Below are 72,089 nucleotides of genomic sequence, written 5' to 3'. Positions count from 1 at the left end.
TTCATAACTGCTTTGGATACAGCACTTGGAGAGAAATTAGTAGAAAGTGTGACACATTACGTAGATGACATTCTGGTCGCCACAAAGACTTGGAAAGAACATCTCAAAATACTTGAAAACATTCTCTAGACATTCTTTAGACAGGTTGGGGTAACAGCAAACCTTAAGAAACCTTAATGTGCATAAGGTGGGATAAGGTGTCTAGGGTACATAATAAGTATTAAACAGTAAACACCTTGTAGTTTACTGAAGAAAGATCATGAATGGATCTGGACAGAGCAGTGCTAGAAAGATTTTCATAACATAAAACATGCATTAGTAAATTCAAACACTCTAAGCCATTCAGCTATGGGTTTAGATTTTCTTAAGACATATGACGCGTCATGCTGCGGCTTAGGATCCTGCCTATTTCACGTGGTTACGGACGGAGAGCAGGAAAGGTAACGATAGTTGAATTTGATAGCTGAACCTACAGCGAATGTGGACGAACATATTCCACAACTGAATTGGAAACTATTTCAATCGTTTGGGCTTTCAGAAAATTTAAGTATTGTGAATACGGTAAACACACGAAAATCTATACTGATCACCAAGCCCTGACATTATTATTAACCTGTAAGTTAGTTCATCCAAGATTATCACGCTGGACTTTGTCAATGCAGGATTCCTCATTCGAAATTGTTTCGTCTCGTCTTCCACAAGATTTGAATGACAATAGCATTGATCTACAAAATAAGAAGGACTGTAGGAAGCTTTTAATGTAGGATAAACAATTTTGTCAATAATGCATGACAAATTTACAAAAGCCAGGTCTACACTGGAACAAGGTAAGAACCTTGTGACAAATCATCCTAATCATACACTGTCTAGCTGTTATGGAACATGTCAAGGTGTGTTATCCTCTCGTCGACATCCGCATGGTTCTAATTGGTGCGTACGTATACCCAAAGAATCAGGACACAACTTAATTAGACACCTATGCTTAGTTTGGGAACATTATAGGACGAAGACGTGTCTAGCAAATGAGCAGAAGGGTTTACAATATACTCAAAACTTGTATATTTTGGCAGAAAACTAATCCGAAGAATTTATCGTCAAATACAGATTTACAATCCATACCACCCAGTAAACCTACGGAAATCCTTAGTACAGATATTAGTGGACCCCATCCGACAAGTAGCGGTAGTGTAATATATGAATTAGCTTTTTATGAAATATTTTCTAAGCATTTTAAGCTTCACGCCATACAATCTAGACTGAAAACACTACCATAAGACTACGTTCACGTGACTGTATTTTTCACGTGGGAAAGCCAATTTTATCTGACAACGCCACGTATACGCCACGTACAACACAGGGTATAAATGGCGGAATTTCTTAAAAGATAAGAGCATTTTTAAAACGAAAAATAGCCCGCAATCAAATCCCACAAACGGCCTTTCAGGGAACGGAACAGGTTTATGAGGACATACTGCATGTACCTACACAACATTCTAATTGGGTAAGCTATTTAACTCTTTTTGAAGATGGGCACAATAATTTCAACATATACGATACTAAGTACATTCCTAACGAACTAATTTATGACCGCAAGGAATCTAATGGATGGTGCAATCAATTGTCGAAATTTCCAAATGAACCCGTGTTCGTGCAATAAAAAGATTACGGAAGTTCTTATGATGCTGACACAGAATGCTAATGATAGAAACCTGTTTTACGCTAATTCAGTAAAGGAAATGCAAGTTGCTATGCAGGTGTTAGTGCGTACTCATCACAAATCTTCCGCACTGAAGCGGCGCAATGTGAAGTGGCGTCTTCTATACGAAGGCACTTAGGTAATCTTTAATATACCACATTCTGGTGCATAACTATTAGAAAACCAGAAAGCAAACAAAATCATTGGACTTTACGCTCCCACAGATTTGAGAGTATTTCATTCTAATCAATAAGCATACGTTTATCTGTAACTGCTAACTAACCAGAATATCAGCGAGTTATATGTTACATGAGTCAGCAATATCGATCAATACACTCTCTAATAACGTGTGGGAAAAATGAACAACGTCTAATTTAAACGCCCGAAACTCTCTGTACCCTTGAAGTAGAACTCCATTATGGGATCATCTCACAGGAAGAACTTGTGGTCCAGCACCTGAGAGATAAACTGAAAGCTGAACTCCTCCCGCACAGGCCATGAAGGCCCAACGGTACCGACCGGCCGCCGTGTCATCCTCAGCCCACAGGCGTCACTGGATGCGGATATGGAGGGGCATGTGGTCAGCACATCGCTCTCCCAATCGTATGTCAGTTTTCGAGACCGAAGCTGCTACTTCTCAATCAAGTAGCTCCTCAGTTTCCCTCACAAGGGCTGAGTGCACCCCGCTTGCTAGCCCAGCCCAACGGCGTTTAACTAGGGTGATCTGACGTGAACCGGTGTTACCACTGCGGCAAGGCCGTTGGCACCTGAGGGATGATGTAGGTAAAAATTATACTCCTGGTGCAGGGGTGTAGTGCTGGAGAGGGGTATCGGCCTGCCATAGTGGTGGGTCCGACATGGTCTGGATTCCCTGCCCACACTACAGAGGTGTGGCAACCAGAGTATGGAGGCGAACGAGGGCGGCATTTGCGCTCGATGATCGCTAGTGGCAGGCATGACACTGTGAAGTTACATAATAATTTATATAATAAAAATACCATAACTGTTCCCCTCCTTTATAACGCGCTAGAAAGTATACTGCGTCAGCGTAAAGAAATGAATGGAGTAATTTTTAAACGTGGATAAGCGGATATTAGGGTATTTTCTTTCAAAAGCGGAATCCCAATACCTCCGTAGTGTAATACTTACACAGTAAGAGTACAGCTTGTTGAAAAAGTGAATCCCAATATCTCCACATAATACGTATCATATGGTAATCAGAGTGTACTTAGTTTTTAAAAATAATAAACGACACCTCCATAGTGTAACTGTTTCATAGCGCCGGCCAAGAGTAGCCGAACGGTTCTAGGCGCTACAGTCTGGAACCACGCGACCGCTACAGTCGCAGGTTCGAATCCTGCCTCGGGCATGGATGTGTGTGATATCCTTAGGGTATTCAGGCTTAAATAGTTCTAAGTTCTAGGGGACTGATGACCTCAGATCCATTTGAACCATTTTTTTGTTTCATAGAACGTGTGTACTTTATTTAAACATGTGGCTACACACATACTCTTAAAAGTTTCCATCTGCTACACTATACTAAAATGTTTAATTAAATACGTTAAACAATGTATACCTTTCATCGATCTCCCTTGGATTTCTTTTTCAAACTTTACACTGAACTCTGCATGAATGATGTCTTGTGTGACCTGCAGCATGTCTGGCATGCGTGTTTTCTTTTCTATAAACCTTACAAAACTGAGCAATTTTTATAGCTTAGCCTTTTTGGATAGAATAGTAATGGCACTACTTTAGTGCTATTTATAGAATCTCACGTGTGTGAATGTATGAAGTTACGCCATTATAATGGAATACAGGAAGTCATTAGATATTCCATACATCCATTTGGGTCATGACATGCTGACAATCGTGTTTGTGTGGTTTTCTGCATAAAGTGTAAGTCGCGAAGTTACCTTATCGCAAATAAAGTAAAGTGTTTGCTTGAAATAAATAAAAAGGAAACACGTTTTGATGGAATCAAATATGTAATGTGGCAACAGAAACAAACACTCAAAAAGATTATTTATAGTGAAAAACGTGAGATTTTTGGTTTCGTAACTCATAAAAACTATGTTATCAACATACATATACGGTACTAGTGCTTGGCTTGGAATTTTCTAAGCAAATGGCAATAATTAATACTAAAGAGTTAATTTTTAGTATTTATTCGGCACCAATAAGTGAATGTGAGATACGTCTTGTGATATTCACATGTCTGATATTCAGATATTCGATAATGACAATGGATAAGTGTAATTCAACAGTTTCTTTGTATCTTGTCTCTAAAACAAAAAAAAAATATTAAAAGCCGAATATTGCAATTTGATGACCATATTCTTTATAGAGAATTTTCAAGATTTTTCATTCTTGTTGGTTGTATTGCTAACCTGAGTGATGCATATTCTGAAGAAGTACCTAGTCGGTACTTACGAGAATCAATGATGAAAAAAAAGTGTAAGTAGAACCACACGAAGTATGTAGACACCAATGGCTTTGTACGACGGCAGAGAAACATGATGACTGTCCAGAAATAGCTAGTGCCAGTCACGTTCTTTTAGCATTTCCATTGTATATACACTACGACGCCGTCTATACTTCCTTCACTGCAGTCCACATATTTGGCGATATAAAGTTGAAGGATGACTACTGTAGGTATAAATTTAAAAAAGAAACTTAATAGCAGCGTCTTGAAAGCGGAATAAACGAATTGACAGTTTCATTGTTGAAATTTATGACTGAAGCAAGTGGTCTACCACTAATCCTCAGGACATAAACATGTGAGTGTCTAATCTTATTGCTTATGTTCCGATTACATAATACGAGTAAAGACATCTATAATTATATAGATGGAAAGTCCTAAATTCGAAGCGTCGAACGGTTGGGATGTAATTGCATGACTTCCCATCTTTCATTCAGTTTGTAAATAGAATTTTGTACATGGAATAGAAAGATAGGATAAATGAGTTTTAGATTGGAAAGAAAGTTGTTCTGCTACCCACCAGACTTTTATATTATTGGGAAAATGATCAAAAATATTTGTTGCTGCTTACTGAACTTCTTTGTGAACTACTGACAGCTTCAATAATAATTAATGAAGTCATTTTTCCTCTAGCGTTGTAAGTATGGACGTTACTGTTCTTGTGAAATCGCGATGAGAACCACATAATATTTTCTTCAAAAATATCATTAACAATATCTTCTGTGGTTTTCTCTCTAATGGGATTTATTATATCACTAGCATCATCTGCAGATATACCAGCTCTGCTTGTTTAATGTTAACCGGAAGGTGTGAGGCTATTTATAACTGCATTAAATTTTCGAATAGATTTAAAAATGAAAAATGTGTCGCTTAGGAATTTGGACTATAACTGTTCCAATATTCCTTGTCGCCTTTCTTATGAAGAGATTTAACAATTAATCTGTCTATAAAAATACCTTGTGCCACTAATGCATTACATTTTTCACTTAGGACATTATTTATTAAGTTAAAAATACTTTTCAGAATTCTGTTAAAAGTTATGTCAACACCATATTAACTATTCGTTTTTTAGAATTTTATAATTCCATTGATTTCACTGAAGGATATTGGTTTTAATCCAAATTTCTTAAAGTTGTGTGGAATGACATTTTGATATTTTTTTCGCTTCTTCAGCTCAACCACTTAATCCTATTTTTCCTGCCACATTTAGAAAATGCACACTGAGTAGCTACTTGTCTCCCGTGTGACAATATCCCATACTATATGAATTGTTAACTGCTCTCTGGACATTCCTACTTTACATTTTAATGACATTCCTTAAAATATCACAGTATTTTTACTGGTATGCATATGATATATTTTGATCTCTTCTGCCTTTGATATAAATGTCACTCTTCCTCTTTCATGAGATTTTAATTTCCTTGGTTATCAATGTCTCACTTGTTGCATTAATAAGTTTTCTGTATAGCTTTTAGAAAAACAACTTTTAAATACTGCTGTAAATTTGGCACGCGAGGAATTGAGTTTGACGTTTCCTGCTCTTTCTGTATATACCTCATTCCGTAGCTGATCGTTTAACTTAGTTCTCAGGGAACCTACCTTAGGGCTGAAAGGTGCTACGTTGTTTATTTTCAGAAACTGTGCATAGCGATCAGATAAACTTTAACAATTGAGTACATATTAATTGTTTCAACCTGAGCAATGTATGTAAAAATGTTGTGAATTAGTGTTTTACTATCTTGCAGAACGCGATTGGGAAATTGACTACTGAAATTTGATTGAAACACTAAAATCACTTTTCCAGTCCATTTTCCTTGCCTGTGTCTGTTAAGCAGTGTACATTAAAACCACCACAAACGGATAAATGTTTCTTTTTGTCTGACAGGTGTGTGATTTATGCCTCTAGGCATGCCATAAATAGCCGGAAGTTTCCTGGGTAGAATATAGACTGTTACAGATACCAGAGAGGTATTTTGCAGTAACAACTCAAACTCGACTTTATTTTCAGCTTTTACATATGCTGCAACTCCTCTTCTTTCCTTGTTAACAGTATACAAAAATGCTGCCAGTCTATGATTCCTGATACTTAATTTTTTCATCTCCTTATATGGTGTTGAAGGAGGCGCAGAACATCTGTCACTTCCTAATTATCCACACCTTCTAGAAATATAAGAAGCTCGTCTATCTTGTGCTTGAACTCCCTAATGTCCTCATGAAACAAATTAATTTAATATTTCTGGAAACTCTTAGCGTGCTATGGTCTTGTTCTGCTTTTAATTTTTTTCAAATTGTGTATCTGTAACCTGACTCTAGTTTAAAAACTATGCCTCACTGATCCTAGTAATCACAGAGATTTTGTCTGTGGCCCCGTACACTTTCTACACGATTCTCTCTCCTATTCACGTGCAGACCATGATTTATGAATCCCCATCTCCCCATTGCAGCCAGAGGCACAGAATGGTTGTGAGACTATTTTCCAGTCAAATGCAATCAACTCAACTAAGCTCTTTGTTTAATGGGAAATAACCGTTTTATTCTAGAACTTGTCATGGCATTCTAAAACCTCCACAAACCCCACAGGAGTTGTACTGTTATTGCTTCTATTTCCTCCAGGTCACATTCACTACTATAGCCTAAGCTGCTAGCCACGCTGTTCCCCGCTCCACCTACTATAAAAGCCTGCTACTCTCCACCAAAAATTCTGGCCAATGCCCCAATGTTCTGCCACCTAACTGAGCTTGACCCTAGGTGTCATGATGCTTGTGGGATGGCATTCTACACATAACTTTTCCAGTAGCATTTGGCCCATACCCCTCTCGTGCTTTTCTCCTAATTCAGCTAACAAGTCCAACTGATTGCTAACCTGCATCTGAAGAGTGACTTCTGCAGTTTTCTCCTTTGGCCTATTACTTGTCACCTATTACCGTACCCTTCATGTACCACGATTTCCTTGTCTCTACTACAAGATCTACAAGTCCATGAGAGAGCCTCGTTTGACACGTTAATGACTTCCCCGCTACAATCATCACAGTGAAACATCAGCCCATATCCTGACATGTTTCCCATGTTAAATAATTTACGACCACATGCACCTTCGTCACGTATGACGCTTCTTCTACAGTAAGCTAAAAAGCACTAGCACACACTTAAAGCACAAGTATTAACGTAATAATTGGTAAAAACTTATCTTTCGGTTAGTTGTGCAGCTAACTTATAGGTGGTAGGTGAACGTAAAGAAACGAGAATGTAAACAAAACACAGATATTCGCCGAACTTAAGCTTCAAATCACAGAAGACAAGGAACGAATGGAAACTAGTACAGCACTATATTTTTAACTGCATTATCGAGCAGACATTATACGTAAATTATTAAAAGCACTGCAATGTATCAGAAATAACGCATAGCGTTTCGCGACAGCTAATGTTTATGCCAGAGCACTTGGCGACTTCGAAAGTCTGCTACGACTGCCAACTGCCAAACTGCCAGCAGTATCAGATACGATAAATCTAAGATTGTTCACAGAGTTATTTTTCAGTGCATAATGTATTATTGTGTTTAGTGGTCTTAAATTTTGTGGTCACGTTTTGTAGGTACATTACTTGAATTCCCTTATACGAAATTATTCAAATGATACAATAATGGCCATGATTTGGTAGTTGGTGGACTCTGTTTTATGGCCTATGGGGCATAGTCGACAGCATACTTCTGCGCCTAACGTTTCGTCTCCTAATGGTGGAGACATCATCAGAAGCTGCCGAGCCGATATACATACCATCCCAGTGAGGGGTCTTGATTTCATCAGACCGCTTTCCAAGATCTCGGTGTAACACCAACTTACTTCATGAGAAATTTGGAGAATTTCCAGTAGCAGATCGTGCACTGGCAGCAGGGAACCGAACAAAGTCGTTCCTTCGATGCTATGTCTATGTTAAGATGCAGTTATTACTACGACAGTGCGGGAAAAGAAGTAGAAATTGAAGAAAAAAAAAGACTGAACAGAAAGAACAAGGACTGAGATTAAATAAATTAAGCACCTTGACGCTGAACAAAACAAACTCTTCACTACTTCAAGCTCCAGAACGCACGTCTGAATGACTCTGTTGTTTGATATATGTACAGGTGAAATTTCACCGTACAGTATTTTAATATTTTCTCTACCGTTGGAGGATGTTGTTATTCCGCAGCCGTATATTCCACTTGGAATTAAATAAAGTACATATCAACAACTGAGGCGGCCGTTCATTAAATGATTATTTTTGTATTTAGAAGACTACGCATTACATTTTTTAATCACCGAAGTTCGATTAAAGGCCTCCGTTGGAATGACATGAATATCGTTTATATTATAAGGGAGTATTCGTTCGCCCTTCTGCCATTGTGGGCTTATATTCTTCTAAAACCATATTTGTTTATGTACGACGACTTGTATTTTATATATTTCTATCATTCCCCTACTGACAGCAGTTCGTGCCTATAGATCGCATGGTCCTGGGTTAGATTCCTGGCACGGGCGGAGATTTTCTTCTTTCAGGAGACTGAGTGTGTTATCCGAATTATTTTGAGGTATTTGCCTAGAGAGTTGGACGGACATTTATGTTACAGTCTCACGGTTACTGAACGAACCTGTGGAGGAATGAGTTTATTTCCTTTGGGTCACCCCTACATTCACAATCAATCGCTTCCGACGAGCAGTGCTAGCCATCTGATGCCATAATAGTACGAGAGCCCACAAACAAAATCTGTAACTTATAGTAATACAGCCGAAACTATACAAAATCAATAGAACCGATTACCCTAAATCAAAAACTACCAATTTCAGAAATATTTCTTCCCTCACGTCTAATCTAAGAACATTTTCAAAAACGTCAACAAATTTTAGTGAACAGTATCATAGCAGTACGACTGACTATTTGGATGAAGTTGAATGACAGCTGTAAGACACCGAAAACACGTTTTTCAGACGCCTGTAGCGTAGCGCAAACCTGGGGAACCAATGGAAAATACAAAACATACTAGAAATCGAAATCATAGCCAACCATCTGAAAATTCGTTTTAATAGTAGATTTGCGTTAGTAAAGGTGCATAAGAAGCTTTTCAGAAAAAATATGAACAATTTTCTTTTTGAGACCGTTATGACGACGTTCAAAAATTTTATCTATCGGTAACAAAGCACTACGTCAGAAAACTGTTGGTTATGACAAAATAAGCAGGTCAGAAGCAGGCCAGGTGGAGACGAAATTCATATCAGACAATTTTAGAGCAACGCCTTACTGATCAGACAACTTTTCGTTGCTCAAAAATCATTACAAGATCGTACTGCGACGCATGAAAGCCAATGAATAAGCTGCCACACTAAAGTTCTGATATGATTAACAAAGACCTTACTGGAAACTATTGCACTGAAGAATTTTTTAAAATAAACTGCACAAAAAAGTGATATAACGCTTGAAAAATACAGTCTATTTAAAGTGAGAAGCATGAACGTTTTTAATCACTGTCGGACTCAATAACATTATCGTCATCATCAAAATCACCAATTTCGCCAATGTGTTCTTTTGGAAAGGAAATATGATTAGTCAGAATCACTCATTTATTTATACAGATCTTACAGTGGAATTCATGTCAACTATACCTTACGTCATTGTTGGTTGTTCGTTTAAAGTAGCGTCGCTCATTTCTGATAATTGCACATTGCAGAGTCACGGAAAATCGTAAAGTCCCTCATTGTCATATCATCAGAGGTCTGTGGGGCTTACATGTGTGAGATTTTTCGTGTGAGCGTTACTCTATGTTTCCGAAATATATTTTGATGCTTTTTCAATTCTGTTTTATACAGCGATAGATTGCAGGCGTCAAAATTAGATAAACCCAGATTTACAGCTGTAAAACAATGTTCTCTTTTCAGTTTATGTGTTTGTATAAAAATAGTTAATCTAACAAAATTGATAGCACTGACTTTTTTAGTTGTATAATCTGCAAGTGAATTCCTTTAAGACGTTCAATATAATCTAAGTGTCAGAAGTACATGTTCATAAATCTGCGAAAGCCTTGTGGTAGCGTGTAGGATTATTCAGCTTTCTCAGTGGCCGTACTTTTCCATTAGGTAAGAATGCGCGATTGCAATCGCAGCTGATCATATCATAAAAAGCAGGAAAAGAGTTTGCTAGTGGTCATCTCATTGTTCGAGTCAACGGGCTTGCGAAATTGTAACACCGCTTCCCGTACGATCACCAAAGGTAAGCGCTGTCGGGCTCGGCTGGCACATGGATGGGTCATCGTACGCGTCTGCCGAGTGCTGTTGGCACTCAGCAGGGTGCACTCAGCTTCTGTGATGCAAACTCGAGTGAGAAGTAGCGACACCGGTCACGAAAATTGACGAAGGCCGGGAGAGCGGTGCGCTGACCGCGTGCCCCTCAACATCCGCATCCTGTGATGCCTGATGTCTCAGGATGACACGGCGGCCAGTCGGTACTGTTTGGCCTTCAAGACCTATTCCGATGGTGTTTTTTTATGTCATTGTTTCATACAGACAAACTGAAACATAAGCGTAGTGACGGGAATTAACAACGCCAACACCTATCCAAATCTTCAAGAATCTTTTACAAATTCCATGTTCTCAATCGTTATAATTAAAATGTCAGTGTTGAATACTGAACAGGGACTCGACCTCGTTAAGGAATTTGACAAACATGATAAACACTCTTCGTATCTGCCTCCTCGTATTCTTGACAAGTTAGATCTTCATTAACTGTTTGAATACAGGACAATGTTCAATTCCAATATTCATAGTGTGGTGTCGCCGCCAGACACCACACTTGCTAAGTGGTAGCCTTTAAATCGGCCGCGGTCCGTTAGTATACGTCGGACCCGCGTGTCGCCACTATCAGTGATTGCAGACCGAGAGCCGCCACACGGCAGGTCTAGAGAGACTTCCTAGCACTCGCCCCAGTTGTACAGCCGACATTGCTAGCGATGGTTCACTGACTACTTAAACTCTCATTTGCAGAGACGACAGTTTAGAATAGCTTTCAGCTAAGACCTAGCAAGGCGCCATATTCAGTTACTATTGATATTGATATTGTGAATAATGTACCATCAAGAGCGACGTTCATCATTAATGAATTAAAGTTAAATCACCCCATAACCCACAAAGAAGCCAGCTTCAGATATTTACTTCACAGGCTGAACAAAATACCCATGAATAAGCAGGACTACACACAAGAACTGAACACAATAAAACAAATTGCACAGGAGAATGGCTATGACGCAATGAGAGTAGACAAAATAAACCACAAAATACGAAAACAAACAGCACATAACCATGAAACACACACACATACAAACACAACTCATCACACAACAAATCAGCAGACAGTAAGCAACAATTGGCACATAATGACTTACAACAACAAAGTCACTCACAGAGTGGGTAATATACTAAAGAAACAAGGACTCAACATAGCATAACAGCACCAACAACACAATACAGAGCAGACTCGGAAGAATTACCACCAACACTGACAAATACAGCCAGTCTGGCATCTACCAACTTACTTGCAACTGCTGTCAATCTGTATATGTGGGCCAAACATGCAGGACCTTCAGAACCAGATATAACGAACACCTCAGAGCACTGAAAAGCAATAGCACACACTCAACATTTGCAAACCACCTGGTAGCACACAACCACCACCCAACAAACATTGAAACTGACCATCAAATCCGAAAAACTAGCAGCAGCCTATACCAAAAATTAGCTATAGAAGAAAACTACCACATCCAAAAATCAATAGCCCAAGGAAAGAAAGCACTCAATGAATACACATCACTGTGCAACAAAACTCTCTTCGCCACAATAGAAGAACTATACAAGTAACACACACACACACACACACACACACACACACACATCCTCTCTCTCTCTCTCTCTCTTGTCTTTCTTTCTTTCTTTCAGTCTCTCTCTCTCTCTCTCTCTCTTTCTCTCTCTCTCTCTCTCTCTCTCTCTCCCCCACACACTCACTCTCTCTCTCTGCCCCAGTACTCATCACACACACACAAACCCACATAAACCACACACCACTAACACCAAATACAATTCAAACTCGCGCGCCTCACCCAGCAGAACACGCTACGAAACAAATGAACGCCACACAGCCATAACAACACGTAATGGCAGCGAAAACTCCGCCTATGTTTTGAGTAATCGAAAAACTGCATTGCCACGCGAACACAGGCAAAGAAGTAAGCCTATTTACTTCGCCAACAACACAGGAAAACGTACCACAACTTCAAAACTGTAAGTTACAGAAAGAAAACGTGATAAAGTCTTATTTCCGTTCGTAAATGCATAACAAACAAAAAATAAATTACGTTTTGCTGTTTGCAGATGACAAGTTGTATATTGTGTAGTATAACAGCTACCAAAACAAGAGGACAATAACATAATGTAAGGTATGTTACTTTTCGCCAATTAAGTTATAAATGCAACTTTTACATAATGTTGTTAACGACCCAAATGTTAATATGTTAACAACAAATTTACAGTTAAAAATAAAAATAGAACCCACTGACGATAGCACAAAAGTGCTGAAACATGTATGGGTGAAACAAAAGGAAAAAGGTGTCTTGCACAAGGCGGAACTTCTCATCCCATTTTCTTAGCAAGCACGGAGACAACAAGAAGAACTGCACCACAAGATGATTATTAAATAACAAACCAGCTACGTCCGCTTTCTGAATTCTAATTTCCTTGTCATGTTCCAGACCTCACGTCAGTATTGTTCTTCCCTCCTCACGCCAGCCTGCGTGAGCTAAAACGCGGGCATTTCGGTCTCCTCTAGTAACAGGGTGTTGGCTCTTCTGCCAACACTACACATAGCACATGTCAAGATTAATATGGATTTTTTTTCCGATGATCTACGCCATGGCCTATTATGACCAAGTATTAATTAAATTTTATGTCTTTCAATTCTTTAGCAAAATCCGAAGGTCTAACTTGTTGAGTTCGTGACATGTGAGTGGAAGGACAAGAGCGTAAGAAATCATAGCAGTTCTCAACATAGGACGGTACCATATGCTGGAACGTTCTTTTCATTTTTAGAATTATAGGTGACATCGAAAATGTCTGAAAACAAACATTTTCGTAATATAATGAGAGAATTTATGTGCATTTATAACATCGCACGCATTTGATAAGACAATTCGCCGTTTCTTTCGCACAGCACAAATGAACCGTCATGGAACTGTAACATTTTTGATCGTTACTGTCCATCTAGTCGACTTCGTGATCATCTGCTTTAACAATTTTGTACGCTTTTGGCTCTGAAAGGAGAAGACATGGTTTAAGTCCTGGGTTGTCGTACTATACAGGGTTACAGCTGGATATATTTCGCAAACCACATCAAATACTGACGAACCGATTCCACAGACCGAACGTGAGGAGAGGGGCTAGTGAAATTGTTTAATACAAACCATAAAAAATGCAAGGAAGTATTTTTTTAACACAAACTTGCGTTTTTTTAAGTGGAACCCCGTTAGTTTTGTTAGCACATCTGAACATATAAACAAATACGTAATCAGTGCCCTTTGTTGCACTGCAAAATGTTAATTACATCGGAGATATTGTAACCTAAAGTTGACGCTTGAGTACCACTCCTCCGCTGTTCGATCATGTGTATCGGAGAGCACCGAATTACGTAGGGATCCAAAGGGAACGGTGATGGACCTTATGTACAGAGGAGACTGGAAATTCACATTACGTCCACATGCTAACACCTTTTTATTGGTCTTTTTCACTGACGCACATGTACATTACCATGAGGGGTGAGGTACACGTACACACGTGGTGTGCGTCAGTGAAAAAGACCAATAAAAGGTGTTAGCATGTGGACGTAATGTGCTGTTCCAGTCTCTTCTGTACCTAAGGTCCATCACCGTTCCCTTTGGATCCCTACGTAATTCAGTGTTCTCCGATACACACGATCGAACAGCGGAGGAGTGGTACTCAAGCGTCAACTTTAGGTTACAATATCTCCGGATGTAATTAACATTTTACAATGCAACAAACGGCACTGATTACGTATTTGTTTATATGTTCAGATGTGCTAACAATACTAACGGGGTTCCATTTAAAAAAATGTATGTTTGTGTTAAAAAACATACTTCCGTGCATTTTTTTTATGGTTTGTATTAAGAAAATTACACTAGCCCCTCTCCTCACGTTCGGTCTGTGGAATCGATTCGTCAGTATTTGATGTGGTTTACGAAATATATCCAGCGGTAATGTTAGGTGATTCACCCTGTATATCTCGACCTATAGAAGACCGTCCGGCGGACTCAGACGATAAGCTCTTCAAGTACTTCGCTGCTTCTATACGAGAGTAGATCAGAAAAGGAGTGAGAGCATTTCTAGAGCTCGGGTTGCATACCTCACAAATCAAGACGTCGCTGTTACGCCATTGCTAATGGGTTTGCTTCGTTTCTGCTGGAGTTCCGCGTTGAGTATACAATCTTGCAGACGTAAAGTAACACTGACAAGCAAAATGGCCGATTTTTGGGATCAGATGGCCTTTAATAAAGCTATGTTTTATCAGAGTGTGGAGGTTGTAAGACGAAAATTAACTCATACTGTGTACACAACTGCAAATGTGTTCCATTACAGGGGGAAAGATATATGGAATGTGTTCCGCGCTATAGTCCACACTTCCGGCGGAAAACATACACATTTCGTAAAATGTAAACGAAATGGTTGTCTTCTTCTTCTTGCGTTACGGCCTCTGTAGGACCACGGGTAGCCCCCTCGTGAACTGCATTTTCCTCTTCTTCTCCCAGAACCTCTTCGTTCTTTTTCTTCTCTCCCGCTATTCTTCCGAGATCTTCAGTGTCCTTTCGTCCTGTCGGCTTCACTGGTGACACTCTAATCTTTTCCTGTATTCTTCTCTGTCGTTGATCTCCGGCATATTGGTCAGTGTATATTTGTTCCTCCAATTTTCCTTTCCTTCGACCTTGATCCCCAATTCCAACCAGTCCTTCCGAAGTTCAACAACCAACTTGGTTCCTGTCTTTCCCCTTGTCCTCCCTGTTGTTTCTCACTCTCTCTTCGCTATTCTGTCCATACTCATCTTAACTACATGTCCAGAGAACTTTGCCCTTTTGAGTTTGATTTTCCCGGATATTGTTCTCATGTTCCGGTACAGTTCTTTCTTAGGTCATCGTATCCACCTCTCTCCACCTCTTTTGGGACCTAGTATTTTTCTCAGTATTTTTCTCTCTTCTTTCTCTAGTTGTTCTGCCCCATTTCTTCCTAGTGTCATCCACTCAGCAGCATATAATAGTGCATTCCTCACCGTTGCCTTGTAGTGGCTCATCTTTGCATCTGTGGATATATTCTTTTTATTGTATATCTCTCTCGTCATACAGAAGGCTGACCTCACCTTCTTTAAGCTCTCTCTTATTCCATCCTTGCTCCTGTTCCTTGCTGTTATAAATTCTCCGAGGTATTTAAATTTGTCCACCATTTGCACAGTGCCTTCCGGTGTTTCCCAGTCTGCAGTGGTATTTAATGTCTTTGTCTTGTTATAGGCGACCCTCAGTCCCACCTTTCTGGCTACTTTACTTAAGTTATCGAGTTGTGTGTTTGCGTCTTCTTCCGTCTCACTTACTGTTGCTTTGTCATCTACAAAGACTAATTAGTCCACTTGAGCCCTGTTGTCGTTTTCGTCCCCAACATGGGTCTTTGGTATTCCCATATCCTCGTTTATTGCTCTCCACTGCCTGATCATTTCATCCAATGCTATATTGAACAACAATGGCGACAATCCATCTCCCTGTTTAGCACTAGTCTTGGTCTTTTGTGTCTGTCAGAATTTCTTTTATGAGTTCTTGTGTAGTTCCTTCAAGTCCTCTGTTCTTCAGGATCCTAACAAGAGTTTGTCTGTCGATGGAGTTATATGCGTTAGTGAAGTCCACGAAGATTATTACTGTCTTCTTCTTTTTTAAGGCCCTATGTTCTGTCAGTTGCTTCACGATAAATATCTGTTCCATACAACCTCTTCCTTTCCTGAATCCCGCTTGGTAGTCACCAACTGTACTTTCTACCTGTTCTTCTACTCTCTTGAGCAATAGTTTTGACAGCACTTTGTATCCGACCTCAAGTCGGAATCCGTGGTGGACCACTTCAAACCAGTCAGAAGATAAATAAATAAATAAACTAAGGGGGACTGGACAGCAGAGACCCGCCACCTCCATTTATGACTTTCACAACCAGATCACCATCACACTCAGTCGCAAGCAAAACGATTCACTCAGTCTGCTTGAGAAATACATGTACCATAGGAATGAAAATTTTAATACACGCTACCTGACAAGAGAAGTGAATCACCCAGAATACATGGTCGGATGTCAATGTAGCTTTGTATATGTACAATGAAGAACCAAAGAGACTGGTACACCTACCTAATATCGTGTAGGGCCCCCATGAGCACTTCTGCACGCGGAAGTACCGCAACACGACGTGGCAGGGACTCGACTAACGTCTGTACTGAAGGGAATCGACAACATGAATCCTGCAGGGTTGTCCATAAATACGGAAGAGTACGAGGGGCTGAAGATCTCTTCTCAACAGCACTTTGGAAGGCATCCCAGATATGCCCAATGCTGTTCATATCTCGGGAGTTTGGTGTCCAGCGGAAGTTTTTAAACTCAGAGGAGTGCGGAATGTCGCATTGTCCTGTTAGAGTTGCCCAAGTCCGTCGGAACGCACAATGGACATGAATGGATGCAGGTGATCTGACAGGATGCTTACGTACGTGTCACCTGTCACACACGCTCCACACCATCACAGAGCCCCCATCAGCTTGAACAAGCCGCTGCTGACATGCAGGATCCATGGATTCATGGAGTTGTCTCCATACCCGTACACTCGATACAATCTAAAACGAGACTGGTTCGACTAGGCAACATATTTACAGTCATCAGAAGTCCAATGTCGGTGTTGACGCGCCCAGGCGAGGCGTGACGCATTGTGTCTTGCAGTCATCAAGGGTGCATGAGTGGGCCATCGGCTCCGAAAGCCCATTTACACAATGTTTCGTTGTATGGCTGGCACGCTGAAACTTGTTGATGGCCCAACATTGAAATCTGCAGCAATTTGTGGAAGGGTTGCACTTTCGTCACGTTGAAAGATTCTTTTCAGTCTTCGTTGAACCCGTTCATACACTTTTTCTGGTCGCAGTGATGTAGGAGATTTGATGTTTTACCGGATTCCTGATATTCACGGTACATTCGTGAAATGTCCGTACGGGAAAATACCTCTGAGATGTTGTGCCCCATCGCCCGTGCGCCAACCATGACACTACGGTGAAACTCACTTAAATCTTGATAATCTGCCATTGTAGCAGCAGTAACCCGATCTAACAACTGCGCCAGACCCCTGTTGTCTTATATAGGCGTTACTAACAATAGCTCCCTATTCTGTCTGTTTACATATCCCTGTATTTGAATACTTATGCCTATATCAGTTTCTTTGACGCTTCGGTGTACGTATAAACCATCGTCGCGTATGTAAATGATTAGAATTGCAGTTCACTGTGACAGATTTGAAGGCCACCAGAGTGCACTGCTACTGTTGCACTTAATGTCGTTACCAGACATAATGGGCGAAAAAATAAAACCGTCTGATGTTGAGTGACACAGAGACGCTGCCTACTCGTGTGAGGCTTCGTTATAAGCACCTGACAGAATTTGAAAGGTCCCTCATAGTGGGTTTCCATTTAGTCTGTTGTCCAAATCGTGCTATATCTAGATTTCAGGGCATTCGGACTTGACAGCGACCCCCTGTCGGACTACGTGGGAACGTGAGGGTAGACATATTTGTCGTCTAGTCTTCGGTCAAGCATGTCTGTTCACCACACGGGAGGATCACCGTACTGCGAACCAAGCAAGCCGCAGCACCTTCTCATCCGAGAACAGGCAGTGGACTCCCTGAAACATTATCCCGTAACATGGGTCTGAGATTTACAGCAGTCGCACTATGGAATTGTCGTGGCAACGCAAAAGGACTGCGCTAGGAATGGTACCGTGGCCGGGAAGCATGGTTTGCTGATGCAAGGCGCCTTGTCCCGTTTAGCGGTGAATCGCGGTTCTGTACTACCCGTCATCGGCGAGTACTCCGACGATATGGGGAGAGGTGCTATTCATCTAGCGTTTTGGAAAGACACAGCGCTGTTACTGCTGGCGTCATGATGTGGGGAGCCGTCAGGTTTGACTGCAGATCACGCGTCACAGGCGGCATACTTCCTCACTTGTTACCTCTCATGTCGCTGTACCGTGGTCCTTATCTGTCATGGCTGCCGTGACGACGTGCTGCTGAAGTGCTCCTCATTTTCGATCGTGTTTTGGTGGTATTTTCTTCGAATTTTCTACTGATCCGTGATTGCTGTCCTAAGGTACTGTACTGTTCACAAAGATTGTGAATATAATTGTGCAAAATAAGCCAAAGGACCCCCCATGAACCATGGACCTTGTCGTTGGTGGGGAGGCTTGCGTGCCTCAGCGATACAGATAGCCGTACCGTAGGTACAACCACAACGGAGGGGTATCTGTTGAGAGGCCAGACAAACATGTGCTTCCTGAAGAGGGGCAGCAGCCTTTTCAGTAGTTGCAGGGGCAACAGTCTGGATGATTGACTGATCTGGCCTTGTAACAATAACCAAAACGGCCTTGCTGTGCTGGTACTGCGAACGGCTGAAAGCAAGGGGAAACTACGGCCGTAATTTTTCCCGAGGGCATGCAGCTTTACTGTATGATTAAATGATGATGGCGTCCTCTTGGGTAAAATATTCCGGAGGTAAACTAGTCCCCCATTCGGATCTCCGGGCGGGGACTACTCAGGAGGACGTCGTTATCAGGAGAAAGAAAGCTGGCGTTCTACGGATCGGAGCGTGGAATGTCAGATCACTTAATCGGGCAGGTAGGTTAGAAAATTTAAAAAGGGAAATGGATAGGTTAAAGTTAAATATAGTGGGAATTAGTGAAGTTCGGTGGCAGGAGGAACAAGACTTCTGGTCAGGCGAATACAGGGTTATAAATAAAAAGTCAGATAGGGGTAATGCAGGAGTAGGTTTAATAATGAATAGGAAAATAGAAATGCGGGTAAGCTACTAAAAAACAGCATAGTGAACGCATTATTGTGGCCAAGATAGATACGAAGCCCACACCTACTACAGTAGTACAAGTTTATATGCCAACTAGCTCTGCAGATGACGAAGAAATTGAAGAAATGTATGATGAAATAAAAGAAATTATTCAGATAGTGAAGGGAGACGAAAATTTAATAGTCATGGGTGACTGGAATTCGAGTGTAGGAAAAGGGAGAGAAGGAAACGAAGTAGGTGAATATGGATTGGGGCTAAGAAATGAAAGAGGAAGCCGCCTGGTAGAATTTTGCACAGAGCATAACTTAATCATAGCCAACACGTGGTTCAAGAATCATAAAAGAAGGTTGTATACCTGGAAGAATCCTGGAGATACTAAAAGGTATCAGATAGATTATATAATGGTAAGACAGAGATTTAGGAACCAGGTTTTAAATTGTAAGACATTTCCAGGGGCAGATGTGTACTCTGACCACAATCTATTGGTTATGACCTGTAGATTAAAACTGAAGAAACTGCAAAAAGTTGGGAATTTAAGGAGATGGGACCTAGATAAACTGAAAGATCCAGAGGTTGTACAGAGTTTCAGGGAGAGCATAAGGGAACAATTGTCAGTAATGGGGGAAAGAAATACAGTAGAAGAAGAATGGATAGCTTTGAGGGATGAAGTAGGGAAGGCAGCAGAGGATCAAGTAGGTAAAAAGACGAGGGCTAGTAGAAATCCTTGGGTAACAGAAGAAATATTGAATTTAATTGATGAAAGGAGAAAATATAAAAATGCAGTAAATGAGGCAGGCAAAAAGGAATACAAACGTCTCAAAAATGAGATCGACAGGAAGTGCAAAATGGCTAAGCAGGGATGGCTAGAGGACGAATGTGAGGATGTAGAGGCTTATCTCCCTAGGGGTAAGATAGATACTGCCTACAGGAAAATTAAAGAGACCTTTGGAGATAAGAGAACCACTTGCATGAACATCAAGAGCTCAGATGGAAACCCAGTTCTAAGCAAAGAAGGAAAAGCAGAAAGGTGGAAGGAGTATATAGAGGGTCTATACAAGGGTGATGTACTTGAGGACAATATTATGGAAATGGAAGAGGATGTAGATGAAGATGACATGGGAGATACGATACTGCGTGAAGAGTTTGACAGAGCACTGAAAGACCTGAGTCGAAACAAGGCCCCCGGAGTAGACAACATTCCATTGGAACTACTGACGGCCTTGGGAGAGCCAGTCCTGACAAAACTCTACCATCTGGTGAGCAAGATGTATGGAACAGGCGAGGTACCCTCAGACTTCAGGAAGAATATAATAATTCCAATCCCAAAGAAAGCTGGTGTTGACAGATGTGAAAATTACCGAACAATCAGTTTAATAAGCCACAGCTGCAAAATACTAACACGAATTCTTTACAGACGTATGGAAAAACTAGTAGAAGCCGACCTCGGGGAAGATCAGTTTGGATTCCGTAGAAAAATGGGAACACCTGAGGCAATACTGACCTTACGACTTATCTTAGAAGAAAGATTAAGGAAAGGCAAACCTACGTTTCTAGCATTTGTAGACTTGGAGAAGGCTTTTGACAATGTTGACTGGAATACTCTCTTTCAAATTGTAAAGGTGGCAGGGGTAAAATATAGGGAGCGAAAGGCTATTTACAATTTGTACAGAAACCAGATGGCAGTTATAAGAGTCGAGGGACATGAAAGAGAAGCAGTGGTTGGGAAGGGAGTAAGACAGGGTTGTAGCCTCTCCCCGATGTTATTCAATCTGTATATTGAGCAAGCAGTAAAGGAAACAAAAGAAAAATTCGGAGTAGGTATTAAAATCCATGGAAAAGAAATAAAAATTTTGAGGTTCGCCGATGACATTGTAATTCTTTCAGAGGCAGCAAAGGACTTGGAAGAGCAGTTGAACGGAATGGATGGTGTCTTGAAAGGAGGATATAAGATGAACATCAACAAAAGCAAAACGAGGATAATGGAATGTAGTCGAATTAAGTCGGGTGATGTTGAGGGTATTAGATTAGGAAATGAGACACTTAAAGTAGTAAAGGAGTTTTGCTATTTGGGGAGCAAAATAACTGATGATGGTCGAAGTAGAGAGGATATAAAATGTAGACTGGCAATGGCAAGGAAAGCGTTTCTGAAGAAGAGAAATTTGTTAACATCGAGTATAGATTTAAGTGTCAGGAAGTCATTTCTGAAAGTATTTGTATGGAGTGTAGCCATGTATGGAAGTGAAACATGGACAATAAATAGTTTGGACAAGAAGAGAATAGAAGCTTTCGAAATGTGGTGCTACAGAAGAATGCTGAAGATTAGATGGGTAGATCACATAACTAATGAGGAAGTATTGAATAGGATTGGGGAGAAGAGAAGTTTGTGGCACAACTTGACCAGAAGAAGGGATCGGTTGGTAGGACATGTTCTGAGGCATCAAGGGATCACCAATTTAGTATTGGAGGGCAGCGTGGAGGGTAAAAATCGTAGGGGGAGACCAAGAGATGAATACACTAAACAGATTCAGAAGGATGTAGGTTGCAGTAGGTACTGGGAGATGAAGAAACTTGCACAGGATAGAGTAGCATAGAGAGCTGCATCAAACCAGTCTCAGGACTGAAGACCACAACAACAACAACAAGCCAAAGGAAGATTTTTTTCTCACTGCAGATTGCTGATCTGTCTTGACTGCTAATAAGTTCATGAATGCCCTTCAATTAGAGTTTTTCCGAACTTAAATTGGGAAAACATGTTTTATTATTTCCTGTATTGCTTGGAAAAGTGATTTATGTGTGGATAATGTGAATGAATTGAGTATGAATGGATGTTAAAGGCCAAATATGCCAACGTATTTTAGTTTTGGTGGGATAAATTGGTCTGCTATTAGTTACTTACGCAGTGACGTAACTTTGGCGGTAACAGTTCTGATAGGTCATCTCACCACTTGTTGGTGATTTGCTGAGCGCTCTTCTACGTTATTACGGAGGGAAGTTCCATGATTGGTGGTTCCCCTTCTATTATCCTAGAGGAGTCTAGCGGGGTAATTTTGTATTGGTCGGATTCTTGCGCACAAGTCGAATTGCTGAAATCATAACGTCATTTTGGCGGAAAGATTTTATTGGTTGACCAAACTGTCGTGGCGGGAGAGCATTTTATTGGAAGACGCTCTGACAACAACTCGCAACACGTGTCGTTAGTGGACACAAAGTAATTTCGCGCGGGATAAACCGCGCAGAATAACGGTACAGTGGATGCTTAGAGGCACCAACGGAGCAGCTCTCTACTGAAGCTGCGAAGACAAGATGTAAAAAAGCAAGGTACGTCACCACGTTCATCGAAAAAGGGTGAAGAAGCATATGGAAACAAAATGGCAACATTTGATACACCGAAAAGTACATCAAACACCGAGAAAATTATCGCAGTAGAAGAGAAAGTTCAGAGTGCCCATAATATGAGATGCTGCACGACAGACTGATCACTGAAATTCAGTATGAATAGAGAAGAAAACGCAAATAAATTCAGGATATTGCAGTTAAATATGGAGAATAGCATCATGGTGAGCAACGAGCTTCCTGAGGCAATGGAAGAGACACAAACTGATATAGCATGTTTGGAGGAACCATACTCAAGGAACAGCAAACTGATACGTATCCCAAGCAATTGTAGAGTGACAACAGGAGATAAACCACCGATGGCAGCAATGATAGTAAAACCAGCAGATATAACTACAACTAAAATTACTGAGCTAAGTAATACTTATGCAACAACAGTAGAACTGAAAAGAGGAAACGACACGTGGATAATCGCATCCCTGTACGCCCAGTGCTCCCATGACATAGAACCATATGAGGACTTGGTTAAGATGGTGGCGGACTATGCAAGAGGAAAAAAATTGCTCTTCGCAGCTGATATTAACCCAAAGTCAACCCTTTGGCATGCAAACACCACAGATGGTAGAGGAAGAATCATCAATGAAATCCTCGCTGAGCACAATCTGTACGTTCTAAACAAAGAGGGAGAACCACCAACGTTCGACAATGGCAGGTCACAGAGTGAAATAGATATAACTATAGTAAATGATAAAGCACTAGCACAGTACCACAGGTGGGAAGTGCGGCCGCGGCTGGTACATAGTGACCATAATGGGATAGTGACTGAGTTACATGGAACTCTAGAGACTAGTAATCGAGAAGGAAAGCAGTTCAACCTGGAGAGAGCAAACTGGCCTAAACTGAGACAGATAGTGGAATCAGCTGACTTTGCCTCAGAACGTGGTAGTCTAGACTACAGGATCCATGTCCTCACGCAACTATTAGTAAGGGCACAGGAACAAAGCATTCCAAAGCTCAACTGCAGGCCCAAAACACGAACGCTATGGACTAACGAATTATCCCTACTCCGAAAAAATAGCAGGAAGAAACGCAAATTTTATCAAAAGGCGATAACCATACAAGATAAAGAAATCAGATTGGCTGACTACCGTGATGCGAAAGCAGAATATAAAGAAAAATTAGTGATCATAAGGAAACAGCATTGAGACAACTATGTCAAAACGCAACTAACTGAAAACATCTGGGGCACACCAGATAAGCTTTTGACAGAGAAGATTAAATCGCCCACCATACTGTTTACACTGAAACAAGAAAATGGGAACATGACGAGAGGATGGAGGACCACTGCGGAATATATGCTTTTTAAGCTTTTACCAGACGATGACCCGACGTCAGATAACCCAGAACACGCAAATATGGGACTAAGTTTTAATGATGTCTACTTGACAGAAACCGTAACTCCACCTTTCGCGAATGAAGAAGTACAAAGGGCAATTTTCAGAATGAAAAGTCGGAAAGCACCGGGCCCGGACAGTGTACATCAGGAGACATTACACGACGTAGCCGCACAGATAACACCTTTCTTGACAAAGGTTCTAAGCGATGCACTATCGGAAGGGAAAGTACCGGCTGCGTGGAAAACAGCAAACACAGTGGTTGTAAAAAAGGCGGCCGATAAAGATCCTAGAAATCCGAGATCATACAGGCCCATATGTCTAGTAAACACGCTGGCAAACGTTCAAGCAAGATTATTATGCGATCGTCTGCAAACCCACAGATAGCTACTGGGACTTAGCGAACATCAGTATGGTTTTCGCAAGAATAAGTCAATCGAGGACGCCCCAATCAAGTGCTTCGAATTATTAATGATACTGACAGAAAATATGTAGTAGCGATACTGATAGATATACAAGTTGTATTTGACAACATGTGGTGGCCAGGATTAGTCTTACCGCTAAGAGAGCTGCAGGTCCTGGACACCCTATGCGACAGCTTGAAAGACTACTGCCACGATAGGGTCGCCCAATGGAACGAAGGCAATAGAAAGGTAGTCAAGAAAATAACAGAAGGATGTCCACAGAGATCTATCATAGGGCCCCTATTCTGGGATATTACAATTGAGCCACTTCTCAGTCTCATGGAAGAAAGCGTCAACACAGAAGGGATCGTGGGATATGCTGACGATCTATCAGTTTTAGTGTCGGCGAACTGAAGAGCCGAACTGGAAAGAAAGGCAAATGACACCCTGCTTGAAATGAACAACGTGCCAGAAAAATAAGCTAACAGTAGCCCCAGCAAAGACGTCATATATGCTGATGAAAGGGAACAAATGGTAAGGTAAGGTACCAACAACATTGCCAGGAAGAAGGTAACCAGATACCTTGGAGTCCAGCTAGACGAAAAACTGTCATTTATGCAGCATATAAAGCCGACGACAGACAAGGCAGTAGCTATTCTACATAAACTCGCCAGAGTAAATACAGTAGAGTATAGGATGCCAATAAAAATGATTAACACGTATTACTATGCAATATACGAGTCGATAGTGAGTTTTGCCTCTAGCACATGGGCTCACTGATTACGTCTATCGACATATGTGACAGCCGCCAGAAGTGGTCAGAGGAATGTACTCCTGCGGCTATCCGGCGCCTTCGGAACAACATCTACTGAAGCCCTATGCGTAGTGCTCGGCACGTATCCTATAGATACAACAATCAGATACAGAGCGGCAGCGTATTGGTTGAGACGGGGCCAGCATCACGAAGTTCAGGAGATAACACGAGGATATCTCGACCACACGCGACTTAAAAAGATGGAGACTGATGGAGTGGCAAAGTCAGCGGGATGCCAGTGAAATGGGCAGGCGCGTATACGAGTTCTTTCCTAATACCGAAGAGCGTCTAAAAATGAGATATGCTGATCCAGGCGCAGGCATAATGCATTTTCTTACAGGTCATGGACCGTATCCAACATACTTTAACCGTATACGTCAGGACAGAGCCACCAATTGTACATGTGGAAACCTGGGCACACCAGAGCCTGTTGTTCTCCAGTGCAACAGACATGAACCAAGTGAGGAAATACAACTGCTACAAGACGAACTGAAGCGAGCGCTACGGGGCACTGATAAATGGAAGTTAATCAGTGACACAGCAGACAGAGTCTCAAGGGCCCTTAAGGAGGAGTACAGGAGAGAGAGCGAGAGGCAACACCAAGCCGCGCAGTTCCGGCCACAGCAACGACAGCCCCGCCAGGACGACAGCGTCAGCGAGGAAACAGAGGGAGATGACACGGACGAGAGCTAAAACAAAGAGTTGTAAAGTTGTAATGTTCTGACGGTATACACAGATATTACAGCTATGATGTACTAATTGGAAGTTTTATGAACTGAGTAATTGTAAGTTTTATGAACTGACGCAGTAGTAATATGTTAAGCTTTAGACTTGCCTATGAAAATTTAAGCTCCTGACTGAGTAACACTGTCATTGTCAATGTCAATGTCAATGTTTATGTCAATGTCAAGTTTTATGCTGTCACGTCCTAGATAGGTAAGGTTTTGATGCATTAAATGCAAGTAACAACTGAATAACCACATACATATGATATCTGTTAATGTTAAGTTTAATACCCACATAATCGTACATTAGTGGGGTTTCAATGGTCATAATCGAAGTAACAAATCAATATGAGCACGAAGTAAGTCTGTCTCAATTTAAAGTCTGCACTTAACTCAAACGAAAATTTTATCAGTGCACTCCTGCATGTTAAGATACAAATTTTAAATCATTAATTAACTTTATGTAACATCTCCCCCCAAGAACCATGTACCTTGCCGTTGGTGGGAGGCTTGCGTGCCTCAGCGATACAGATGGCCGTACCGTAGGTGCAACCACAACGGAGGGGTATCTGTTGAGAGGCCAGACGAACGTGTGGTTCCTGAAGAGGGGCAGCAGCCTTTTCAGTAGTTGCAGGGACAACAGTCTGGATGATTGACTGATCTGGCCTTGCAACACTAACCTTGCTGTGATGGTACTGTAAACGGCTGAAAGCAAGGGGAAACTACAGCCGTAATTTTTCCCGAGGGCATGCAGCTTTACTGTATGGTTAAATGATGATGGCGTCCTCTTGGGTAAAATATTCCGGAGGTAAAATAGTCCCCCATTCGGATCTCCGGGCAGGGACTACTCAGGAGGACATTGTTATCAGGAGAAAGAAAACTAGCGTTCTACGGATCGGAGCGTGGAATGTCAGATCCCTTAATCGGGCAGGTAGGCTAGAAAATTTAAAAAGGGAAAGTTAGATATAGTGGGAATTAGTGAAGTTCGGTGGCAGGAGGAACAAGACTTCTGGTCAGGCGAATACAGGGTTATAAATACAAAATCAAATAGGGGTAATGCAGGAGTAGGTTTAATAATGAATAAAAAAATAAGAGTGCGGGTAAGCTACTACAAACAGTGTGGCCAAGATAGACACGAAGCCCACGCCTACTACAGTAGTACAAGTTTATATGCCAACTAGCTCTGCAGATGACGAAGAAATTGAAGAAATGTATGATGAAATAAAAGAAATTATTCGGGTAGTGAAGGGAGACGAAAACTTAATAGTCATGGGTGACTGGAATTCGGTAGTAGGAAAAGGGAGAGAAGGAAACGTAGTAGGTGAATATGGATTGGGGGTAAGAAATGAAAGAGGAAGCCGCCTGGTAGAATTTTGCACAGGGCATAACTTAATCATAGTTAACACTTGGTTCAAGAATCATAAAAGAAGGTTGTATACATGGAAGAAACCTGGTGATACTGAAGGGTTTCAGATAGATTATATAATGTTAAGACAGAGATTTAGGAACCAGGTTTTAAATTACAAGACATTTCCAGGGTCAGCTGTGGACTCTGACCACAATCTATTGTTTATGAACTGTAGATTAAAACTGAAGAAAGCGCAAAAAGTTTGGAATTTAAGGAGATGGGACCTGGATAAACGGACTAAACCAGAGGTGGTACAGAGTTTCAGGGAGAGGATAAGGGAATAATTGACAGGAATGGGGGAAAGAAATACAGTAGAAGAAGAATGGGTAGATTTGAGGGATGAAATAGTGAAGGAAGTAGAGGATCAAGTAGATAAAAAGACGAGGGCTAGTAGAAATCCTTCAGTAACCGAAGACAATTTGAATTTAATTGATGCAAGGAGAAAATATAAAAATGCAGTAAATGAAGCAGGCAAAAAGGAATACAAACGTCTCAAAAATCAGATCGACAGGAAGTGTAAATGGCTAAGCAGGAATGGCTTGAGGACAAATGTAATGATGTAGAGGCTTATCTCACTAGGAGTAAGATAGATACTGCTTACAGGAAAATTAAAGAGAAGTTTGGATAAAAGAGAACCACTTGCATGAATATCAAGAGCTCAGATGGAAACCCAGTTCTAAGCAAAAGAGGGAAAGCAGAAAGGTGGAAGGAGTATATAGAGGGTCTATACAAGGGCGATGCACTTGAGGACAATATTATGGAAATGGAAGAGGATGTAGATGAAGATAAAATGGCAGATATGATACTGCGTGAAGAGTTTGACAGAGCACTGAAAGACCTGAGTCGAAACAAGGCCCCGGGAGTACACAACATTCCATTAGAGCGACTGACGGCCTTGGGAGAGCCAGCCCTGTCAAAACTCTACCACCTGGTGGGCGAGATGTATGAGACAGGCGAAATACCCTCAGACTCCAAGAAGAATATAATATTTCCAATCCGAAAGAAAGCAGGTGTTGACAGATGTGTGAATTACCGAACTATCAGTTTAATAAATCACGGCTGCAAAATACTAACACGAATTCTTCACAGGCGAATGGAAAAACTGATAGAAGCCGACTTCGGGGAAGATCAGTTAGGATTCCGTAGAAATATTGGAACACTTGAGGCAATACTGACCCTACGATTTATCTTAGAAGCTAGGTTAAGGAAAGGCAAACCTACGTTTCTAGCATTTGTAGACTTAGAGAAAGCTTTTGACAATGTTGACTGGAATACTCTCTTTCAAATTTTGAAGGTGGCAGGGGTAAAATACAGGTAGCGAAAGGCTATTTACAATTTGTACAGAAACCATATGGCAGTTATAGGAGTAGAGGGGCATGAAAGGGAAGCAGTGGTTGGGAAGGGAGTGAGACAGGGTTGTAGCCTCTCCCCAATGTTATTCAATCTGTATATTGAGCAAGCAGTGAAGGAAACAAAAGAATAGTTCGGAGTAGGTATTAAAGTCCGTGGAGAAGAAATAAAAACTTTGAGGTTCGCCGATGACATTGTAATTCTGTCAGAGACGGCAAAGGACTTGGAAGAGCAGTTGAACGGAATGGACAGTGTCTTGAAAGGAGGATATAAGATGAACATCAACAAAAGCAAAACGATGATAATGGAAATTAGTCGAATTAAGTCGGGTGATGCTGAGGGTATTAGATTAGGAAATGAGAAACTTAATGTAGTAAAGGTGTTTTGCTATTTGGGGAGCAAAATAACTGATGATGGTCGAAGTAGAGAGGATATAAAATGTAGACTGGCAGTGGCAAGGAAAGCGTTTCTGAAGAAGAGAAATTTGTTAACATCGAGTATAGATTTAAGTGTCAGGAAGTCATTTCTGAAAGTATATGTATGGAGTGTAGCCACGTATGGAAGTGAAACGTGGACAATAAATAGTTTAGACAAGAAGAGAATAGAAGCTTTCGAAATGTGGTGCTACAGAAGAATGCTGAAGATTAGATGGGTAGATCACATAACTAATGAGGAGGTATTGAATAGGATTGGGGAGAAGAGGAGTTTGTGGCACAACTTGACTAGAAGAAGGGATCGATTGGTAGGACATGTTCTGAGGCATCAAGTGATCACCAATTTAGTATTGGAGGGCAGCGTGGAGGGTAAAAATCGTAGAGGGAGACCAAGATATGAATACCAAACAGATTCAGATGGATGTAGATTGCAGTAGGTACTGGGAGATGAAGAAGCTTGCGCAGGATAGAGTAGCATGCAGAGCTGCATCAAACCAGTCTCAGGACTGAAGACGAAAACAACAACAACAACATGTAACATCTCAACTTTAAAATTAATTTTAGACTCTATTATTATAATTTTGTCAAATCTTTGTATATTCAGTTTTCAATAAGTACTCGTATTTATGGCTGCAAATCAGTACTCAGAAAGATGGCATAGTGGTCCACCTCCATGTTGGTGGGGCACAGGCAACGACAACGAGTATGGTCGTACCGCTCTGTGTGTCGGCCAAGAGACCAGACGATAGGCTAGAAAGGACCCGTCTTATGTATAAAGATGGCAGGTTATTACAAAGAGTAGCATCATTAGAAAAAGAAAGTGGAGAGTGTGCTGTGGTGCCGCTTGTCACAGGAGATTACGCAAATACACACTGCAGCGCCTATATGACTCGTTTGCGTGATGTTGAGGTAGTACCATCGCATGAAAGATCCCAAGATCTGCCGAAATGGAACACGTGTGGGGCCAGCTCGGACGTCAACTCGGTCCCAGTGCCGGAAACCAGGAAGTCATGAAGCTGTTACAACACTTGTGGGACGACATGTCTCAGCAGAGGATGCAGATGGTCTATTAGCCCTTCCCAACTTAATGAGCACTTGCATCCAGCTCAAGGGGGTGCAACATCATACTGATGAGTGGGACCATACTGCCGGCTTCTTTGTAAATTTCATAATCGCTGAAATAACATCACAAACCTTGTCAAACAGCGAAGTTTCATTTAGTTTGCCCTTTTGCGTACTTCACATTTACTGCCAGGAAGTGTGGAAGCTACTTTCATATGGCTACGTTCTATGGTGAGGTATCTCGAATAGGAAAACGTTTTGTATGCCATCCAGCATGGCTTTCGAAATATTGATGACCTGGCAGGTAATACTACAAGCTGCCTCATTTTCTAAGATGATAGAGTTGTTTGTAATTAATGCGAAATCTCCCTTTATGTGACTGGTGTATGATTACGAGGATAGAAAAATTGTTGAGTGCTTTGTGAGAGAAAATAGTTTAATACTTTTGAAAATCAGATATACCTGCAATCCGAGTATGGTTCTCGGTGCCCGTACGGTGAGTCGTGCGGTCTAACGTGCTGTTTTCCGGGAGGGAAGGCGTGCCGATCCCTGGCACAATTCCGCCCGGTGTGCCGGCCAGTCTGTGGATGGTTTATAAGGCGGTTTTCCATCTGCCTCGGTGAATGCGGGCTGTTTCCCGTTATTCCGCCTCAATTACACTATGTCGGCGATTTCTGCGCAAACACTTTCTCCACGTAAGAATACATCAAAATTGCTCTACCACGCAAACATTGGGGTTAAACTCGTCTGGTGTGAGACGTTCCCAGGGGATCCACTGAGGGCCGAACCGCACAATAATCCTGGGTTCGGAGTGGGGCGGCGGTGGGGTGAGTGGACTGCTGTAGCCTTCTGTGTGGTTGTGAACCACTAAGGGCTACGGCGGGGACGAAGCCTCTCCGTCGATTCTAGGTTCCCAATTCCATACAATACAATACAATGGTTCTCGGAGGAATCGTTAGCTGCAACACACAAAATGAATTTACTCTAGCGAGAGAGGAACTAGCGAGTTATTTCCTAGTGCGATATTTTATGATCATGGTTAGTTCTACGATCCAGAAACAAATTCCGTCTCGCTTTAGATCGGTATACAGGAGGCAGACGGCTCCTCTGATGAGCTGACCTGGAGAACACTATTATTCCTTGTATGTTTCGACCGTGAAATAGGAAAGGTCTTGAAAATGGTGAGAATTTTACTCTCTAAATTCTTATGTATCACGCAAGCCATTTTGACACAGTCTAAATCAGTCAGGAATCAATCAGTTTTGACTTACTTCCTTTAACAGTCTCACAGAAAACCTAAACTACTTCGTGTTCTGTACAATAAAAAGCGCGGTAGGACAATATTAATTGTACACACCGATTTATTTACTTGAATGGTTGTTATTATGTAATGAACGGACATAGTCCCATCCGCCCAAGCTCAACTCTAAAATGTGAAGTTACCAGAATCTGACAAAACACCTACCTATTGTTTTTCTGCAGAGACCATAGTGTTCCATGTGACACCGAAATGATTTACTGTAACTCTTCAAAAGGCTTTTAATTTATACACGTCCTGATAAGATTGGAAAGCAGTTCAAACTTTGGCAACTTGATTTAAATGTCCAAAACTATATAATATTGGGTGCTTCACAAAACGTAAAACAGGGTCATATGAATTATCAATCACAACTGCAATTCGTCAATTCATAGAAACACCTGGGAGTAGTAATTTGAGTAGATATGAAATGTAATGATGACCCAGGCTCGGTCGTAGGTAAAGCAAGTGATTCATTGCTCGGATAATGGGAAAATGCAGTAGTCTACAAAGGAGATTGTTTCCAAAAGAGTCGTGCAATCTTTCCGAGAATACTTTCTGTAAATTTTGCCCAGTCATGTGCTGAACATTGCTGTCTACTGTCGATTTTTAGGATTCTTGATTGATGAAAACTGAATTTGTCTGTAACAGACGTTGCAATAATAAACAAATGTGTGATTGACTCCATTCGCTTTACGCAGTGTTTAGCCGCCAGCTGAAATGGTCTCTTGATCGAAACACTTTGTCTTTGAACAGATATTCTTTTCAACAACTTTTGGTCATTCGATGATGCCTTTTTTAAAATCCATCCTAGATACGCCTCATGTGTGTGGGACCAATTCCAAATGGGCCTAACAGCGGATATGGAGCGTATACAAAGAGGGGCCATGACTAGTCACACGTTTGTCTGTGGGAGAGTACCACAGGAATGCTGAGAAACCTGAACTGGCATGCTCTTCTACATCTACATCTACATCTATACTCTGGAAGCCGCCTTGCGGTGTGTGGTGGAGGCTACTTTGTGTCTCACTGTCACTTTCCCCCTCTTGTGCTCAAGGCGCGAACAGTTCGCGGGGAGACTGGCGGTAAGCCTCCATTTGGGCTCGAATCTCTTTAATTTTATCATCATGGTATTTTCTCAAGATGTACGTAGGAGGAAGCATTATATTTTCTTGCTCATCTATGAATGTACTCTCACTGAAATTTAACAGGAAACCATCCGTGAAGCAGAACGACCCGTCCTCCCCCCCCCCCCCCCCCCTTACACTGTCTGCCACCGTAGTTGGTTGCTATGTGACGCTTTCATGATTTGAAAGCAGACGTCAATTATTCCAGACATCTCTCTTTTCAGAATTTCAAAATCCAAATTAAAGAGAAGCACCTGGAAATACTCTTCAGTTTCCTACGTACCTCTGTCGCAGCGACAGTGAATGCAACGTTACGTAAAAAACTGTGCGAACAGACGAGATTAAGTCGCCATATTTCTGTCTTCCATACGTGACTGTATTTGGAAGGAAACCGTAATACGTGGTCTAATGTGAAGCACCCTCTGCCAAGCAAATCACAGTGGTTTTACTGGTGGATGTAGACTTAGACGCAACAGAGTTTCCCTTTAGGTTCAGATAGACTCTGGCATCCGAATGTGATGTTCAAGGAACTGCTGTCGCCGGGGGCTATATTTCGGAGGTGGGCGCATGGAGTGCAGAGGGCACGACGCCGTTCAGAGCGGTGCGGTTCTCACGTGGTCGCCAAGGGCGACCGCCCGCCTGGCCCGCAGCTTTCGAAAACTTTCGCGGGCGCCGCGGCGGCGGGGAAAGCTCTCGTCAGGCACTACCAGCGGCAGAGGCAGCGGCAGAAGCGGCACTAATCCTAGGCCGAGCGCCTTCCTGCCGCTCGCACTTGCGGTTTCCGCCTCAAGGTCGCCCACGAGGGCCCACACTGTGGCGTGTCAGGTTCAACTAGCCGCCAAAAGCAGCTGGCCGAACTCTCTTCTCCCTTTTACTCATCTGTGACATCGACGTATAGTGGTATAACGGGTATAAGTGCAGATATTGCTGTTGGCAACTGACGACATTACGGCAATATTTACGTCATTTGTAGACTACAAGTTCCATGTTTGTAGGCTGGGTAGTACCTCCAAGCACATGTGACAAGAGAAAGCCATAAATGGTTATTTTCTCCTGGGCAGGAGGTCAGGTGTTGAAGTGTGGATCAGTGGACGCAATATTGTTGGTGTATTCTGACTGGGGTAGCCCATTTAGTGATGCAGTATGACTGTACAGAAGACATCAGGTCGTAAAGTTTGTAACGTGTTTATAAGAAGACTTTGACTCGTAGAAAAAAGAACCAACATAATGATGAGTATATACAAGGTGGTCCACTGATCGTGACCGGGCCAAATATCTCACGAAATAAGCGTCAAACGAAAAAACTACAAAGAACGAAACTTGTCTAGCTTGAAGGGTGAAACCAGATGGCGCTATGGTTGGCCGCTAGATAGCGCTGCCACAGGTCAAACGGATATCAACTGCGTATTTTTAAATAGGAACTCCCATTTTTTTTATTACGTATTCGAATAGTACGTAAAGAAATATGAATGTTTGACACATTTTTCGCTTTATGAGAGATGGCGCTGTAATAGTCACAAACATATGACTCACAATTTTAGACGAACGGTTGGTAACAGGTAGGTTTTTTAAATTAAAATACAGAACGTAGGTACGTTTGAACATTTTATTTCGGTTGTTCCACTGTGATACATGTACCTTTGTGAATGTATCATTTCTGACAACTCATGCTGTTACAGCGTGATTACCTGTAAATACCACATTAATGCTCAAAATGATGTCCGTCAACCTCAAGGCTTTTGGAAATACGTGTAACGACATTTCTCTCAACAGCGTGTAGTTCGCCTCCCCTAATGTTCTCACATGCATTGACAATGCGCTGACGCATGTTGTCAGGCGTTGTCAGTGGATCACGATAGCAAATATCCTTCAACTTTCCCCACAGAAAGAATTCCGGGGACGTCAGATCAGTTGAACGTGCGGGCCGTGGTATGGTGCTTCGGCGACCAATCCACCAGTCATGAAATATGCTATTCAATACCGCCTCAACCGCACGCGAGCTATGTGCCGGACATCCATCAAGTTGGAAGTACATTGCCATTCTGTCATGCAGTGAAACATCTTATAGTAACATCGGAAGAATATTACGTAGGAAATCAGCATACATTGCATCATTTAGATTGCCATCGATAAAATGGGGCCAATTATTCTTCCTCCCATAATGCCGCACCATACATTAACCCGCAAAGGACGCTGATGTTCCACTTGTCGCAGCCATCGTGGATTTTCCATTGCCCAATAGTGCACATTATGCCGGTTAACGTTACCGCTGTTGCTGAATGACGATTCGTCGCTAAGTAGAACGCGTGCAAAGAATCTGTCATCGTCCTGTAATTTCTCTTGTGCCCAGTGGCAGAACTGTACATGACGTTCAAAGTCGTCGCCATGCAATTCCTGGTGCATAGAAATATGGTACGGGTGCAATCGATGTTGATGTAGCATTCCGAACACCGACGTTTTTGAGATTCCCGATTCTCGCGCAATTTGTCTGATACTGATGTGTGGATTAGCCGCGACAGCAGCTGAAACACCTACTTGGGCATCATCATTTATTGCAGATCGTGGTTGACGTTTCACATGTGGCTGAACACATCCTGTTTCCTTAAATAACGTAACTATCCGGCGAACGGTCCGGACACTTGGATGATGTCGTCCCGGATACCGAGCAGCATACATAGCACACGCCCGTTGGGCATTTTGATCACAGTAGCCATACATCAAAACCATATCGACCTTTCCCGCAATTGGTAAACGGTCCAACGGTCCATTTTAACACGGGTAATGTATCATGAAGCAAATACCGCCCCCATTGGCGGAATGTTACGTGATACCACATACTTATACGTTTGTGGCTATTACAGCACCATCTATCACAAAGGGAAAAAAGTGGTCCAACTAAAACATTCATATTTCTTTACGCACTACACGAATATGTAATAAAAATGAGGCCGGCCGGAGTGGCCGAGCGGTTAAAGGCGCTACAGTCTGGAACCGCACGACCGCTACGGTCGCAGGTTCGAATCCTGCCTCGGGCATGGATGTGTGTGATGTCCTTAGGTTAGTTAGGTTTAAGTAGTTCTAAGTTCTAGGGGACTTATGACCACGGCAGTTGAGTCCCATAGTGCTCAGAGCCAATAAAAATGGGGACTCCTATTTAAAAAAAAAAAAAAAAACGTAGTTGATATCCGTTTGACCTATGGCAGCGCCATCTAACGGGCCAACCATAGCGCCATCTGGTTTCCCCCTTGGAGCTAGACAAATTTCGTTCGTTTGACACTTATTTCGTGAGATATTTGGCCCGGTCACTAGATAAAGAAATACCTGCCCTTACAGCTGTTAAATTCTGTTGAAACGTCCCCTTAGAACAATTATACACGACTGTGCTTAAACTGACATACAATATTTTTAGCGCAACGCAATCTGACTTTCAAAAATCCCTACAAAAGAATGGCCCTGACTAACATTAATCTATACCTTTCACAAATCACTTACCTCACCAAAAATCTCCGTTACTCGAACTACCGCAATAAGGCGAGCGCCACTACTGCCAGCTAAATAAAAGATTCAAGCTACTGAAGGCACTAACTACTGATAGGTATAGTTAGCAATTGAAAGATGTTAATAGAGAACAAACAATGTATTTACCTTAACAGTCATAATATATATTTTAGTTCATGACATCCAGTGATACAAATTTCAAAACTCCGCCATCTCTCTCCCCACATCCACCACTGCTGGCGGCTCACCTCCAACTGCGCAACGCTACGCGCTGTTCACATCCAGCTGCCGCTTCCCAACACTACAATGGCAGACAACAATGCAAACTAGCCACAGACTACACACAGCACAGCCAGTGATTTTCATACAGAGAGCGCTACGTGGCGGCGGCGTTACCAATATAAGAACCTAAACAGCCTACTTACATAAAGAAAACATAAACAGCATACTTACATAGCCCCCATGCTCCCCACAAAAAATTTTACAAATTGTTTTGGCCAGTGGCCAATAATGATTTGATAAAATTTTTCATAATTACAATAACAAAGATATCAAATGCACACACTTATTTATACAATGTTGGTCAAAAGCTAAAATTTTCTCACAGTCCATAAAGACAGTCCAGATTGTTCATCACAGTAAAATTTCAGTGTTTTTTTCTAAGTCTGAGCAGTAAAAGACAATGCACACGGAAGTAGTGGATTTCCATGCAGTCTTGAAGAAGTAGTGTTGTCCTTCCAACTGAAAGCCAGTGCTGACTCTTGACATGCTGACAGGTAATGGGCCACAACAGAGCAAACCCACAGCAGAGTCATTCGACGTTTTGAAGAAGATTGTTAGGTAGGTCGTCACAGAGCAGACCCATTGTAGTCCTGGTAGAGAATATGGTATTGGTGGGCCACCAGGGGAGCAGACCCACTGCAGTCCTTGTAGAAATAATGGTATTGGTGGGCCATCAAAGATGCAGACCCACTGTAGTCCTTGTAGAGATGGCCAGCAGCCATCTGCTGCGACTGTGCAGGTGCACAATCACCATCGAAGAGTCTTGCAGAGAAGATAGCAAGTCCATAAACCACCACTCGTCCACTCAAGAAATTTTTTGGAATTGTCCTTAGAACCAGCAATGCTGTTATCCAGTCCCTTGCTGAATTATCAACACACGTGCAAACACTAACAGTCCCTACTTCTCACATATTGTCCATATACTATGACCAACAGAAACGTGTGCAGTGTAATGTAACTTACAAGTTACTAATATGATGAACTGGTGTCAATTACAATATTATAACATAAGAATACAATTACAAAGATACAAAATACATCTTTAAAAACATAACAGTACATATAACATTTGTAGTAATACAGGCTTTACAAAAGAATAGAAATAAACATATACATCAGTGTTACAAAATTAATGACATAAGTACATACATAAAGATCAGAATAACTTTTGAAACATCACCTTCACATATGAGCGACAAAACAGAATAAATAATGTCTCAACATCTATACAAAGTAAATAACATAGTATTAATGCCAATTATATTTGAGGATAACAGTATTCCTCATCATAGTGAATGTAGCTTAATATTAAAAGAAGAAAAAATTCTATGAAACTACACAGAGACAGGAAGAAAACAAATACACAAGGGTACACAAACACATAGTGGGATAACGCAAAAGGAAAGGACAGGGTTTATTTTACTGCAGTATTTTGCATGGAGATCTCCCTTGGTTCATCATTATTCCCAAAATTACTATCTAAGCCTGCTTTCTGTATTCTGTTCACATCCTCTTTCAAAATAGTTTTTCTTCACTGTACACCACTTTTTTTTTTTGGCCAAACCATTTTCTTATATCTTCTCAATGCATTTCTTCCAATTCATCATAGTTAGTTTCTTATATAGTCTACCCCATCTTAAGCTAACTTAAAACTACTGAGTTCAGATGCTAAACTAAGGGACGAGGCAATGCAGCAGCATAAAACAATTAACACAAACATCAATGACAAAAAATAGAAATGGCAAAGCAAGCAGCATAAATTACAACTAATATAAGGCAATGAGCAGCAAACAATAAAAATAAATTATTAGTAAAACTGGCTTAACAGAATAATACAAAGTCAAATTCAATAACACTATGCCTGGCAAACAGCAGCAACTTATACCTAAACATGACATAGCTCAAGCAGAGAAAATATTACAGTAAAAACAACAATGCAGATAAGGGAAATGTATATTTACATCTTAATGTCTATGTAATTAAAGTGGTGCACCACAACAACTTATTGTAAAAAAATATTACCATGTACTTGAAAAGAATATTATGTATGCAGTTACTGTTATCAGTCCCTTCTTATTGTTCTTTCCATTCCAAGAGCTCCTTTTTCGAAGAATGTGGATCATAAAATAATTATTTAATAGATCTGTTGACAGAAAGTGTTCACATTAGCAAATGCATCTAAGTTTATTTTATAAAACTAATGCTGCAACACAGCTGGAAACAAGATATTAAACAAAATGAGCAATCTCTCAACTACAAATGTAAAATGTTTCTAATTATTTCATTAGGCATTTTAGTAAATATCATAAATTACGAGCTCCACAGTATGCTTTCAACAAGGAAATGTCAATAGCGAGGACAATGGCCTCCCCTTTCTTTTTTTCTCCACCTAATGGCTTTCTTTTGTCAGACGACTACCTCTCAGCTGGGCACCCAAAACGCATTATGTCAAGGTCACTTACCTTTCTTAAGGAAATATTTACGACAGCAGTTTCTGCTACAGTGACAGTCTCATAAAAATATTTCACAGGTCAAGAATTTGTGTTGCAAATGTGTAGAAACAAAATCTTATGAATATAACAGTGTCCAAAAAATTTTCGCCGGCATTGTGATACATTCACGCATTTACACACATTTCATACCCCTTAAAGTACGATTCTTGGTTTCCAACATCCTTTATCACAAGTCAGAGTCCCTAAACACTACTCATTATTCTTTATCGTTATTCGTCAACACTTCTTCAATATTTCGTCATAACAGATACGTAGCTTAATCAAATAACTCATATAGCATCAGCTTATTGATCATAAACATACCGCAACAGCATAATACACATAGTCATCGTAATAATAACATCATAACACCTCAGTCAACTCTCACAATCGTCGTAGCTTCCTCCAATAATTTCAAAACCTAAAGAAAATTCTCTGCTCATTTCAGTAGTGTCATCTACCTCAAACGTACTTTAAAAATCATGATCTCATACCAAATACATCATTCAAAGCTCTCATAGTATCACAATGGTTCCGAAAAAATATGAACAGTTCACAAAGCACAGACAAAATACAATTTCGTAAGTGTGAAGTTATCCAACGGTGTAATTACGTAAACATGTGTCACTGATGTAATAAAAAAATGTTTATCTCTCAGTTAAATGATCAGATAGCTGTGTAATTTGTGTGTTAGAGAAATATGGTACCGATGTGTAAAGTTGTATAAGCAAATACCATATTAGCTAGGGCTCCTTGTGCTTGCCAAACACATGGTACACAAAGTAAGCGTGTACCCCCCTGAGGATTAATGTAATTAGACCCTCAGGTGTTACAGATTACAAGACTGGAATGAAATGTATTACGGAAAACCTTTGTATCATTGTACTTCAAATATCTTTAAAAATAAATGATTTAAGTACAAAATTAATCACTCAAATACGTGTCCTGTAGCGGTAAATATGCGTCTTGCTGTAAGATCATCTCTGTGGAAGTGTCGTAGTTATTGTCCTCCGAAAGCTAAGTTCTGCAGAAGTCAATGTACTTACCTCATGATAAACAAAAGTGAAATGCTTTGCGTATACATATCTTAGTTATTACGCTTACTGTTGTGATGAAGAAATAACTGTGCTGTAACGTATTGTTGTGCTACGGAAAAGGCTGTCTCGTTGTAGCTATACCACAAAAGTTACTACTAAAACATGTTTTACTTTCCAGAATAATACAGAAAAACTGTGCAGATATGAAACAGAAAGACCGCAAAAGCAACATTGTAAATTGTCACTCATTTGTAGCGTCATGATAAAATCGTGTAGCTGTCACATAAACTAACCACTGTCTCATCTGGTATCTCACAGAAAGTACTTTAAATCCAGAATGTATTTTCAAGTAAACCAAAATGTTGCATTAGAATCTCATTAGCAGTACCAGTATATGTCCTAAGTATGTAAGCCTCATAGTCGTTACGTAATTGAGCAACTAACAAGCAAGAATGTACACACACAGTAACACTGTGTCGTCTGTTCGCAATAACAATGCATTCGTAATTTCTGTTTAAATAAGTTCTCTTGGTTCTTGAGTGGATATTTAACTTCGAAACATAGTTGCATGATAACAGTTTCTAAGTGTGACAATGCATACTAGAAATGTGAAGTGAAACGTTTTATGGCAAAGACAAAGTTAAAAAGCAGATTATCTTTCAATAAATGGTTTCACATGTGAAATGTGGTGTAAACCTTTACTCTTCCTAGTACGCAGAGTTTCGACTTCAACGCAATTATCATGTGGTATACGTCGGTAAAGAATACTGAAATTTTTCTCAAGGTTAGCGTCTATGTTATTTTTCTCTGAGCCAGCGGGCGCACGCGGCAGCCTGCGGTGCGAGTCATTGTCTGTTCCTTTGTTGGCGCGCGTCGTTATTGGGATTTGGAGACCTAACTTCTACAAATTCACTGTGACGAGAATCCCGCCAGTTCTGATGCAGTTCAGGTCTGTCGTTACGATCATATAGTCTGTCGTCATGTCGGTAGATTCCATAGTTTCTTCCTTGTCGGTCACGTGGTGGAGAATTTCTCCCTGAGTAGTAACTGCGCGCTGGACCGTTGCGTCTAAAGTTATTCTGTCTCCCGTTATAATAATTGTACTGGTTGCCAAATTGTCTGTTTCTATGAGTGTCTCTGTCATGTTCATTACTACGGAAATGCGATCTCTCTCTGTAACTATTACTCTGCCAGTGGTTGTCATACGGGTGGTGTCTCTTTTGGTCACGATTTACGTTGTAAGAATAGAATTGTCATGTCCAGTTATTATTTCTGTCGTCACCGAATTGTGACGGATGTGACCTGTAATGATTGTTTTCCTGTTTTCGCATCCCGCGACTGTCTGTGTCAATTTCTAATTCTTGTAAGAGTCCCTGAAAAGCTCCAATGTCGTCTTTGCAACGTCCTGCCAAAAATAATATTTCTTAAATGTTCAGGCAATTTCATTAAGCAAATGCGGATGAGTTCTGAGGGGCTGTATGGGTTTGACAGGTACTGATTCTCGTGCAACTTGTCTTCAAAATATTTCACAAGACTGGAAAATTCAGATTGTTCGAAATGTTTCATCATTATGATGCCATGTTTTACTCGGTCTTGTGTGGCTTGAGACCAATATGCTGAGAGGAACACATGGTAAAATTCTCCTTCACTGTGACAATCGTGAATGACCGATCGCATTCTTACAGCTGGTTCATTCTCCAAGTAGCCACACATAAATTCTAACCTGTGCTCCAATAACCAGTTGGGAGGGAAACAATGAGAGAATTGATGAAGCCACGCTTGTGGATGAATGTCGTTGGCAGAATTCTTAAACGTTTTGAATTTACGTGTAGTAATGAACAGCTTATAGTCAAAATCATCATGTCGGCGAGTCGCATGTCGGTCATTGTTACGTCGTGTCGGCGGTTCCATCTCAAAATTCGGTGCACATTGCCAATTTCTTTCATAACTTCCGAAATGCCCTGTGTTATTATTTTGTGGCTGTTCCATATTTCTATGTCCCTCTTCCCATATTGGAGCGTGAGTGGCCTCTGAAATACGTAATTCTTGTATTACCTGTGTCAGCTGATCTTGTACTTCCCGGATTTCTCTTTGGTGTTGCATATTAAGTTGATTCTGATTTTGTTTGAATTTCCTAATTTGTTCGCACTCTTCTGTGTCAGTGATGACTACAGGTCTTGTGTCATTCAGATCATCATCTACCTTTGTAGATAAGTTAGTGACCTGATCCGAAAGTTCGGCTACTTTCTCCGATAGTGAACACATTTCCTCAGTGTGTCTTTCTACTGTGTCCTTTAAGTCTTCCTGAGTTTTTGCAAGTTGCATAACCGAATCGGTAGATGCAACTGAGTCCATTTTAGCTTGCAAGGTCTCATGATTTTCATGAACAATGGTTTGCAGTTCTTTTATGGCTGCTTCGTGATTCTGTAATGCATTTTCATGCCGCGAAAAAATAGGTTGAAAATGCTCACAAATTTGTGTTTTTACGTCATTACAGACTTTTTGACATTTCGATTCAATGTTATGTAACTCAGTAGTTAAATCCTCACGTGTTTGTTCAAGTGTGGTGTGAAGATTTTGTTCCATTGCATCTAACTGTTGCTGTGTTTGTCTCTGGTGTTGTTCCATTGTGTCTAACTTTTGAAGCTTTTGCTGTGTTTGTCTCTGATTTTGTTCCATTGTGTCTAACTTTTGAAGCTTTTGCTGTGTTTGTCTCTGATGTTGTTCCATTGTGTCTAACTGTTGCTGTGTTTGTTTCTGATTTTGTTCCATTTTTTGCATTAATTGCAATAATAATGTATTAGTGTCTGGAATCTGTTTCTCTATGATTTTTGGCAGTGCATTATCATCGGCAACATTCACATTTTGACAAGCAGAATATGTGTCTTGACTCATTTGAGAAAACGGTGAGGACCCAAAACCTAAGTCTACAGTATTTGCAATATTGTGTTCTGTCATTTCGGATTCCTGAGGCGAGCTGTTGCCGACCGATCGATCGATAATGCTTCCCTGTTCACTAATTGTTTCACCGTCTACGCCATTATTTGCCGCCCGCTCCATTTCCCTATGCACAATTACCAAATTACTACTTGGAACGTCTGTTAATTCACTACACAGTGGTGCTGATAAGCTACGCTCGTCGTCACTATTATTTCTCAGTTTACTTTGGAGCCTAGTGTTACGTTTTTCACACGCCATTATTGTGACAATATTTCACACGATAACACAGAAAAACACAATTTGAAGAGCAAAAATAAGAGAACACATTAACATAGCACTGAAAATAATATCTAGTTAATTGCAAGTGCAGCTGCGAAATACTTGGTGCAAATCTACATGCATGCCACAACTGTTTTACTGTGCAACAATGAAAAACCACAACTACCAAGGAAATTCTCTCTATAATTACGCGCTAGCAATAAACAAACTACAAGAAAAAATCAGAAGATTCCAGTGAGATATCCTGGCAGGGTCGCCATATGAAACGTCCCCTTAGAACAATTATACACGACTGTGCTTAAACTGACATACAATATTTTTAGCGCAACGCAATCTGACTTTCAAAAATCCCTACAAAAGAATGGCCCTGACTAACATTAATCTATACCTTTCACAAATCACCTACCTCACCAAAAATCTCCGTTACTCGAACTACCGCAATAAGGCGAGCGCCACTACCGCCAGCTAAATAAAAGATTCAAACCACTGAAGGCACTAACTACTGATAGGTATAGTTAGCAATTGAAAGATGTTAATAGAGAACAAACAATGTATTTACCTTAACAGTCATAATATATATTTTAGTTCATGACATCCAGTGATACAAATTTCAAAACTCCGCCATCTCTCTCCCCACATCCACCACTGCTGGCGGCTCACCTCCAACTGCGCAACGCTACGCGCTGTTCACATCCAGCTGCCGCTTCCCAACACTACAATGGCAGACAACAATGCAAACTAGCCACAGACTACACACAGCACAGCCAGTGATTTTCATACAGAGAGCGCTACGTGGCGGCGGCGTTACCAATATAAGAACCTAAACAGCCTACTTACATAAAGAAAACATAAACAGCCTACTTACACTGTGTATCTCATATCTGGATGGAACTGGCCTTACTGACGAGGGAACCTCCCCATCGCACCCCCCTCAGATTTAGTTATAAGTTGGCACAGTGGATAGGCCTTGAAAAACCGAACACAGATCAATCGAGAAAACAGGATGAAGTTCTGTGGACCTATGAAAAAAATAAGCAAAATATACAAACTGAGTAGTCCATGTGCAAGATAGGGCACATCAAGGGCTGGGCGAGCTAAGGCGCGTCGTGGTCCCGTGATTAGCGTGAGCAGCTGCCGAACGAGAGGTCCTTGGTTCAAGTCTTCCCTCCAGTGAAAAGTTTTCTTTCTTTATTTTCGCAAAATTATGATCCGTCCGTTCGTTCATTGACGTCTCTGTTCACTGTAATAAGTTTAGTGTCTGTGTTTTGCGACCGCACCGCAAAACCGTGCGATTAGTAGACGAAAGGACGTGCCTCTCCAATGGGAATCGAAAACATTTGATCGCAAGCTCATAGGTCAACCGATTCCTCCACAGGAAAACTTTTCTGATACATTCTATACGACACTGGTGACGGCATGTGCGCCAAATTACAGGAATATGTTGTCGACCCACCCAACTTGTACACTTGGCGAATGGGTAAAAAGATTCTTTTACCTTGCTTGGTTTAAGTTTGCTTGTGGATGTGATAATCACTCCCAAAAAAGTGATGAAAACATAAGAGTTTGTCACATAAACTGCAACAAATGAATGTAACAGTTCCACAGTCCCAGAGTTTTCCCTGTGCTCTGTCAAAACATATGTTTTTAACGTTTTCAAATTTTTCCGTGTGTAGACCGTCAAATCCTGCATATGTCCAAGCATATCTGAACATGCCCTGGAATTTTAGAGAGCGAAGTTGATTATGTGTGAGTGTCTGAACTTTGATAATTGTCTGAAAATAAAAAATTAAACTTTTTCACGCAAGGGAAAACTTGAACAAAGGACCTCTCGTTCCACAGTAGCTCACGCTACCCACGGGACCATGGCGGTCCTGAGCTCATTCTCTCCTTGATGTTTCCTATCTTGCGCTCAGTTTGTATATTTTGCTTGTTTTTTTCATAGTTCCACACAACTTCTTCCTGTTTTCTCGATTTTTCTGTGTTCAGTTTTTCAAGGTCTATCCACTGTGCCAACTTATAACTAAATCTGAGGGGGGTGCGATGGGGAGGTTCCCTTGTGAGTAGTAAACCCTCCACTTAGTCTTATTATTACCCTGGTTAACACTGCGTTCGTCGAGCGGCTAATAATAATTAACAAAAGCTCAGTCCGGCAAAATTATTTAGTTGAGTAGTTTAGTATAGTGATTTTCGAACTAGAATAGCATCACTCACCCTAAAAGGGTACGGTATGGTCAGTTTATAAGAATCCAAATTCAAGACTCCAAAATGATCGACCAACAATGTATCGTTGAGTGACTGCCACAGCCGCAGGAATGTCTGCCGAAAAATAGATACGAAGGCAGCCAAAAAGCTTTAATAATCACCTGGCAAAGCAGGCCCAGCTAGCCGCGCGGTCTAACGCCGGCTTCCCGAGCAGGAAGGCGTACCGGTCCCTGACACAAATCCGCCTGGCGAATTAGTGTCCAGTTCCAGTGTACTGGCTACCCTGTGGATGATGGCGGTTTTCCATCTTCCTCCCTGTCTCAGTTACACTATGTCGGCGTTTGCTGCACAAACACTGTCTCCACGTACACGTACACCACAATTACTTTACCACGCAAACATTCGGTGTTACACTCGTCTGGTATGAGACAATGCCGAGAGGACAGGGGTCCACTGGGGGCCGAACCGCACAATAAACCTCGGTTTTACGTGGGGCGGCGGTGGGGTGGGTGGACTGCTGTGACCTGCTGTGGGGTTGTGAACCACTGCGGGCTACAGCTTGTCGAAGCCTCTCCATCGTTTGTAGGTCCCCGATTCAATATACTATACACTAGACAATCACCTGGATAAAATAGCATTATGTAATTCATTTTTCGATTGTTTTCAGGTCCATGTCTGTAGCGCTGGTGCATACTGAACCCAATGCAGCACATCACCGTAGCATACAGTTGGAGACAAACAATATGCCATAGTTCATTCACAAAGTAGATGTAGGCAGCGCCATTGTGTTATGCCCTCTATTGCGGTGTGCTATGCTTCTGTGATGTGGTGGGTTCAGTATTTATCAGCACTGCAGATGTGGACATGAAAACAACCAAATATTAATTACGTAACTTAATTATTTGAAAACGGTATTTGACCTTTATGAATGCATGCATCTCTCTTTCATTCTCCCTCCCTCTCTCTCTCTCTCTCTCTCTCTCTCTCTCTCTCTCTCTTTGTGTGTGTGTGTGTGTGTGTGTGTGTGTGTGTGTGTGTGTGTGTGTGTGTCTGTGTGTATGTGTGTGTGTGTGAGTGTGAGTGTAAGTGTGTGTTTGTTCCTGTGTTTGTGTTTGATGCATGAGTTAGATGAGATAACAATGTTTGTAAGAAGAATGAAAAAGGTTCATCTAGTTTCTATCCCGACCTCTGCAGATAATTACGAAACTCATACACTGATCCGCAGCGGCATTTCTGTAAACGACAAAGCAGAACCCACTACAACTCAATAGTTTTCCTGCGGGCTCCTCCACGTATTAAGGCAAAGACAATTAGATTAAGTTTGAACATCGACTACCTAACTGCAAATATTCAAAACACTCATTTACTAACGAGTCTTAGTCAAGTCAAACTATCAACCGAAGAAGCTGTTCGCCAATAATCACCAAGAGCTGCTGAAGATATAAGCCCATAGCACTAGCAATTCCGAACAAACCGCCATCATCAAAACCCAAACAGCTAATTGTATCAGCCTGCATGGCATCGTTCAATCTGTCGCATCAAAAATGAAACAAAAGAAACTGTGTTGCGTTAGTGAAAAAAAAGGTGCAAATGACTCTGAGCACTATGGGACTTTACATCTGTGGTCATCAGTCCCCTAGAACTTAGAACTACTTAAACCTAACTAACCTAAGGACATGCCCGAGACAGGATTCTAACCTGCGACCGTAGCAGCAGCGCGATTTCGCACTGAAGCCCCTAGAACCGCTCGGCCACAGCGGTCAGCGATGAATGGTTTATCTGGGGCTTAATCGGAAAATTTGACCACAGCGCAGGTAGCCTCATTATAAATTCGGAATGTCGTTCAGTGTGGAGCTCGAAACGAAGTTGCATATTCTCATACATACTTGTCAACAATGCTACTTTGCTTTAGTCCTATAGAGATAAACGTAATTACTGCCACTGAAAACGTTCATGTGTTGCTAGAAGTCCTTCAAAACCATGTTTATTGATGGAATGAATGTTTCTACTCCCGCCGCCCACCTCTCTTTCTCTAACATACACAAAAGCTAAATTGCGGTCACCTGGGCGCTCAGAGGAATATCCAATCGCTCAATAGAGGCAAATAGCGCTACCTGAAAGATATCCCCTCTCACAAATCGACCGGTAATGGAAGAATACGCTGCCGAGAATTTCATGGCGCGGTACATGCAAGAGATAAAGCAAATGAAAGTTCCGTAGACGTCACGTAAGATGTTTGTTTCGAGTTAAGCGACCACTCGAGGTAAATAGTGGACTGTGCATATCCAGAGCATAAAAAGAATTACATCAGGAGATAGCTATTGATTACAGCACCCATGTGGCCAATAATGTAAACAGCGTAAACGCACACTGATTCTTCGGCAGCAGCCATGCTATTCGTGTAATAATTTTATGCCGGCAGATTGTATTTGGCTGAAAAGAACAAAGTTCTGGGAAATTCAAAACTGCGAGGAGGTGGTACCAGGAAATCGAAAGAAATCCACACAGAGGAAATAGCTCATTTGTGCTAGCAACCATGTTCAAAAAAATCCGAAAAATCTGAAACATGCTTTATTTTGGAAAACATTTAACACTGTCAATATGGCAAAACGCACGGAGTGGCCGAGCGGTTTGAGGCGCCATGTGACGGATTGCGCGGCCCCTCCCACCGGAGGTTCGAATCCTTTCTCGGGCGTGGGTGTGTGTGTTGTTCTTATCATAAGTTAGTTTAAGTATTGTGTAAGTCTCGGGACCGATGACCCTTAGGAATTAACACACGTTTGAACATTTGAATACGGCAATACATTCATTCCAAAAATACGTAAGTTTCAACAGAATTCTGAACCATGTCAAAAAGGTAGTGTCTTGTCGAAAAATACGTAAGGTTCAGATAAATTACAAAACAAGGTGTCATATTAAAAATAGACATATTTCCTGTACTAAAGTTTTTCATATCGTTAAATACGTAATCCTCACCTATAGTAGATAAATTGGCGATATTCATGACAGACACAAGCACACAATACATACAATGTTTACTTCATGAAATTCCAGGTCAAACAGTACTCGTGATTGTCTGTGGTTCGATATCTGTGCTGTGCTTGGTTTAAGGCATAATGGACTCTCAAATCAAACATTTCCACATCTAATTACGCAAAACACATGCATATCAGCAAAATGGATACCTAAAACACAACTGTGCACTCTCAAATTAAGTGCTCAATGTTGTATACATGCTTAAAGTATTACAAAACACATGTGGTTAAAAAATGGAATCCTAAGCCGGTAGTTGAGACTCTATTATATGACCAAAGAAGGCGATGTCGCACACGGACCTGACCAAGCCTACAACCACACAAAATGCATGTTGGATAAAACAGTGTGCTAAGGAGGCTATTCATTGTTACCGTCCTCTCCCTGTTGTTCTCCGTTTCCGTGTTACAATGACAACAGAACGACTGTACTTTTATCCGTTTATTAAATTCGAAACGTCATAGTATTATTCGTCAGATCGGTACTAAAAGCTTACTTTCGATTTTATTAAATTCACTAGCGTTTGATCTGCATATAGCTTCTTGTGTCACGAGCAAGCGACCTTAGAGGTCGTTTATGTTAATGTTTCTTATGCGAGCACAGTCGATTAGTTCTCTGGGCTAAACATGTTATTTACCAGGAATACCAGAGAATGACTAACGAGGGAACGCGTAATTTCATGTACAATAATCCGGTTACATCTCCATTTCTTTCAGGCTTTCTTTCAAGGACACACTGAACAGATAGATGAACAATGTCTAAATAACTAATGCAGGCTGCTTGATGTGTAATCTCTAGTCTTACTTTCAACTACTCCTTCTTTACAAGCCAAAGGACGAATATCTGTGGGTTCTTACCTCAAGGTCACTGAGGTACGATTTAAAATTAAAGGCTGGATTAAAAGTGAATTGTCAATCGCTGAAAGTTGCCTGAACTACAATTTAAAAACCGATCAAGTGACAATTAATAGCATTTCTGTACCATACTGAAATAGCTAAGAGACTGAGAATGTTGACACAAATACATTGAGATGTAAGACAAATGACTGGCTTCATCTCATTAAGAAAAATCAACAAGTAGTGGGTAGCAAGCCTAGCATTTTATTTCGAAATATTGCACTCTTGATAAAGGACCTTCTTAGGCCGAAGGACTGAGAATATTTCTCACAAAAAGACTGACTTAACACGTCAGAGAACTACAAACTGCTGTTTCTCCAATATGATGATGGGGAAGGACGGGGGGGGGGGGGCGTGGGGGGTGGGGGGGGAGGGTTGCCTTCAGTGTCCGCAATGGCCCGCTCGCTCCGTCCCGAAAACAATTACCGCCCTCTAAATTGGATTTGGCGCTCCTTTGTGAGGAGAACAGGCGGCTCGAGGCTCTATTCTGGTGCCCAAGTACTCGATAATTGATTGCTGTCTGCAAGCCTCTCCCTTGGTGTAAAAGTCTATAATCTTTTCAAGATTCTACAACCAAGATTACCAATAGGTTCGCTCTAAACTGTGCACACGCTCGTTACACAGGTACAACAAGGGAAGAGCCTGTTGCTTTCTCGACGCAGCTGACATGAAAACGACGGTTGCCGGTCTCTTGAATAACCGTCTAGAGTATATTGATTTAAGGCTATGGGAGTTTGTTTTATTGTTGCTCCGACTACGGATTCAAAAGAATCTATCAAGTAAAGTAATCCGTTACAAGTGAAACTGTACGTTTATCACGTAGTACGTAATTCTTCAACCTCCCAAAGACTTTGAAATGCATTTTTTCGAAATTGATCAGTAATTACAGGGCTCCAGCAAATATTGTACGAATCCTACACCATAACATGTAGTGTGCTTAGCATATTGACGAGCACAATATCTCACATTGCAAACTAAACTGTTTTCCGGGCGTGACGACTCATGATGGCAACAGATGGCGTCAATTTAGCTAGAACAAAGGGACCATAGCTTGGGGATTGTTCAGGGAGTCCAACGAGTTTTGTGGCAGCAATGACTACTACGCAGCAAGACGAATTATTCTTGAAGAAGACGTTAAGATTTTGAAATACATTATAAGGTAAATAAAAAGCCAAAGAATATCGTAAGTCATTAAAATGTGTAGGAAAAACGTGCCTAATTTTCTGTAATTATAATAATTACCTTCAAGTTACAGTTCCACCAAACAAAAACAGGCTGAGCTATGTGCAGTTCATAGATAACATAGGCTACAATACTGACTTAATGCAGAAGCAAAACAAATGGCAATTTGAAGGCCTCTGTCAGTGGTTACTGATACTGCGAGCAAAGTTAAACAACGCAAAATCAGTTAACAATATGAGCTAGATAACAAAATGTTGAAAATACATAGTTTGCAACACACGAGGCATAGACAAAGTTTTAAAATAAAATATTGTGTAGAACAGTCTTGATTGCATAAAAACACTTGTATTCGTGAGTAGTGACCTGTTGCGAGCCGATGTGGGTCATCTTCCGTCAGTTCAAAAATGATTCAAATGGCTTTGGGCACTATGGGACTTAACATCTGAGGTCATCAGCCCCCTAGAACTTAGAACTACTTAAACCTAACTAACCTAAGGACATCACACACATCCATGCCCGAGGCAGGATTCGAACCTGCGACCATTTTTATGCGATTAAGAACGTACTAAATCATATTTTGTTACTATTTCGTTGCGATCGACGCTGTTACCAATATGTTTCGAAAGATTATCAAAGTTTTAAGAATCACTCGAAGAACCAAAGCGGTATCTTGAAATTCGGGATTAGTCCTTCTCCACATATTCACCTCAAAATCCCACACATTTTTCCCAACAGGGGAGTGGAAAAGATCAGGAGACTAAGAGGGGCGAGCAAAGTATAATATCGCAATCCTCTGCAGGATGAGCTGTTTTGCTGTCGTGTAGCGAAAACGCATAGGGAAAACACTTTCAGGCAGCTTCCCATAGTGCCTCATCTTGACTGTCTCCGTAAGCAACTCAGAAGATTCAGATATTATGTCCCTGTGACGGTTTGCTCCTTACGAGCATAATGTGATATCACCACACTATGGCTGAAACAGCATAGGCAGGTTCAGGAAGGTGTGTGATTGAAATCTGGTGTGCCACGCCAACATAATACTCGTCTTCCAGCTGGGAAAGCATGCAACCTAGACAATTACTTGATTCGTTGCTCTGCAGGTATCCGGTTACACCGCGTCGCCTTTAGGCCCAATTAACACTGAACTCCATTAGCGTGCAGAACAGTCAGTCGAAATGTAAGCCTGACGATCAGAAAATCAAAGTGCATAGATAAGCAATTAATGAATAATTATAAAAGAAAAAAGGATCCCACTGAATTAAACACTAGAGCCTACTGAAAAGTATTGACTCCAAACTTCTCCCTTTTTTTCTGTGAAAACTCTTCAACATTTTCAAACAAAACAAATTTTGTTAAATTCTATATTTTTATTCATGTTGTAACGTGCCGGTGTGTAATGTAACTATCGTTATGAGTGAGACAAAACATAGTCTACTGTAAATGAGACAAAGCGTACTGTAATTGAGTTTCAAATTCTAAAAGTTTGTCCACACATGGAGACTCTCTCGTTCAGCATGACAAAGGCAGACAACACACAAGTGCTGCGACATATGAAGCAATCAGCTGCCTTGTCCACTGTCATCGATCATCCTCCTTACAGAGCCGACTTAGCCCCATCGAAGCTTCATCTGTTTCCAACCCTAAACACCTTCGAGAACTTCACTCTGATAGTGGTGAAGCGCTGCAACCAGAGGTGGGGTTGTGGGTCCGTCAACAACGTCAAACATTCTACAGTGACGGCATCAACAAACTGGTCTCTCGTTGGGAGAAATGTGTTCATCGCCAGGGTGACTATGTTGAGAAATACGAATGTGTACATAATGAATAAAGATGTAAAATGTTAATGAAGTTTGTTTTATTTAAAAGAACTTTAAGACCTTTCTAATAAAACATTCTGTGGTATTGCCTGTCAGTATGTCCTCGTGTAAAACGAGAAAATCCAAGGGAATCAATTGCGATTGAATGTTCTCATTTTGAGAAGATAGAAGGACCGATCTCTTTTACTTGCAAGAAATGTTCAACAGTCTAGATCGCATAAATATTTCGTTTTTCAATTTTCAAGACAACCATTTTAGACAGACTTTACCGTCATCTTCAGATCTTACAATTCTTTTTTTTTTATGGAACGTGTTCATTTTACGTTGGACGTCACACCAGATTGTCACGTGGTTATTTTAGTTATGACAAACCTATTACAATATGCTGACTTTTATCCAAATGACAACTTGGGGTGGAGGTACAACATAAAATGAACACGTTTCACAATTTTTTTAGCAAATTGTGTACGAAATGTGACTATACAATTCCATTACGATTAAAAGTTTGTAAATCATTGATGAAAACAAATAAAACGATTTTCCTTAGTATTTGTTACTGAAGTTCGTTCCACAAATAAGTCGCTAAAGTACTCACCAGCTTCGTATGAAAGGTTCTGTGCGCTCTTACAAACATAATATTATCAAAGTCTGTCACTAATAAAAGTTGCACCGTTCCACATGGAGTCTTTGGAAGTTCACTGAGAGAACTGAAATTTAAGCGATGTCTGAAATGTGCGTAAACTGTGCATTGTTAAGCACGTGCGACATTCTGACCACCCAAAATCCTGCCAATCTTACCAAAAATCCACGAGTGAAATACATCAACGCAATTATTGACATCAGAAAAAAAGTCCTTCAGGATCGTTCTGCCTGCTTATTTAAAGCCTCGGTCTAGTGAACTACTGCTGTATACAATACACAAGCTTCCCTCTGTCACAGTGTTACAATATTTGCAGTTTTTTCGTACCTTACTTAATTTACACACACACACACATACATTAATTATTTCTTACGTATCTACATCACATTCACTATTACTGAAATAGTTGTGTGTTAAACAAAAATTGTACGAACTGCACTTGTACTGAGAGAATGCCCCTGCTCATGTGAAATGTATGACTTCTGTGTAATGTGGCAGTACCATACTGCTCAAACGTAGCACTCTTTAAATTAATAATTGTAACAAATTCTATTTACGCTAATAATTACTGCATTTTGGGAGGGGTCATCAGTCTTCTGGCTGGTTTGATGCGGTCCGCCACGAATTCCTCTCTTGCGCCAACCTCTTCATCTCAGAGTAGCACTTGCAACCTACGTCCTCAATTATTTGCTGGATGTATTCAAATATGTGTCTTCCTCTTCAATTTTTGCCCTCTATAGCTCCCTCTAGTACCATGGAAGTCATTCACTCATGTCTTAACAGATGTCCTATCATCCTGCCCCTTCTGCTTATCAGGGTTTTCCACATATTCCTTTCCTCTCCGATTCTGCGCAGAACTTTCTCGTTCCTTACCTTATCAGTCCTTCCATTTTTCAACATTCGTCTATAGCACCACGTCTCAAATGTTTCGATTCTCTTCTGTTTCGGTTTTCCCACTGTCCACGTTTCACTACCATAACAATGCTGTACTCCAGACGTACATTGTCAGAAATTTCTTCCTCAAATTAAGACCGATATTTGATATTAGTAGATTTCTCTTCGCCAGGAATGCCCTTTATGACATTGCTAGTCTCCTTTCTCCGTCCGTCATTGGTTATTTTACTGCCTCGGTAGCAGAAGTCCTCAATGTCATCGATTTCGTGACCACCGATCCTGATATTAACTTTGTCCCTGTACTCATTTCTACTACTTCTCATTATTTTCGTCTTTCTTCGATTTACTCTCGACCTATACTCTGTACTCGTTAGATTGTTCATTCCATTCAGCAGATCATGTAATTCTTCTTCACTTTCAGTCAGGACAGCAATGTCATCAGCGATTCGTATCACTGATATCATTTCATCTTGAATTTTAATTCCTTTCCTGAATCTTCTTTTGTTTCTATCATCTCTGTCTTAGACTCTTTCTAATCCAAACGTTTCGTTCTTGGTGGTCCACTCTTATAATTCTCTCTTGGCTATTTTCCATATTGTATGCAAGCCGTCTCCCCCTCCCTTGCAAACGGAGATACCTGCTGCCAATAGTATGTGTACTTGTGGAAAACTCTTATTTTGCGAAATGTTTCAGTAACAATAAGTAATTTTTGTACGATAAATTATATATGTATTAATTGCGTCTCCAGTCTGTCTCACGGTGTACTGATAATATTTCATTGGTGTGCCATACGTTCATTAAAGTGTCTGTAAATAGCTGTAACTTTGCTATGAATAATAAATGTTTAATCAGTAAAAGTTCTTAAATAATAATTCGTACGATTTTGACCATACTTTTGCTGCAATGTTGACCTTCTGCCGATTTTATGGTCTCAGCAAATTCTCTGCAGCACATTTCAAGAGTTTATGTGAATGCCTAGTAGTCTCAGTCATACATTTCAGTCGTCGGTCCATGATGGCTTCCATTCCTCGCTGACGCGAACCTTACAGGCCAAGCAGTCACCTAGAAGTCCCTGTTGCCACTCAATGGCTGGTCGTTTGCCACCTCAGGTCCCACACCCCTTTGCCACGACACACAACAACTCCCTAGACAAACCGTATATGGTAATCCGTCTGCTCTTGAATAATTCGGCCCAGCCGCTCTTAATGTCATAAACATCACCTTGCTGTACGATGGCTGGGTCTTGGACATTTTTAAAGATTATGAACCCACAAGTTGACATTGCTTGCTATTCTCCTTTGTCTCAGAGTCATACTGACAACGTCATAATTGGTCCAGGCGATTAGATGGCTGAAGACGTTATCGGGATTGACCTGACGCAGCTGTAGCATTTCCACTGTTGCCTTTGTTGGCGGGCTTTTTTAATGTTTGATGGTCTAACATTTCGTTCTTCGTCATTCAGAATTGTTTAAAAACGTGAAGTGAACCACCTAATGAATGTGTGGTATGATGGTGCATTGTAGCCATATACGTCCATCACCTCGGCAGTGATTTCTGCAGCGCTGTTCTCCTTAAAATTCGGGAAGCGAATTGCAGCACGATGATGCACCGTGTTGGTGCAGCCCATTGATTAATGCTCATGACATTTTACGATACCGTAGGGCGGGGATATCGATATGTAGCAGGGCTGCGGACACGTACCTGCAAATAAAACCAATTAACTATGTAATAAAAACCTTCCTTCGTGATGGAATGCTACAACGCGGTCGTATGATAAGATGAAACTGTAGATTAGTTAACCTCCGACTGCTACGATGGCCTTCTACTTCTTTATTGGACTGTCGAATTCGAGACTAAAGCCCCATCTTCAGGTGTACTGTTCAGATTCATTTTTTCCAAATAAACATACAAACAGTGCATACACAAACGGCAGTACTTCTAGATTATGAGTTGCAAGTTAGTAGGCCTCAACCGGTCGTAAGAGAAGATTAATATTCTCATGCTCAAGTCAAAGTATGCATAAAATTACGTTTACATACAGTCAAGGGAGAAAACGTTAATACAATAATATTTTCTGACTTACGCATTTTACGTGTCGTCACATAATGCTGGCAACTAGTTTACATTTGAAGTGAAAGCCCTTTACAGTGGAAGTGTGTATAGCACATTCTACTACAACAACAGTACAGCAATGTACTACCCAGTCTACAGTTGAAGCAGCCGCCATTAGTCAGAGCTGCAGTCATGGCACTGCTGACACTGAATCCAAGATGGCACCAACAGGAAAGTCAGTAATGTGAGAAAATTAAAAACGCAAGATGGCTGTGGTAGGAAATTTAAAAAGCCTAGATTGTACTGTCGGAAAATTTAAAAAAAATACGAAATGGCAGAACTAAGTATTGTGTGTTACACATGTAGTGATATCATGTTCAAAAGTATCCGAACAATATAAGATTTGAATTACGTTCAAATACACGCAGAGATCATTACATAATAATGAAACGTAAACTTCACCTGAATTTTGCGTAAACTGGCGTCATGTTCAAAAGTGTTTGAGGTTTTGTCACAAAAAGAAATTTACAATACCGGTGTAACTTGGCACTAGGAATGTAAATTACTTGTTAAGCAGCACTTGCAAATGTCTGTAGTACGATTTGCGTCATACTTGCTGTAAACCACAACAGATACTTAATTAAATAGTTGCACATCAGATTGCTCTTCAAAATATATTGATTGTGCTCAAAGTGAAGGTCAATACACGAGATGAACTGCTGCTGAATTGATTAGGAACCAGCCACAGGCAATTGAACAAGCAACACAACATGTTATCGCTAGTGCGCAAAAGTGCATTGACGTTGATGGTGGTATATTCGAACCTGTTCTGTGGACTGTACAACATCGTTTTTAAAGGACGTGGCACGAAATAGGTGTAACATGCATGTTGTGATGCATTATGTACTAAATACAAAGTGAACATATCTGTACTTGAATGAAATTTTCACTCTGCAGTGGAGTGTGCGCTGATTTGAACTTCCTGGCAGATTAAAACTGTGTGTCGGACAGAGACTCGAACTCGAGACCTTTGCCTTTGGAAGGTAGGAGACGAGGTACTGGTGGAAGTGAGATTGTGAGGACGGGTCGTGAGCCGTGCGTGGGTAGCTCAGTTGGTCTCCGGCACGGTAGCTCAGCGTGTTCGGTCAGAGAGGCGCTGGCCCTCTGTAATAAAAGAAACTGAGTAAAGGAATCAACGATCAACTTGAACGGATGTCCTATGACGTGCCCAGACCAAATGCAACGAACATTATCGAAAAAAAAAATCGGTAGAGCACTTGCCAGCGAAAGGCAGAGATCCTGAGGTCGAGTCTCGGTCCGGCACACAGTTTTAATGTGCCATTAAGTTTCATAACTGTACTTCTCTGTAACACTGTTTTCAAGAAAATCACATTACTGTCCAGCTGTATTGCGTATACGCTCACGTTGTGCACATTACTTTTTCAGAATTAAAGTTCTTTTCAATATCCATGCCTCCCTAACGAAGCATTTGCGGACCTATGATTAGCAAGTCATCATCGTGATGTTCGTCAAAAGTGCCTCTCCTCGTTTGTTGAGTTGTACTTTATCGAATTATATAGTAACTTATTTGGTAGTATTTGCTACCTTCCTCTTCAACTTCTTTTCTAAACAGATCACCAGATAGTGTCACAATTAGAAGTAACCTCAGGCTGAAATCTGTAGAAAAAATTACGTATACGTGGCCATTTCATAACATTTGCGCCTTTCTGATCTACCTATGTCTGCAGTCGTTAGTCTCATAATAATACTTTCGGAATATGAAACATATAATGAAGAAATTAGTTTGTGCTGAAATACTGCTATTAAATGGAATTTCCTGGGTGACTGAACTTTTGTCCCACGGCTCGGTACCGGTGTTTCAATGAATTACGGAATTACGAAGATTTCTAAGAACGTCACGATCTGGACTGAGGGTCGGAAGTATTGAAGCAAGGACCACTGACACTCGTCTCTTGCAAGTGAGAGCATTCACAGCGCAACCGGTAAACAACGCCCTTGGAGTAATTGAAAGGAAAGTTTCGCAGAAGTTGAGAGCCGTCGCTACACTTCTGTCGCCCACAGACGGGCAGTAATGAGTTCTTCAGTTGTGAAAGGACTTGCACCGTACCTTCTAGGTCTCAAGAAAGAGTTACGAAATAGGCCGGGATTCAGCGATGGCCGCGGAAGCCGTTCGTCGCTAATAGAGGTGTCACTGCGTCGTTGGGCAACTCCTCTCCCGGTAAGTCGTAACACGAGAAGATGGCCAAAAAGTGCGGGAAAGTGGACCGACGTCCAGCGCAGTGTCGCAAATGAGGCGAGGCGGCTGACGCAGGAGGCGAGCTGTTGCTCCACAGGCCAATCTGCCGGTTGCAATTTGGCTGCTATGAGAGCGCCGTGTCGCAGACTGCTGGCTACTGTGCGTGCCCGCACTTTCACGATAAATACACTGTAATAATTCTCGCACACTTGCATAGAAATACGGAATGTCCATTTCCGAGACTGGCAGGCATGCGCTAAGCAGGGCGCAGGTACGCCTTTTGTTTCTTAGGTCTGTTACTTCTCAAGCACTACCAATACTTCTCAAATGTCATCGTCAGCCATTATTTATTCACAGTTGGATAAACAGAATATATTCCGACTCTTAAAATGATTAACTTGGTCGACTGAAGTTTGTTTTTTATCAAAAAAATGGTTCGAATGGCTCTGAGCAATATGGGACTTAACTTTTACGGTCATCAGTCCCCTAGAACTTAGAACGACTTAAACCTAACTAAGCTAAGGACAGCACACAACACCCAGCCATGACGAGGCAGAGAAAATCCCTGACCCCGCCGGGAATCGAACCCGGGAACCCGGGCGTGGGAAGCGAGAACGCTACCGCACGACCACAAGATGTTTTTTATCATCTCCAAGCACTAATATTTCCACTGACGCATGAGCCTTCTCCTTGAAGATGACGCGATACCTTTGTAACATTTCTGGTTCATACAGGCGTAATTACTTTGTTCTTCACAGCATCTTACATGCTGAAGCAATCAACTGACGTCACAAACAAATAATGATGGTATATGCGATTTGTGGATGCTGCCACGTGTCGACTGCACGAAGCACTACATTTTGACGTGGAACCGTCGGAGCAATGCTACGCGTTAATGGGCTACAGAATTACCTCAAGCATACCAAAACATAACTTAAGTTCTATTTATTAGTTAAACATGACGTCCGGTACAAAAATGCACAAGGGTAAAAAGTCTCTTATCAAAGTAATGATTAGAATGAAAGTAATGAAAAGTAATGAAAGTAATGGTTATAATAACATTTGTAGAATAATAAAATTTATGGACAGCCCGACTCACTCTGTGTGCTGTTGGGTTGAAATTAAGAGCTCACCGAGGAAATTATCCACGTTGGCAGCGGCTGTAGAGTACGAGCCTTGGCGGCAGACAGATAGGTTACGTCTTGGCACGTGTCTGTGGGCAGTTCACACTAATTACACATTCATTTGTGCGTGAAAAGAATATTTTTTAACATACGTAGATTGTAGGTCTAAGTCGATGTAAGCACACGACTTTGCTGCAGCTGCGGTTTTGTTGTTTTGGCTAATATAAAGGTCGTGAACAAGTGACAACCCTTGTGAAATTTACCGAGTCTCGTGTAGTAGCAGTTCATGTCATCCAACAGTACCAAATCAAGATCCGACGTCTCGCTATTCACTACTGTCGGATAACTAGTTGGACTGAAGATGCCAGGTAAGTACTACTCGCAGAAACTTGCGACCTTTTCCTTTCCTTTAGGTTCCAGCTGCGACCCTTACGCGGACTGGAGTCTCAATACATATCAGGCCAGTACCACGGACTCAGTAGCAAAATTTGCAGGGAAACATTGTTATAAAGTCAAAAATGTACCCAGCTATAAAACCGTTGTAGCGCGCAGGGTGACTGCAAGCTGAATCAAACATACTTCTTTGACTCCTTTCTCGGTTGCGTCATTTCTCCATATCATAATGGGTCCCAGTACCCAGCAGGATACAACTCTTTTCCTTATCTTTGGATTTGCTGTATCATCTTACACAGGTTGAATGTTTTTTTCTTATTTGTTTTCCTGCAGATTGCAGGGCGTTGAGAGAGTGAGAGCAAATGTGAAAACTACTGCGATGGAATCTCACCGGCTCTTCTGTCTTCAAAATTCCGTGTAGTTCAACAATATAATTTGTTTGTCTTTCCGGGGAGACGAACTATGAGGTCAGTTTCAAGGAATACAACTGAACAACCAAAAGTATTCTTCTGCATCGCTCCATCTGTATATTACTAAACAAATCATGATAAAGTTTTAAAATACAAGAAAATAAACTTTTTAAAAAGTAATAAGATTGAAACTTGCTGGCAGATTAAAACTGTGTGCCGGACCGAGACTCGAACTCGGGACCTTTGCCTTTCGCAGGCAAGTGCTCTACCAACTGGACTGTGTGCCGGACCGAGACTCGAACTCGGGACATTTGCCTTTCGCGGGCAAGTGCTCTACCAACTGGTAGGCAAGGCAAAGGCGAAAGGTAAAGGTCCCGAGTTCAAGTCTTGGTCCGGCACACAGTTTTAATGTGCCAGGAAGTTTCATATCAGCGGACACTCCGCTGTAGAGTGAAAATTTCATTCTAGTAATAAGATTACTTATACTGTGTCAGGCTTAAATTCATTTACTGCCTCTGAAGAGTCCAAAGAGGCACTTCGTTCCATCTCTGCCTTATTGTCCTGAACTTTGGTAGAGGGATGGAGCGGAATGCGGAAACACCAACAGCACGTTACAATGCCTAGTGCGGTGTAGGAAAACCGTTCTTTCCAGTCCTGTCACAATGAATAAATACAGGTACTGTTCGGTTATGTATACCACTCTTCCTGCAAAATCTTGGCACGTTCAGGCAACGACGTTGCATGCGAAGTATACCACAAAGCCTGAGTAATATTGAGATCTATGGCTGTGGTGGGACATAAACTCGCTCAGAAGGTGGAAACAGCGTGAAACAAGACTGATGGGACCAAAAGATATTCTTCCATTCCTCTATTTTCCACGACTTGTGGCTCCGGCACCATGTTTTCCTATTATCGGCATTGTCATCACTGTTTTAGAACTCGAGTTCGCCGTGTAGTTCCCTGCTTACGGAATTCCTTTCCTGTTGTTTCGGTTCTGAGAGGGTTCACGAGTGCGACATTCAGCATGCAGTGACGTTTCCAGCTGTCGTCCTCTTGTTTTTCGACACTGTCCTCTCCAATGACCATTCGTCGCTATCTCGCAAGATACACTTTCGCCCACGCTGTGACTTAGCGGCTGATGTTTTTCCGCTTTCCGTTTATGCTGTGTAATTATTTGATACGGTGCCTCTTCCAACATCAACACTTATGCTCCCTTTGTTACGGAAGCATCCACCATACGAGCACCAACAATCTGCCCATGTCGGAATCCACTCACAAGTACACAGAACACTGTCCTGACCACCAGTGGCACTTGCAATGTACTGAGGGACACAGCCCAGGTTTCGTTCGCAGTCAAAAATAACAATGCAACCTGCAAAGTTGTCTAACATTTACATTTATGATCAAGCATATATTTCTCGAATAGAATCCCTATTATCCAGCGATTGTGTATGAATGCGTGTTTACTTATTTTCGGTAGTTTCGTGCAGTGTGCAGTTGTTATATCGCTGCGTGGAACTGAGACACATATTTACTTCTAGTTGTAACATTCGGTGCTCTTTGCTTTTGTTAGCGGCGTCCGTAGAAGTGGAACACTATTTAATATATTCAGATGCTAAATCTTGCCCCATAGTTACATTTTTTGTACTGGTAATTTAAATTTTGCGAGGAATTTTTATTTGGGGCTAGTTACAGGTGTGCTTCACTCGAGATAAAATGTAAGAAAAATTTTTGATGTACTTCATGATCGGGGTTGGAGGCAACGCTTAATAATTTTTAAACAAGTAGAAGCCCTATTTCCCATCCAGGAAAGGTGAAAGAATAATGAGGGGTGAATGACCGCATGATCGTAGCTGATGGGCTGCAGTTCGTTCACCAATAGTCTCGTATACGATTCACATTTTCCACATTCTAAGACCGTGATGCTAATCCATGCTGTGGATATCCTCGCTGTTGAGAAACTCATCCACGAGAGAAACTCTTTGCGGACGAGTATTGCCATGTTTGAAGAGGAAGTTTGGGCTAAACACCCCTTTGAAAGGTGGACATCTGATTGCAATAACTCATATTTCAAACGTTGGGATTCGACAGTATTCATCAGATCCTCCGTGGTCTGTACCTTATATTTCTCCCTTACACGAAAACTCCGTCATAACTAGTCTGCTATCTTCCCACGAAATCATGTGATTCTTCTGGCTGCCACTATGGTACGGGAAGAATGTTCAATGACAACTGTCCTGCGAACTGAAGTGAGGTTCATCTCCGAAGGGTACACTTCTCCATTTATTGAATGTCTCACCTTGTTATTTCTTACTATAGAATAAACAGGTCCATCTTTGTGCCGCTATGAGAGGGGCACAGATTTCCTGATCTACAGATATATTGCTTTTTGTCTCCGGTTCACAGTTTGTCGAACTCCTAAGCCACCAGCAAGTTTTGGAAACCTGCTGCATTCTAGACATCGCTAGATTTCATCAAGTAGTTAAGACCAGGTATCCGTCTTGTTGCTTCGACTTAGATTGGCTTGCAATCAACATTTTCTATTTCGAGGTATCGCAACTAAGACCCTGAAATGGCTCTTTGTTTCATTACTGCAGTCTGTGTCTGACTTACTTCCTGGCTTCAGAAAACTGTGCCCTGTATAGGATCCGAGCTATATCTTTGTAGTACTGCATTATCAACTTCACAGGAGACTACACTTTGCTCGCGACAGAGATATAAGCTCGAACGTGCCAGTTATTCACATCGAACAACGATATTTTCTCATTCTAATTTTCTTTTTTCCCTATTTCTATCTAAGTTGTGAATTCCAATTTATTCCCTTACATTATGATAGATTCATTTTCTGCTCCAACTCAATTGGATTTTCCTTGATATGAACTTGTGATCGGTATTCGATCAGCAATGCACGAGATGAAATGACAATCCTAACTAATTTCGCAGCAGATGCATACTCACCTCGCACAATACAAAGAAAACGAGATGGTCCTGGCTCATCATTGCTGCTTTACAAGGGAAGTCGCATGCAAGAATACAAGAGTAATTAACAGTGAAACGAATCCGTATTATGGCTGCTAGTAGCTTACCACACTTGTGCAGAGACTTGAGAAGTTAAGAAGTTTGCAACGAGAAATTACGTCGAAGAACATACCTTATTAGTGATGGAAGGTCGACAGTTTATATTCATTTCGAAGCGCAAATTAAATGGAATAGTGGATGTTAATGAAGTGTTTGATTAAAAGTGTTTTTCTCGCTGCTATTACTCCATTAAGCAGCAACAGACTTTAAAGACATTAGCGATGCAAGAGGAGAAACCGGTGTCTACAGTTACGCTCCGTAATTTCCAACGTTTTTGTGAAGCCTGGAAACATGGGCTCGACGTTTCCCCTTAATCGAGCGCTGAGATTGGTCTCACTGACAGGCGTTTGCCTGGACTACATTACTGCAAGAATAATATCTTTCACAATTCTGAAGGATCGCATTTGGATACTAACAGTTCCCTCAAAAGTCTCAAAAAAAAAAAAAAAAAAAAAGGCGGAGGTATGAGCGGGATTTGGTGACTGCATGTACGGTAAAGAACAATAAATGCTACTTCTTGTGGCATGTCACTGTTCAAATCATAGTGTCTCCTAGTGAATGAAACTGGGTAACACTTCTGACACATAATCCCAAGGTCTTGTAAGATATAGCCTAAGGGTATCGGTAGTCCATGTTTCAGCGTGGGGTATATCGTCGATGTCATCCTTACATCTGGTTCGTGGCCTTTCATGCTTCCTTTTGCCCCCTACTGATCCAGAGAATGCTACTTTAGGTAGGCGTTCGCCCTCCATCCAAGTTACATGTCCGGTACACATCAGTGTTCTCCTCTTCATCCTTTGAGTAATTCCAGTCTGTTGATATAGCTCCTTCAGTTTCTGGTTTTTAAGTATTCTCCACTCCTGTGTATCTGGATCTCCCTTGGGTCCAAAAATTTTCCTTAATATACTACTTTCAAAAACTAATAATTTTTGTTCATTTTCTTTTCTAAATGTGAAGGTTTCTGACGCATATAGAACTACTGGCAGAATTACACACAATTACACAATTTGAAGCTTCTGGGAACAGCTCTACTGGATAATACATCTCGTTGGCCAAAGTAAGCTTTATTTGCTGTTGCTATCTCCGATTTAATTTCAATTTCCATTTTATTCTGTTCATTGATGATGCTTCCCAAATATTTAAAGGTGTCTACCATTTTAAAAGTGAGATCATCAACTGTCAGCGGACTACCATCATTGGGTGCCTTGCTCACGGCCATGTACTCTGTCTTCTTATCATTAATTTCTAATCCTGCTGTCCTTGAAATGTTTCTGTAGGAACTTGTCATGACCTGTAGTACTTCTTTGTTGCCACTTATTGGAACAATATCGTCCGCATAAGCAAGACGATGTATTTTATCCTTGCCCATCTTTGCTCCAACTGGGTTTACCTTTTCGCGTTCTCTGTCTATCTTTTCTAAAACCAGATTGAAATGTATTGGGGATAAAGCATCTCCTTCTCTATGGCCTGTTCTGACTTCAAACTCCTTTGACACTCCTGTATTGGTCGTTACTTTGCAATAGATTTCCTCCCAGCACATCTATGCTAGGCGTATTAACTTTCTAGGAAATTGAAACTCTTTCAGAACCTTGGTTATTGTGCTTCTGTGTATGCTGACGTAAGTTCTTTTGAAGTCAACAAATATCACGTGGATGTCAACGTTATGCTCCCATGCTTCCTCAGTTATCTGTCAGACTGTAAAGAGGTGATCACTAGTTGACCTGTCTCTCCTAAAACCACACTGATAGTCACCGATAATTTCTTCAGCTGGTGGTACCACTCCCTTGAGTAGACACTGTGATAGGCTTTTATAGGTTACATTAGGAAGTGAAATTCCTCTATAATTATCACAGTCCAGAGTGTCATTCTTTTTTAAAATAGGGCAGATTACGGCCATTTTCCAGTCGTCAGGAATTTTCTCATATTCCCACACTTTCCTTATCAATTTCTCAACTTTTTTTTTACCAATTCTGGCCCTCCATTCTTTATTAGTCCAACCACAATTTTATCTTCACCTGAAGAGTTATTATTTTTTTAAATTTTAATTATTCCCAGTATTTTTTCTTCACTGGATGGTACTACTTTGGGTTAACTGCGTCTGGCACGTCACATAAAAGAGGTTCAGTGGGGTCTTCGCAGTTTAGTAAATTAGCGAAGTAGTCTGCCCAACAGTGTTCTATTTCAGCAGCACTTGTGAGGATTTTTCCTTGGGTGTCTTTAATAAATGTTTCTTTCTTTTTATGTTTTTATTTTACTTTTATTAATTTTTGCTACATTTGTCTTGTCCTGTGATAAATACAATTCTCTTCTACCTCTTTTATTAGTTCCTTGTAATACTTCCGTTTCTCCTTCTTTAGTATAGTATTTGTTTATTATTCTGGTTTACTTGTCTCTGATATCATGGTCTCTCAGATTTTCTAACCACATCTTCCTAGCGAACCTTCTCTCTTCAGTTTTTTGCTGGCACAGTTGGTTGCACCACACTTTATCAAACTTTTTCCGTTTACCCAGTATCTTAGAGGCTCCGCTGTTTACTGTCTCCTTAATTTGAGACCAATCATTGTTCACATCACTGGCAGTTCCAACTCATAACAACTCATTAGGCTTTCTGCTACTGTTGGTTCAGACTTTCTTCTTACTTCTGTTTCTTTTAACGTATTTGTGTTATAAGGTACAGTATTCTTAGATATTCTGCACACTTTCTTATGTTTTATGTCCATTTCACTTATCACCAGGAAGCGATCAGAGTCAAAGTCTGCTGTTTTACAGGTTCGCATATCTTTGATGATGATTAGCGAAATTCGTAAATTTCAGCTTACCTAAAACAAACTTTTGGAACATTTATCAGAAATCTGATCTATTTAATGTGACTTATGCACTTTATGTGTCATGCCAATAACAATAAAACCATCTAGGTTAGTTGTAATTAACTTATTAATTAACGATTCTCGAACGTTCTCGTGTAAACACTACTCATTTTCGGTCATTTTGATACTACAGTATCATCATATAGAACTTTAACCTTGAATTCCGTTTTGGCATTTTGTACCGTACCTCTGTTGATGTTAAGAATAAATTACGGTGTGAAACCAAGGTATAATTAATGACTTTACAATAGGTACTGTTACTGTAACTTCATAACCAAATTTCCTCACATCAGTCAAAAGAGCAATATTTAGAAATGTATTCAGAAAGCATCATCATTTATTGTCTTTAATATCATACTAATACTTTGTGCTAAATCATCAACCTCGCATTATAAATCAGTAACTGTAATTTTTTTGACAACAGGCTAAATAACATACACTGTTAGGATACTGAGTGGTACAAAGCACTTGAGGGAAGTTGTAGTATGAGCCAATGTAATGACGTAAAGTCTGTAATAGTTACTGTTTTGTCAGTCACGTTGGTAGAAAACAGTTTAAGTGTGAACATCTTTGTAAATGCTTAAATAGAAAATACATCTGTTGTTAAAAGGATTCATCATAGTGTTGGAAAATATTATTTTAACATATAAATGTTCATCACGTCCAAAATTCAGGAAAAATCTGCAATATAATCCAATAATGGACTTTAATAGTGGTTAAAAGCTAAGTATATCACTGCAAAAGCAACATCATTCTCATACTACGATGAATGATAATGAGAAGTATCCTAGCCAGAAGTACAGTTCGAGTAACACTACATCTGGTGGACGCTAGCTAGGATTACAGCACATGTTTGGACTATATGTTAATGGGCATTTGTATCAGATGATAATTATAATAGCCAAGCTGATTAAAATCTCATGCCACACAAGAACTTGGTGGAAGATGGAACTGAAAACGAGCTGTGTGTATAACTGAAACTGAATAAACTTGACTGAAAGTGACGAATATCTGAAAGGAGAAATGTGAACTGGAATAAACTGCAGACATCAACTCTGACCACAAAAGATAAGTACTGTCATTTTAATTTTTATTTTGAGTATGAACAGTGTTTCATGTGCGTATCAATCAAAGTGGGTGGAAGAGGGAACTTAACAGGTCAGAGCTTTAGTGGGGTTCTATCTAACGTAGATACTAGCAATTTGCCAGTAACAGAAGATGGGGTATCGACTGTAGGACAAGACTTGTCTGGTGCAAATGTTGATCAGGTGCCAATTAAAGAAGAAGCCATGAGGACACTTGTAGGAAAATGACTTCTCCTCAAGTAGATTGAGGAGGAAGCATTCTCGCTATATTACGACCAATGTTTAGTGAGGTTAATTGGAAAATCGGAAGCTCATAGGCTCAACTAGGACAGCAGTTAACACAACAACTACGACAGCAATTAACACAGTGGCTTGGTCAACAGTTGAGAACGGAGTTAAATACTGTAAAAGGTGAACTCAAGTCTGACATGAAACAAATCGTATCAAATCTCAAAGAAGAAATATCACAAATACCTCATGAATCGAAGAATTACAGTGTACAGTCACCACTATCAAGTATGCATTTGAAACTGCTTAAAATGAAGTTGGTAATTGTGTGGAAAATTTAGAGGCCTGAACTGGGGGTCTGAATAAATGTGGCACTTGCACTTTTCGAAAATAACAAGCAATTCCAAAATATTAAATTATTTGTAGAGGCAGAGAAATCCAGACTTGGAGTAGAGGTCACACAAAGAAAAAGATTTTTCGAAGATAGAGTCTTAAAAAAAAAAGCTGAAGAACAAATTTCAAATATTGACAGTTGTGCTTGTGATGTAGAAAAGAATGTACATGGCAGCATAGATATTTGCAAAGTGATGTACAAAAATGTAGGAAAAGGTTAGATAACTTTCAGGAAGATATTTTACAGAGAAGTTTTAATATTTGTTGTGGTGATGCCTTAGGTAATTTACATGTGAAAATTTCTCCAGGTGACATCAAATTGCACCCCAGACATTTTATCCAACACTGTAAGGAAAATTTCGCTTTTTATGTGACATCAACATTCAAAATTAAATACGTTGAAAAATTCGAGAATGTGAAGCATTTTCGTGGGCCAACTAGAATGTCAGGTCTGACATAAGCTTTGAAACTTTTGAAAGAAATTTTAGGCAGAAAATGAGCAAGGTAGAATCAAAAGTGAATTCCTAAATGTCCTGAGCTATGAAGAAACAGGTGGAAATATGAAATCATTTTGCAAACGAACAGATACAGAAACTAATTTATTTACACAAACATCTTGATTATCTGACAGTTATTGACGCTTTAAAACGTAGGTTACCGAAAATGGTTCAGTTGAATTCGGTCTACAGGCCAGACGAGTCCATGGAACAATATGCAGATAAGTTGGACAGGACTTTTCAAAGGCAAGAATACAATCTAAGAAATTTCGAAAGTCACCACCTAGGGTGGTGGGACAAGAATATTAACAAAGGGAGTGAAGGAAGATGAAATTTTGGGAATAATTCTACTGGTCATCAGGCGATGATAGTAGGCATAATAATAGGAATATAAACTCATAGACATCCCATCGGAGGCCTGACTGTTTTGGGCAGACCCTTATACAAAAATCAAGCAAATAATTGCTGGCATAAACCTAATAACATGCAGAGACCTGTGTTTAGTAGTGAGAATAGTGACAATTCCTACTTTCAGAGGAGAGGAATTCTGGCAAATCTTACAGGTAAATAAGGTTATTTTTCGACTGACAAATCTGTCAGACAGTAGGAAATAATGCTGTATGTGTACAGAATAACAAAAAGGAACCTGAGAACGAAGGAATGCTGGAAGTGTACAGAATAACAAAATGGAATCTCAGAAGCAAATAATATTAGATAGTTAAACTATTGTAAATTTATTGGACTCATGTAACATTTTGTATCAAATGATTAGAATATTGTAGCTAAAGATTATGATACATTTACATTGAACAGGTTATTGAAGGATTCTGAAAATCTTTCTAAAAGTGATGATATTCTCGTGTTTTTGCTGACAAGTCTGATACTCATGCTGAAGTTGTTGATGATAATTTAGTGGGAAAGATAGATGATGGTGTGGCTTCCCAACATAGCAGAGATGACGATTATTCAAAGCTTAAAGATAGTCGTGATGAGGAAGATTTTGTCATTGATGATGATGATTTTCTTTCTAACAGTGGTAGAGATGGTGATTTTGTTTATGATTATAATGATATAATTTGATAGTGAATTGGATGGGATGATTTTCGGGAAGTAGAAGAGGATGTAGGTGTTAATGATGATGATATATGTAGCCAGGTGGAAATCAGAAACTATTCAACATGAGAATCAAGTTGTGCCAGATGACAGAGGATTTATTTGTGAAAAGAATGTAACTGAGGCAGTATTAAACGCAGGTTGGGAAAAATACAAAGATATTAGCGACAATAATGTGGTAAAAATGAAATTGAAGAAAATTGGTGATCTTTCACTTCATAATAAACAAGAAAATTTAGACCTGCATGAAACTACATCAGTCAATCAGAAACCTGTTATGTCAATGAGAAAGATCCACTCAAAAAGGGAAAATGTAACAAAGAATAAGGATTTTGATGATGCATGAGGATGAAGACAGTAAGAAAACTGAAGCATATGGTAATCCTTACATTCAAATCAAAACTGGTATATGGCAAGTGTATAGTTTATTGGCCACAGGCAGCCCTATATTTGCTATGTCTAGTAAATTTAGAGACAAAATTAGAGAGAGTGTTGATTTTGTAGAGCTGCCTGTAATTGGAATTAAGATAAGACATGACACTGGTAGAACAAGTAACATTATCAACAAACAGGTGCCTCTGTCATTCACAATAAATAATTTAGAGTTTACACAAGGCTGCTTTGTAGTACCAGACCTTCATCAAAATGTCCTGCTTGTCATGAATTGAATAGTTAAAATAAATGCAGTGACTAGCTAAGTAAGAAACTACTGTTGATTCGTATACATATCGTTTTATTTATATTTTCTTGTGCTTTTGCGTATATTTATGTGTCATGTTACGAGGGTCACTCCAAAAGAAATGCACACTATTTTTGTAAAAATACAGTTTCAAATCTGCATGTGTGAAAGATTTACAGTGTGGAGATACATCCTTCCCGCTTGTTTTCAAACTTCGTTCAACCTGTTCCCATGAGTGGCGCAGTCGCAGCATGTCTTCAAGATGGCTGCTACACTTGACGTTTGTCAGAAGCACTGTGCTGTCATAGAATTCCTGTGCTATGAAAACGAGACAGAGGGAAACATCCACCAGAGGTTAGAAAAGATGTATGGAGATGCTGCTGTCGATCACAGTACAGTTAGTCGGTGGACAAGCAGGTTGCTGACAGACGCATCACAGTGAACGAATTGTCACGCTACATTGGGATAGGGGAAGGAATTGTTTATAGAATACTGAAAGCGTTGGCGTTAAAAAGGTTTGTGCCAAGTGGGTTCTCAGGATGTTGACAGTGGCTCACAAAGAAACAAGAGAAATGGTAAGCAACGAACTTTTGGAACAGTACAAGAATGGAGGAGATGAATTTCTTTTAAGAATTCTGACAGGTGATGAAACCTGGCTCCACCATTTTTCACCAGAGACGAAGAGGCAATCAATGGAGTGGCATCATGCAAATTCACCCAAGAAAAAAAATTCAAAACCACACCATCTGCTGGAAAATTCATGACTATGGTGTTTTTCAGTCGCGAAGGACTCTAGCTTGTGGATATCATGCCAAGTGGAACCACCATAAATTCTGATGCATATGTGACGAAAATGAAGAAACTTCAAGCTCGACTTAATCGTGTTCGACCACATCGGCAAAAGTAGGATGTTCTGCTGTTGCACGACAATGCACGGCCACATGTCAGTCAAAAAACTATGGAAGCGATAACAAAACTCGGATGGACAACGCTGAAACACCTGCCTTACAGTCCTGACCTGACTCCATGTGACTATCATCTCTTTGGGAAACTGAAAAACTCTCTTTGTGGAATAAGGTTTGAAGATGATGACTCCCTTGTGTACGCTGCCAAATAGTTGCTCCAACAGGTTGGTCCAGAATTTACCATGCGGGTATGCAAGTGCTGGTTCCAAGATGGTGAAGGCAGTTTAGAGGGATGGAAATTATGTGGAGAAATGAAAATATTGTTCCTAAAGGATGTATCTACACACTGTAACACTTTCAAACATGTAGAATAAAATATGGATTTTAAAAAAAAATAGTGTGCATTTCTTTTGGTGTGACCCTCATACTTATGGTGGTAAAGAAATATAAGGTTATAAATTAATTAGTTTTGCTCTTTGATCCATCTACAAAGAAGATGAATTCAATAACCTTGCTATCATGCTAACATAGTAGTTTTAAATGTAATAACATTTGAAGATTGTCTATAGTTAATCTTAGAGTCACAGTTTAAAATCCCAAGGTTTCATAATTTATTTTCAATATTTTGCTTTCCTACATGAATCTAAGTAAAGTAAACACAATGTGGTATGAAACATTTTATGTTTTAAATTAATAGGTTATTTTCTTTAATGATCCTACCTCATGCCAATATGCTCATGATCTACAATTTTCACATGAGTACCTTGTACCTCCAATTGTACCCCATGCGCCTATCCAAACCCAGGTCAGACAAGTTAGGTTGTGCATTCATAGAGGACTGTGCTGTTGCAGCAATGGTGCCAGTCATGTAAGAAATGCTGTCAGCCTAAGAATGACAGTCATGGACTGCAAATATAATGTAATACCAGATGATGAAAATAGTGCACAGAGAAAGATGATATCAAAGTTAAGAAAGATATTACCTTACTAAATAAAATTCAGAGAATTAACAAAAATTTAGATAATTTTCAGTTGTAAGATTGTACAGTTTGTACTCAATGATGTACTAACAACACTGAAATTTGAAGGTCATGGTTGAAATTCTATATTATTAGATATGTAAATAGCCTGATTATAAATTCA

This window comes from Schistocerca cancellata, chromosome 1 (genome assembly GCF_023864275.1).
Source record: "Schistocerca cancellata isolate TAMUIC-IGC-003103 chromosome 1, iqSchCanc2.1, whole genome shotgun sequence".
NCBI lineage: Eukaryota > Metazoa > Arthropoda > Insecta > Orthoptera > Acrididae > Schistocerca > Schistocerca cancellata.
This window is presented reverse-complemented; position numbering follows the sequence as displayed.